General features: G+C 39.0%; 4 protein-coding genes across 4 annotated transcripts; 3 read left to right on the forward strand and 1 right to left on the reverse strand.

Moving 5' to 3' along the window:
- Positions 1 to 3,772: 3,772 nt before the first annotated feature.
- Positions 3,773 to 11,257, forward strand: hsf2 (heat shock transcription factor 2). The gene is made up of 12 exons (XM_072686444.1): positions 3,773 to 4,007; positions 4,853 to 4,961; positions 5,063 to 5,190; positions 6,048 to 6,172; positions 6,281 to 6,356; positions 6,505 to 6,566; positions 6,944 to 7,028; positions 7,272 to 7,393; positions 8,114 to 8,371; positions 8,559 to 8,661; positions 8,858 to 8,924; positions 10,534 to 11,257. Exons 1-12 carry the CDS (start codon positions 3,915 to 3,917, stop codon positions 10,830 to 10,832), a joined length of 1,527 nt encoding a protein of 508 aa, XP_072542545.1. The 5' UTR covers positions 3,773 to 3,914; the 3' UTR covers positions 10,833 to 11,257.
- Positions 11,258 to 11,548: 291 nt separating this feature from the next.
- serinc1 (serine incorporator 1) lies at positions 11,549 to 19,795 on the reverse strand. Its single transcript, XM_072686454.1, has 10 exons — positions 19,667 to 19,795; positions 15,938 to 16,099; positions 15,499 to 15,692; positions 15,001 to 15,080; positions 14,766 to 14,903; positions 14,342 to 14,511; positions 14,041 to 14,131; positions 13,734 to 13,875; positions 13,200 to 13,424; positions 11,549 to 12,735 (listed from the first exon to the last, which is right to left on the reverse strand). The coding sequence occupies exons 1-10, from the start codon at positions 19,703 to 19,705 to the stop codon at positions 12,597 to 12,599; spliced, it is 1,380 nt and encodes a 459-aa protein (XP_072542555.1). The 5' UTR covers positions 19,706 to 19,795; the 3' UTR covers positions 11,549 to 12,596.
- An 8,271-nt stretch (positions 19,796 to 28,066) lies between these two features.
- pkib (protein kinase (cAMP-dependent, catalytic) inhibitor beta) lies at positions 28,067 to 57,980 on the forward strand. The gene is made up of 3 exons (XM_072656585.1): positions 28,067 to 28,211; positions 54,254 to 54,425; positions 56,964 to 57,980. Exons 2-3 carry the CDS (start codon positions 54,281 to 54,283, stop codon positions 57,044 to 57,046), a joined length of 228 nt encoding a protein of 75 aa, XP_072512686.1. The 5' UTR covers positions 28,067 to 28,211; positions 54,254 to 54,280; the 3' UTR covers positions 57,047 to 57,980.
- Positions 57,981 to 64,325: 6,345 nt separating this feature from the next.
- LOC140551915 (fatty acid-binding protein, brain-like) lies at positions 64,326 to 65,985 on the forward strand. Its single transcript, XM_072675757.1, has 4 exons — positions 64,326 to 64,395; positions 64,565 to 64,737; positions 65,751 to 65,852; positions 65,935 to 65,985. The coding sequence occupies exons 1-4, from the start codon at positions 64,326 to 64,328 to the stop codon at positions 65,983 to 65,985; spliced, it is 396 nt and encodes a 131-aa protein (XP_072531858.1).
- The last annotated feature ends 6,104 nt before the right edge of the window (positions 65,986 to 72,089 follow it).

Below are 72,089 nucleotides of genomic sequence, written 5' to 3' on the forward strand. Positions count from 1 at the left end.
GACCTAAGTGCAAGCACTGTTAGATTTAAAACACGTTGTTGGTTTTCCATCATCTTCTGCCATAACAATCCACTTCCAATTATTTCTGTAATGTCATAAAACAAACATTATTCACATACAATGCATTCACAATGTATTCTGAAAGTCTTCAGACCCTTGAACTTTTTTCACTTTTTGTTATGCTGCGGCCTGTGTTAAAAAAATAAAAATAAAATAGAAAATCAGGGCTTTCCCCACCATTCTGCACTCAATACCACATGACAAGGTGAAAACAGAATTTTACAAATGCTTGTAAATTTCTTGAAAAGGAAAAAGTAACATATTGCATTGACATTAGTATTCAGTCCCTTTACTCAGGATATAGATAAGCACCTTCTCAGCTATTACAGCCTCCAGTCTTCTTAGATGTGGTGTCACAAGGTTTACACACCTAGATTTGGGGATTTTCTGCCATTCTTCTCTGCAGATTTTCTTAAACTCTGTCAGGTTGGATATGTCATGTTGATGCTGATTTTTATGTCTCTCCATAGATGTTTGATTGAGTTCAAGTCAGGCCTCTGACTTGGGTCACTTAAGTGCCGCTTCTGTGTTGTCCTGGCTGTGTGCTTGGCTGAGCTCTTTGGATCAGATTTTCATCAAGAATATCTCTGTACTTTACTCCATTCAGCTTTGAAAATCACCCTCACAGCACGATACTGCCACTACCACGCTTCACTGTAGGAATGGTATTGGGAAGTAAAGGGCAGCCATGACACTTAGAATTGAGGCCATAAAGTTCAATCTTTGTTTCATGGAACCAGAGGATGTTGTTTCTCCTTTAGAGAAAACTTTAGGGGGTTTAATTTGTCTTTGAGAGGCTTATGTTTGGCCACTGTGCCATACCGCCCAGATTGGTGGAGGGCTGCAGTGATGGTTGACCTTCTGAGTTTCTCCTATTTCTATCTCCTATCTCCTATCTGCACACAGGCTCTCTGGAGCTCAGCCAGAGTGACCATTGGATTCTTGGTAAGCTCTTTTACCAAGACTTTTCTCCCCAGAGTCCGTAGTTTGGTGGGGCGGCCAGCTCCATTCCATTTAGGAATTATGGAGGCCACTGAGCTCTTGGGAACTGCAGTGCAGCAGTTTATTTGTTGCCTTCTCCAGATCTGTGCTTTCACCCAATCCTGTCTCTGAGCTCTATAGGCATTTCTTTCTTCCCCAGATAGGGATGGAGGTATGTGTCTTTCCAAATCATGTCCAATCAAGCTCTAGATTTTTTATTTTAGCACACCTCAACATAGAATATGAAAAACATAAAAGGGTCTGAATACTATCCAAATGCATCCAAAAACATTATAAATGGACCTTAGAGTAAAAGAATGTCAACATTCAAAAAGCAAGGCTGCAACATAGACAGGAATAACCGAGAGCTGTGAAAAGACCAGGCCAACAACACAGTTACCTTTTACCAAAAGCTCCTTAAAAATTACACCAACATCCTATAAGGTTAGGACTTAATTGTAATAGACTTAACAGGCCTAAGAGGAGGCACCCTAGACGCTGCCAATGTTATGAAACAAACTTTCTGAACCTAGCTCTAGTGTTCCACTAAACTAGTAAGATTAAGCCTATCTACCAACCTTTCTTTTTTCCACTCATCTTCTTAATCGCTTCTTCTAGGTCAGGGTTCGCAGTGGACCTACATGGAATCATTGGGTGCAAAGCAAGAATATCCCTTGAACAGGGACTCTCACAACCTTCCTGGCCCAATAAATACATAAATGAATTTGAGGCACCTGCCTATACCCGCCTGCCATAAACACACATAGGGCACCCCGCCTACTAAGCCAACGTGTGGAGGCATAAAGCTTGTCCATGTGTGTAACAAAAGAGGTGGCCTCTTCTTACCTCTATGATACCCTGAAATATTACGACAAGCACAAGGCTTGGATGTATTTACTAGGTACAGACTAGCATTACACAGACACAGCTCAACAGCTTAGTCTCAGACGGAGATCTGGCTCTCGCCTCTGTCAGTGTGAACTCTGCCCTCCATCTTCAAAGCTGCAGCCCCTTTTATGTTGGCAGCTCCACCCTCCACACCCTTTGCTAAGAACTGAAGCGTCTACATATAACAAGCACCATATTCAGGAGCCCTCATCCCTTGTAGCCATAATTTACACAAATCTGTCTGTCTCTGAGGAAATGACTGGAAATGAGTGCTTACTTATGCTAGGTGGAGTTTCACTCTAGGTGGAGTGTTTCCACAGCATATAACTGCTAATGCTGAGTGAGCACACAGCTACTGTTTATTGTGCTGCCACAAAGCTTATGAACTCTTTACAGTTTCCTGTAATTCTGCATAAATGTGTCCTGAATTTTTTTATATTATTCATAACAAGTTCTAGATATAAAAGAACCAAATTAAACAAAATGTACAGCCTTTGTATGTACTTATTGAGCAAAATTATCCAACCTTAAATGAGTATATATTCAGTATTTTTATTTGGTATATATTTGCGTATTTACTACCATTAGGGGTTATGCACTACAATTTTTACTCACCTGTTTTAATGTGATGGGCCAATAACCCTGATTTGATTTGATCAATTCTGCACTACAGGTTGGAGCAATTTAGGTCCACTGCCCCCTTCAGCTGCTTCAACTCAGTAATGTTGAGCTTTCTAGCACAACCTACTCCTTTAAACCTTTCTACAACATTTCTATTGGGTTAAGGTCTGTGCCCAGTTGCATAAAACACGTATAGGAAGACTTTCTCTTAGCCAAGAGAATTACTTAGCTAAATGTGTTGCATAAAATCCCTTTAAAACTTTAACTTAGCTTAAGGGAAAACAGTAGGGGCTTCACAGCAGTGACAGAGGTTTGGCTGTGGTGACGTTTCACTGTTTCCATGACAACGACTCATCAACGGAAGAAACGTTGTTTTTTTTTGTTTTTTTTACAAAAAAGAAAATAACGAAGAAAACCTGAAAACCAAAAAACCAAACTGAACTGAAGAGAAAAACTGTAAGGAAAGACATTTTAAAGAGTCGATTCAATCCAGCAACTTCTGGGGAAAATATAGCTAGCTAGCTAGATGTGGCAACAAAAAAAATAACGATCGAATCAGCTTCAGAAACATTGCAGTTAAACGTTAAAAATATAGCTAAACCCTTGTCTGTCTTTGCTAAAAAAAAATAACTTACTATGTTCAAGAGAGAGTGCAACAAAACCGGTGAGAATTATGTAGCTAGCTAGCATAACTAGCTAACGTTAACTCAGTAGCTGGTTGGTTTGTAGCGAGCAGTGGAGTGGATAGCTAGCTATATTATCTAGCTAGCTAGTTAGCTAGATATATATCTCCCAACAAGCTTCCGGCTTATCTTTGTGGTCCTGCGCAAACTTGGGTAGGGAAACATTATTTTATTTTGGAAAGTAATGGCTTCCTCTGTGCCATCCTGCTTTTCACACTGTCACCCTGCAGTTCGGTGTGACTTTGCAGGGTAAATATGGCTAAACTGAGAAGTCATACTGTGTTTAATACCCCAATGGGATGTCTCCCATCAAACGGAGCAAGAGATGAGGGACGTTGTATTGGACTTTCTTCACTTTGAGGCCTAATTTGTCCTGCTAAATATGCTACAGATTCACCAGTCGTATACGTAGACACACAGCCCCCCCCATCCCCCCCGAAACATGATGCAAACACGTGCAAAAACACACATGGCTTACGTAAGTTCGTATTGGGCCAATCAGGAGGCCGGACTGGGAGAAGGAAGCCGTGAGGTTGCGTCGTTATTTTCACTGTTGCTGCTGTTGCTGTTGTGTCCGTAGAGGAGAGAGAGAGACAGAGACAGAGACAGAGACAGAGAGAAGAAAAACAACCACAAGCAGCTAGCTAGCTTACCAAAACCGACCCGTTTTGGACGTATAAAATGAAACACAACTCCAATGTCCCCGCATTTCTCACGAAGCTCTGGACTCTGGTGGAGGACTCCGATACCAATGAGTTCATTTGCTGGAGTCAGGTAGACCCCCGTGTCTGTGGTCGAGTAAGCTAGCTAATGCAATGCTAGCTAGCTACCTAGCTGAATATTAGCCTGCTTAGCTAGTAAAGAGGCACGTAGCTAATTGCGATAGCTAAACAGAAACGCTAGAGACACAAATCGACGAGTTTATCAAACATCAGTCTTGATAGCGTTGGCGTTTACCACGTTTATTAGTTCAGCTCACTTCTGCTGTAAGGCTGTGTAATCCGTGATCTTGCCAGACAGCTAGCTAGCTGACTGGTGCTAGCTAGCTAGCTAGCTACGTTATTTGGGGTTAAATGAATAGCTACCTATTGTTTCATTTTTACTTGGCTACCTTTCATTCTCTTGACAAAGATATGTTGTATTACATGAATATTTATGTGTTGTATTATATTGGGACTATGCTATAGTACACCAGGAGATACTAGATACAAGTATTACTACAACTGTATTGTGTGGGTGAATATAGCTATCATACATTATTAGCTATAGAAGTAGATATTAAAGCTACTACACTCCTCTATAGTGTTAGCTACTAGCTACATCTATACTATGATATCCTAATGAATAGCTAGCTGTACAGTTAGCTATTAAAGATGTCAGAAATGTTTCCTGCTTTGCTGTGGTAAGTTAGTTATTGTTAGTTTTGCTTCTAGACTGACCCTCAGTACTGTCCATTTTGTTAGAGGACCAAGACTTTGTTATATAGCTAAGTGTGGTGTTTTTTTCTTGTGCCACAAGTTAGATTTCAGTAATTATTTTTATATATAATTATATACATTTTTTCCTCAAATCGTTAGCTGTGCCATCTCTGTGTAATTTCATCTTTTTTTTTCTTACAGGAGGGCAACAGTTTCCTTGTGCTGGATGAACAACGGTTCGCGAAGGAGATCCTTCCAAAGTTTTTTAAGCACAACAATATGGCCAGCTTTGTCCGGCAGCTAAACATGTGTAAATTGTTTTTTCTTGGCCTAAGTGGCAGTCCATCTATTATTATATATTTGTTGATAGTTTGGGAGAAATGTTAGTTTCTTGTTGTTTCTTTTTTGCAGATGGATTTCGCAAGGTGATGCACATCGACACCGGCATAGTGAAGCAAGAACGAGATGGACCAGTTGAATTTCAGCATCCCTACTTCAAACATGGCCAGGACGATTTGCTGGAGCACATAAAGAGAAAGGTCAGTGGTGTTGGAAATGAGGTGGAAATCATACGAACACAATTGAGAGCAACACACTGTTTTGAAACAGTTTCGTTTACTGAGCATTGTGACCGATCAACCTGTAGTCATGTGGTAAGTTGTAACAAAGTTAATACTAATATACAAACACAGAATTTCTTATAAACAGTATCCACTCATGGTGATACAGAGTTTGCTTCATCTGCCTAACTTACAAAGACATTAATGGTGATGGTAATGGTTTGATTTGGACTTGACACTGGATTCATTATTCTTATCCTAGGATAGTACTTACATGTGTAGAAAAGGCTTTTTTGAACTAGTACAACCTTAGGCCTCTGGCTGGGTGAACCAGTTGCTTATATCAAATCTCCAGATTTTGTCATATTTAAATCACTTAAATGTCACTTAAATCATTCAGTGTAAAACAACAGTACTGGCATTATCATCAACAGCTGTACTGAAATATCAGTTAGCATTTACCAACAATGGCATATATACATATATATATATATTTGGCATATTTAGGCCATATCTAACACGTTATGTAGTTTCCTTACAAAAAATAAAGGAATGTTTTTGTTTTGTTTTTTTTGTTTTTTTTTAACTTAAACAAGTTCATTTCAAGGCACTTGTCAATTTGACTTTCACTACCGGTTGGACTCTTAGGAGTGTAATTCTACACGCAGTCCATGTTTTGATTCATAAAATCTTGATCAAAATATCAGCTACAATATAACATTTGAGCCAAGAATCTTTGTGTCAGTTTGTTAGTTGGTGTAGGTTCTTTACATCCACGATCTTTACATCAGAAATATACAGCTGATAGTTCCCTACATATTCTATCCATATTTTAGGTTTCCAATGGCAGACCAGAGGACAACAAGCTAAGGCAAGAGGATCTGTCCAAAATACTGTCTAGTGTTCAGACTGTACATGACAAACAGGAAACTATGGATGCAAGGCTTGCCACTTTGAAACGGTAACAGACTCCCTTTGTACTTTTGAATCAGTGTTTGAGATATTTATCAGATAGTTGGTGTACTTGTTCTCATGTTTAGCAACCTTTGGTTTCATTTGTTTTATTCAGTGAGAATGAGGCTCTGTGGAGGGAGATGTCAGACCTGAGGCAGAAACATGTCCAACAACAGCAAGCTATAAAAGAGGTACATCAAGTGCACGTGAATGAACTTTGGTAATATTGTGGATGGATGGAGACTGCATGTTGAAATGACACTATAATACGCTATAATCTTTTTAGTGCATGGTAAATGATGTTTGGTCTAATCTAAATGTTTCTTTTTCCCATGTTAGCTTGTGCAGTTCATCTTTACACTGGTCCAAAACAATCGCATGCTAAATTTGAAACGCAAAAGGTAAGATGTAATGTATCTGAGTGGGGATAGGTGGGTTATGCATCTATATCATCACTGTCGAAACATAACTCTGCATCTCCAAAAGGGTAACTTTACAAAAGAAGGAAAAACATTCTCAAATTTAGTGTACATCAGTGTAACAAGATTACAACACAAGTCATTTTGAACCATTTAGTATTGGTTATTCACTGTAAAACACGTAACGTAAAGGGCAGCTGCCATTTTTAAACAGTGTAAATGAGTGAATGAATAAATGATCTAAAAACTAAATTACAAAGAGTTACTTGATTTTTATATGACTGAAATAGTGTATTAGAAGATACACGCTTAGATTGGCTTGATCTGTTTTTGTTTTTTGTATCCTCTTTTGAAACCAGGCCACTGTTGTTGAGCAGCAATGGAAAGAAGTCAAAATACATCTCCCAGATCTACGAGGAACTTGTGGACCATGTGGACCAAAAAGTATGTGTAAAAGGATATATATTAATTTCATCATTGTAGTAACTTCTGTAACCTTTTACATTGCAGCCACAGTTTGGAAATTTAGAATAACAATTGACTTGACCTGGATATGTCTTAAGTTGCGAGAGTCATTATCTGTTATTTACACGGTGATGGGCAACTGATTTATTTATGTATTAATTATAGCTAACTAATTAATACAGAAGCCCTGACTGTTAAGTCATTCTGAGCCCTTTTTGTTAGTCTGCAGTCGGTGGGATCAATGGACTGAAGACCAACTCGGACATTACTGATGATGTTATCATCTGTGATATTACTGATGACGCAGAAGTCACAGTGGACACGTCGAAAACTGCTGATGATGAGTATGCTAACTTTAATATTTAGTAACTTTAGTAACTCTATTCCTGCAATTTAGTAACTGTGTTCTCAAGTACAACAGTGGTTTTTGTATTAGTCTTAAGATTGACAGCCTAAATAAGCTATTAAACCTTAGATAAAATCATCAAAGGTAAAGGTAAAAGGTAAAGGTGCACGTATTTGTCACTGTACAGTGTGCACTGCACAGCAAAATGTGTCCTCCGCATTTAACCCATCTGTGGTAGTGAACACACACTCACACACACTAGTGAACTAGGGGCAGTGAGTACACACACACACACACAGAGCGGTGGGCAGCCAACTCCAGTGCCCGGGGAGCAGAGAGGGTAAAGGGCCTTGCTCAAGGGCCCAACAGTGGCAGCTTGCCAAAATGTTTCATTTGCCCATGTTTATACTATGTGGATACTGTCACAAATAAGAGCGCAGATTTTCTAATTAACTACATGTAGTAATTGCCCTCCACTCAAAGTTTGAACACCACTGGTATATTCCTATGTTTTTTGGCAAATCTAGATGCCTAAGCTTATAACATCATAGCTGTTGTTTGGTTCATTATCTATTGTGTATAATTATGGAGATAAAACAATTATCTTCACAATTTACTTACAAACTGTAGTGTTTCTAGTGTGGTGTGAACAGTATCTGTCAAGGACACAGTTCCAGCCTTAAAGCTCATTTGTGTTTTGTCAATATTGTTTTGGTAGTGACCTTGAAATAGTCCAGCTAAACTATGAGGACAGCTCAACGACAGAAAAGCCGAGCACAAATGGAAGTACAGCCACAGATTCTACTGTTCAAGAAGCAGAAGAAGCACCCCAAAGCTTAACCAACACCCAACCAACAAGCAGTGCCCTGCAGTTAAATACTTCATCTGCCCTAATTCAGGAGGACCCCATGAAGATGATGGACTCCATCCTTAACGAAAGTGGAACCATTTCTCAAAATATCAACCTTTTGGGCAAGTAAGTAAGAGTTCACTGTGAATTCTACTTGTACTTGCACTAGTGCTGACAGATGTATTCAACTGTGCACACATTTGTACATTCTCTGTATGTATTGCCAATAGAACAGAATGCTGTGTCTAAGGTCAGGATAATGCAAACTAGCATTGTTTTCAGAGCTTCTAAGAAAATATCATCTCTCAAACAGGCTTGAGCTGATGGACTATTTGGACAGTATTGACTGCAGTTTGGAAGACTTCCAGGCCTTACTGTATGGAAAACAGTTTAGCATTGACCCCAATATCCTAGAGGTATGTGTCAAGTCAATCATTAAAAATGTTCTAATATTTTCAAATTAACTTGTATTTTTTTTTATTTTAGTTTTAGAAGCATATGTGTGCATTTTCTCCCCTCATTTTTACAAGTAGTTACAACAGTTAATTTGAATCTCATCTTTTAAGACCTGCATCTTTTTTTCCCTCTTTCTACCTAATATCATCACCACAGGAAGCCAGCTCTATTGCAAAAGACAGCAGTCTTCACCCTAAAAACAAGATTGAAACTGGCAGTGCAGGTAAATGTTTATGTATTGCTTCATGTACTAAAGATGTTCTGATCAAGATTAGAATATCCAAGATTAGAATATCCAATATCCACTTCCAGTATTTTTTACTTTCATGCCACACAGGATACACAAGTATGCTAAAAGCTACTAAGTTATTCTATATGGACGAAAGTATTAGGACACCTGCCACATTGCACCTACAGAAGCTTTTTTTTTTTCACGTTCCAATTGCCCTTCTCTGGACTGTTTCCACAAAGTTGGAAGCATACAATTCTCCAAAATGTCTTGTTATGCTGAAGCATTAAGATGTCTCTTCACTGGAACTAAGGAGCTTAGGCCAACCCTTGAAAAACAACCTCATAGCATTATCCCTTCTCCACCTAACACACCTTACCGTTTGCACACTGCAGTTAGGTAGATAACGTTCTCCTGATAGTCGCCAGACAGAAAAGCGTGATTTGCTTCTCTGTCATGCCACAGAACACATTTCCACTTCTCCAGTGGTGGTGTCCTTTACTCACTCCATCTGACACTTTTTGCATTGCGTTTGATGATATATGGCTTGCAAGCAGGTGCTTGGCCATAAAAAACAGTATTTGTGTTGATGTTAATACCAGAGGAGCAGATAACCCAAATGTAGCTTTGCGTGGTCTGCCACTTCGTGGATGAGTTACTGGGAATTCTAAACACTTCCACTTTTAATATTACCACTCACAGCTGATGGTGAAATATCTAAGAGGGAAGACATTTAACCAATTCACCCGCTTGTGACCGGGGCATCCTGTTACAGTTCTACACTGGTTTTCTCGATCTTTTTAGAACTACCCATTCTTACATTAATGTTTTAATGGCAGGCTGCATGGCCATGTGCTTTATTTAATACGCCTGTGGCAATGGTAGTGAATGAAACAACTGAATTTAATGATTAAGAGGTGTGTCCCAATACTTTTGTCCATGTAGTGTAATAGTAGTGTTAGTAAATTAAATAATCAGTAACTACTTTAGGCGGCTGAACGAAAGGGAAACTGTGCTTTTTAAAATATCTTGATAGTCCAAGTATTGGGATGTAAACAGTCTTTCAGAGTGTTTGTGGTGAAATGATTCAGGATTAAGAAAGTTGCCGACTTATTTATAGTCGGCATGTTTGTAACTTCTTTGTGTTCTTGCCTTCTGTGAGGTACCTTTCTCAGGCATTACATTTATGGTTTTTTTATCATTGTGAACAATTCTGTTTAACCAAAATGCTGCTTTTCAGCGTAATACACTATGAAATACTTTATTTACTGTAGTTAATACACTGACTTTACACATATTTTCTGTAAGTGGCTGTTGCCCTGCTTTCATTCCCCACTTCAAAATGGCTCCACAGTTCTAAAATATGGGTTAATAAGGATTGGAATTAAATTGTGCTTAGCAGAGCAATACATGCTCATTAAATATCTTTGAGATCCTGATTTCATGTTTGGAATTGGCAAATAAAAGGGTTTCAGAGTCCATTTCTGAAGGCCCGTGGTCTAATACATTGAACTGGAAGGCAGGAAAAGAATTTAACGTGGCTGTGTTGTGGAGCTTCAGAGCTTAAGTTGCTAAGCAACCTCAAATTTGATCCTTCCTGTAGACAAACAGCTGATTCAGTACACCAGCTGCCCCCTGCTGGCCTTCCTCGATGGCTGCAGCCCTCTGCCCTCAGCCCCTGAGTCTCAGTCTGAAGACCTGAGCCAGTCTCTACTGACACAGAACAGCGCAGAGCCCATGGACCTGCTGGACTCTGTCCTGGAGAGAGAAGAGACCCCACGCCGCACAATGATCCGCCTGGAGCCCCTCACGGAGGCTGAGGCCAGCGCGGAAACGCTCTTCTACCTGTGCGAATTGGACTCTGGCCTGTCTTCTGCTGACCAGCCTCACATGGAGGTGTGACTTAGGCATCAGGAGATTAAAAAAAAATGACTGGACTACTATATTCATCAAAATGATCTATTTATTTGATGGAACTTTTTGGCCACCTGGAAGTATGACATTCCATCATTTGAGCTTCTTGTTAGTGTACCCTTATCTGTCTTATTTCAAAACGTCCACAACAGGCTGTGGCTGCAGGTACGTTGCTGGTTTACACTGCAGCAAGTTTGCATAGATTATAGGGTTTTCTTTTTTATACTGATGAATTCTGTGACGACGAGGTTTGTGGAAAACGGTCGTGTAAGTGCCTGCGTTCAGGTCTCTGTACATACAAACCTTTATCATTAGTTCCATAATGTTCTGAAAGTAGAGTGATTTGCCTTTCTCGTAAGCTTTGTCAGTATCCTAAGCTTGGCAGTTATATTAAAGAAAGTTATTCACATGCATGTCTGGATTCACAGCACACAACAAAGTCTGTGCTTGGCTTGTGTTATGAACCTCCTCTATTACAGTCACTGTTAAGGAAGGGCTCGTTTTAAAAGCATCACAAGGGATATTACAGTATGTAGCTTTATAATTACATTGTGTCATACAGATTGCACATACCTGTGTTTACTTGCAGTTTAAAAAACATTCATTCATCATACATATTGAATGATTCAGTGGTCTAGTTATTTGCAGCAATCCATTCAGATCAATGTTACTGTAATCAACATAGAAATCAGTGGACCATGATGGGGGTTTTAAACCTTTAATGAACAAGACAAGAGTTTACAATACACTTGTCAAAAAAACAAACAAAAAAAACAGCAGCATCAATGCCTAATACATTACTTAACAGCAACTACAAGACTAATAACGTCTGCAGGCTGGTAACATGTCTAAATGGCGAAGCAGAGTGAAAGAAAACTACAGATATTAATCCAAAACACATCAAATATCATGGTTTTTAAAGAAAAAAGGATCAGTGCAAAACATTTCAACACAAGAATCAGAAAGTCCAAAACTCAACTAAACTGTGCAAGTTGCAAAAGGGTTAGCACTGTGGCATTTTACAGTCCTAACTAAAGGCCTGACCGAGTTAATCCATTAGCATGCACAAAACAAGTAACACAAGCAGCAACACGGATGGGGAACGGTGCCTGTTATTATCCATCCACTGAAAACAGCATGGAATCACCATTAACATGAGCACTATGGTCTCAAATCATACCTTAAGTATGTCACGTTTCAATGGAAATCTTTAGACAGGAATGAGCATGGAAATCTAAACCTCTACTTAGCAATTGATTCTCTTCATGCTGGAGCAGCACTACTGATTATTACGCCCAGTCTACAGGAAATTACAATCAATGAGTAATGATCTAAGGTGATGTGCATTGTTGCTGTATCTCCACAACAAAATCTATGGCGAACATTAACAATATGGACAAGCTTATCCATAATAATAATAACAACTTTATACTTTTTTTTTTCCCCTTCAATACATGTTTCTCTCTCTCTCTCCCTCCTGATCTTTCTTTGGGATGTTTATGTAAATAATGATCCCGCCTCAGAAACCTTGTACTGCCTAACTGATTCGATCTTTTTTTTTTTATAACGTACACCACAAATAAATATCACTACATAACATGCAGTAGTTAAAACAAACTGGAGGGCTTAACCACAGGGGAATGCGCTGACTTCAGGTATTTACAATGTGACATCACTTGCCCATCCTATACAGATGGATATTCACAATAACGACAGGCAAGGTTCATTCTGAGCTTTCTTCTGGCGTGCTTATCAGTCGAAGTCACGGTTCGTAAGGACCAGTGGAGCCACCAGGGTCCACACGTACAGGCAGATGCAGATCCAGCTGGACGACATTTTCACCCAGACAGAAGGCCATTTGCTGGTCATCATCTCGTAGTTGGAATCAGGGCTGAAAATATTAACATAAGCATAAATTTCATTTCAACCAGAGTTCAAAGTAGTCCTCAAAATGTGCCAAATGTGCCAACGTTAGTCAACAGTTTAGTTGATAATTTCTATGAAAAGCATTTTATAAGGCTGCAATGCTCTATGGTCACTCCAAACACAAGTGCAGAAGGCTCTAATTATTTGATGACTCATCAAAAATGGTTGATAAATTGCTTGATTATAGAAATAATTACTTGCTGCAGGTATAATGGTTAATATCACTAAATGAAATATTAACCTTCATGCTGTGAGGGCCTCATTGGCATAATAAAACAAACACAAATATAAAAGATAAAAAAAAATTTGTTCTTGGATTTAACCTATTTATTTTTATGAACTCACAGCTTGCATGTAAATACCTGACTTTGGTAAGTCAGAGTGCAATTGTGCTCTTGGTAAGACGCTAGAGTCTGGCAGCAGTCATACCTGTACCAGTTGGTCAAAGTCATCATGATGTAAAGAGAGGCCAGGAAGAGCATGAAGTGGAAGAAAGAGTAGCTGTATGTGACACCATCTTTCTCATTGTCAACAGCACGGTTGGCATTGTCCCCCTCATCAAAATTCTCAGGAGCAGGGCCGTCCTCAATCAGAGCTGACTCATCGCTGGTCAGGGTGAGTTTGTTCACTTGGGTGTTGTTGGAGTTGCGGATGCTGGAATGACATTAGCACCCATAAATGAAACACCCATTCAAGCAAAAGTGGAAGTCTGCATTGATTATGATGCATTAATCTGCAGATGAATTGCCACCTACATCAATTTAGCAACATTAGTGCTGATCATAATCATCTACCCCAAAAAGCATGCTCTCATTTGTGGGTTGTTGCCTACATTCCACTATCATGGAAATAGTTCCTGCAGTCATATTTGTACTTTTTGTTCAACTGACTATTGTACCAAAAATCTGATATGTACTCTCCTGCTTAGTCAAGGCAAAACAAATGCTGGAAAAACAAGCTCACCTAGAATACAAAACACACAACAGGAAAAGGATCAATCCTACAATGCCCTGAGCATCCCACCACTGGACTACATGGTCCTTGCCAGCTGGGCTGGTGCTGTTTAGTCCAATGATGCCCAGCAGGCTTGGGTTGCATTTGCGGTCTAAAAATCAAAAAGAGGAAAGTTCAGCTACATTTATTCATTGCACATATCATCCAAACAGTAAGACAACACTGTATCTTTAAAACAGTACTTCTATACAATAAAAAATAAATTAATTAAAAAGTGGGCATGTCTTTATATTGAGAAATATCTCAGCATGCTTACCAGGCTCGTTTGTCATGGCAGACCAGGTCAGATACATGGTGTACAGGGTAACAATGGAGGACTGCAGGAGACCAGATCTTGGCTGTGACTCCTGAATGACAGGGAGGGGGGGTTGTGAAAATTTGATTAAGCAAATCATATTTCTATTCATGCTGTTGCAGTAAAGACAGATCATCCATTGCTAAAATGCAGCAATAGTAATAAACATTATTTGTTATAATTATTGTTGTTTTACATACTTTCACAGACTAAATACAAGATAAAACATAAACATGAATTTTTTTCAATTCAAATACACTACCTGAATCTTGGGCAGGATGGACATGACGGAGGCCCCCACACACAGCAGCATGTTGACGCTGATGAAGGCTTTGTTCTCCGTGCAGCCATCAGAGCGAGTGTAGTACACATAGAACATCACCAGGGACACCAAAGAAAGGGCGTAGTTCAGAGTTGTGGCAGAGAGTAGCGCTGTGGAGCAAAGGAAGTAAAACAAAGGGCCTTTTAAACCCCTACAGAGCACAGGAAATAGCACAAGTAGGCCTTTCAACTCTGTGCCATATCTTCAGCCAAAATTATACAGTACATCTAATGATCTCCTATATTTCTACAGAAAGTTTAAAAAGGTACCAGCAGAACCAGCTTCCACCTTCCATGGCTTTCAAGACCATCAGTAGAACATTTGAAAACTGTTCACTGTCATGGCAAATCTCTTTCACTCTTACCTGCATACCAGCAGCGAGAGTTTCCCTCCTCCATCTTCTCCACCCAGGACTCATTCCAGGAGTGGGCAAAGTCAATTAGAAGAACCAGCTGAATCAGAATGAAACAGAAAGCGCCAGCCATCCCAATGTAGAACCACACTAAAAGAGGAGTATGAGAGGAAGCTAGGTCATTTTACATGAACATATAATTATGAACATGATTCAGAAGTGAAATTCTGATTGACAGAAGTATTACCTGTTGTAAAGGGGCCTTCAGGTATGAAGAATGCTCCGACTGTAATAGCAGTGGCAGCAGCAAACTTAAAGAACCAAAACCTGCAGGATATTAGAAACATTTCAATTGTGATCTACATTAAATAGTTCAGTATACTAGAAACTATATAATAAATATGATCCATTTGCACAAATAATTCTGTTATCACTGAAAACATTATATATAGCCCCAAATGTTGAGATACAAAATAATCCCATCTGAAGTTCCATGATAATGAAAATCCACACACATCATAGTCTACTACTTCAGATAATTTATATACTTTATATAAGTGTTACATGACACACAAACTCATATGATACATATGAAAACATGCAGCTGTTTAGAGCTATTTAATTAAGGATGAAAACCACTATATATATAGAAAAGTGTAACAGTAATGGTCATATTTTCAAGCCCTATCGACAATTTCAATTTCTGCCATGTAGTATATATATATATATATATATATATATATACCCATTATGAACAGCAGCTCGTGGATCCTGGCTGCTCTTGACCCTGATCATGAGGAGTGAGAAGAGGAGAAAGAACATGGCCATGCCAAAGCAAACACGGTACACTGCCTTGTAGCCCACCAGCACATCACAATTCACGTGGCCCTCTACGCCTGGGATAGAAGAACCCATTCCTCCTTCACAAAAGCCTGGAATCTGCAAAACAACAACAAAAAATATAACAATGGCTGGAATGTTCTGGTTCATGTCCTCAAACCTGACACTAGATAAACACGCCACAAGCTGTGATTTACAAATACTCATACCATACTCCTAAGAGGTGCACCCCAGAGGAACTTTGGCTTTTAAATCAGCTTTTAGAGCATTTTCTTTAAACCAAGTCAAACACTATATGGATTACACAGGAATGTTTCACCTGAAAGATCAACACTGCTGCATACCTTCTTCAGCTGGCCTTCCATGCCAGGCATGAGCATGATGCAGGCAATGCCCACTCCCAGAAGCATGAAGAAGGCATAAATCAGTCGGGTAACGGTGGAGTTGTTTCCACTGGGGCAACATCTGCACAGCAGGCAAGGAGCACTGCCACAAAGGCAGGGGATCTACAAAAGGAGAAAGTTCAAGTTTTCATTTCAGAGTCAGTGAGTTCATGGAGTTTCTGTGAGGTCAACAACAAATAGTTTTGCTAACCCAGCTTCAGTCTCTCTTCACAGAACTCAACACATAACTTTACCTCATAAATTATCTAGGCTTTTATTCAGTTATGCTTTTGGAGAATCTCCAGGTCAGAAGATGTGACTGATGACCTCACTTATCTTTGTTTTATAATTAGATATAAAATAGAATGAGTCTTTTGCAAAAATGGTTCAGACTAATCAAAGCCAGATAACAGATGAACGGATCAATCTAAATCATAATTGACCAACTAACCAGTTATGAAATCAGTACTACAGAAAAACAAGAAATTATTCTTTTAAATGGAATATGATAAACTATGCTTAACCTTTTTAAACTATGCTTAACACTTTAGTTCCTCTTTCACATAACTATATTATAATATTTAACATCAGTTTCATTGGCCCATTAATAGAACCCTGTGGATACAAGATATGCTAACTCAAACGGTAACCAGATTCATTTCATAATAGTTTCTTTATTAGCGTTAATAACTGAATTATAATGAATTAGTAAAACAAGTGACATGAACCAACAAATGAGAGTTGGGGGGGGGGGGGGGTTAGATTTCAAACTGACTTGAGCTATTTTCACACAGCAATTAAGGTGACCCAAATCCAATGTTTTTTTTAAGCTTTTTAATGTGACCTATGTCTGACATTCGCCTGAATTGTTCATGTTTTGGTTTGGTTTCATCTTCATCGAATCACAGAAGCTATTAAGTAGTTCCAGTGATTAACAGCTAGGCTTACCACTGAACACATTTGAACTTGCTATAAAAACGGCACATTAACTGGCACACAGCAAATATCCTACATAGTTCTGTTACCTCGCTATCCTGTCACAGAAAAACCTCCCCTACTGCTGTCGTTAATTTTTCCTTCTCCTCAACATGTATTTATGAAGAACGTTGAGTTGCATTAACATACATACATATACTGCATAAATTACAATCTGCCTGTCTGAAGGCGCACTGCAGCGTATCAGATTTCAATACCACATATGAAGGTGGCCCAAATCTGAAAGTGTCTGATTCAGTCAGTTTTTCGCTGTTCACACTGACACACAAATAACACAACTGTATCACATGCGATGATAAAAATCATATTAGGGCTATTTTTGCCTGCTGTGTCAATGTCACAATATTTTACAATTATAAACAAAAAAAACTTTTTTTCTGCTGGTTACCAAAATGGTAAAACCTACCCCTCTTACATTCTATGTTTTTTTATTATTATTATTTTATTTATTTAATAACTGCTATTTGGGTGTAACTGGGAACTTGAGATCTCAATTTCGTTCCACCCCATATGCAACGCGAGCATGCTCATTTGCAGTTACAATCTCTGACAAGGATATTTTGAGGGAGAGCCTAAATCTTCCAGGATTTATATAACCGGCATGTGTTTCCTCTCAACGGGTGCTTCGTTTAATTTAGAAAACAAATCCCTGCCATAATAAGTGCACAGTGAGGTGTTATTTGTGTGACAAACCTGCTGTCCTCTTTTAAAACAGCTTAAAATCACTGCTACCCACAACACTGTATTTCAATAAAATTACTAGTTACTATTAGGTAATACTAAATGTATCAGACAAGACTCTCGTGATAAATATGTATAAAAAAAAGGGTTGCTCAATATATATAGTCATATACTATTGGAATACTGATACAGCAGAAGTATACAACATCTAAATGAGCTTTTAGGAGATTAGGAGATATTAAAAGCTCTTATTTTGTGCGGTTAGCAGTCTGGACAGCCTGGTTTACTAAGAGTGCTCTGACAAATGAAGGCATTCAAATGACCCAGGACACGTGATACAGGCTAATCTGTCACATTGCAGTCCACCAATGCTTCATTGATATAAATACACAATAATAACAAACTCATTTGGGCACAGAACTGTTAAATAAAATGTCAAAAAAAAAGTTAAACTCCAGAAGAGAAGAATGTTTAGGTGATGCTAAAATAATCTGCACTGTATTCATTTTACTACTGTTTTTACCTTTACACTGCCCTGTTACAGTTCTGTACATAAAAATGTATCATTTTCAGTACAGAATTAATATAACATATTACTAACTACTATATATTACTACTAATTAGCACAGAAAAATGAAGGTTGGTTCCGTTCAGGGTTTGCTCTAAATACATTTTTCCTGCCACTGTCCACCTCTGCCTTGTCATTTCCGCTCCAGGACCCACTCACACTGACCATTAAAGAAGAGATCGGATCTATACACACTGTTATAGACCGACGCTTATCGGACATTTGATCACTGACACTGAGGTGTTTCTCTCTCTCTCTGAATCACAGAAGACGACTTGATCTACACGCAGCACACATCCTATGCGGTGATGGAGTGGGTTGAGGCCTGGGGATGTTCCCAACTCATGATGTCATGGAGAACAGGATGAGCAGATCGAAAGCTTATTGGGAATTCGTGGGCCTGTGCTGGGAAATGTGTGGAGAAGAAAATGTCCATCCTACAGGATGTGTGTGGACAACATTGTTGAAAGCAGTTCATTTTGATCAGATAAAAAAAAAAAAAAAAAAAACAACATCATCGAAAGTATGTCAAAAGGTGTGTGAGGCAGTCATCAAGCCCAGAGGAGGACCAACACGACAGGGATACACACTCTCAGTGGTCTGTTTTTGGTGTGCCCAGACATCTCAGTTAGATCAGTTGATCAGTTAGGTCTAGCATAACCGACCCGGACTGAACTGAACACACACCGCATCTACTGAAACGTCGTATCCGCACCACCTTGTAATATGGCTCGCTTATATAGCACTAACTATATGGTGGTGGTGTTGTGGTGGGGTTTTTTTTGTCCACATCCTTTAGGCCTTGCTGTTTGTCTTGTTGACAGTCGACACTTGATCTTGTTTTGGTTTTAGTTGTGGCGCAACATCCCAGTAGCCCTCGACAGACAGCTAGTGCTAGATGAGCTAAAGCTAAAGCCTAGCGTGGCGCATTCACAATAACACATCCAGACAGCTAGGGTTAGCTATAGCTATCGCATCCCATCTGTAAAAATTCTCCAAAAATCCCAGAAAGGCCTGACCAAAGTCTATGGTCTCTAAACAGACCAAATGACCGTTTGTGCTTGTAATTAAACCTTCAATCCTTTTCATTTTAGTCCCGACTAACCGGCCGCTAAGGCCTGAGGAAACACCCAGCAAACCTGCGAGCTGCTTTAGCCACAAACGCGACCGAAAGACGGATATTTAAAGGCTTGTTTACAACATTCAACAAAACACTGGTGTATTTTATCTGAATTGTGAGCTGTTATGTCGAGTGATGCCAATTCAGGTCCTCGTTTTAAACACCAATCGTTGGGGACACCATTTCATGTCTCGGCTGTGGTTAGCATGACTTGTTAGAAATTTGGCGACCGTCTCTTTAGTGAGTGTATCAACGGGACAGTGGTGTGTGTGTGTGGGCTCTTCATCTTAACCTGAATAAATCCAGATAAAACATCAGCACTTACCCAGCTGGCCATAGAACACAGCCCGAGAACAGACCCCATGGTCGCGGTACTGCGGGAGGGATGTGTATGAGCAAATGTCTGAAGATGGACGCGGCGTGTTTACTAAGCAGGGCGAGCTGTCTGGCAGTAAACCGGGGTTAGGCTGTAATCCGAAGTGACCGTGTCTCCGCCCTACACCCTACACCCTACACCCTACTCTCACACCCTACACCCTACACCCTACTCTCACTCCCTACACCATACTCTCGATCCCTATGTTCTCGTTTCTTATTCACTGCTACTACCTTCACACTATTGTGACTATTGTTATATATATATATATATATATATATATATATATATATATATATATATATATATATATATATATATATAATTCTCTGATTTACTCCATATATATATATATATATATATATATATATATATATATATATATATATATATATATGGAGTAAATCAGAGAATTATATATATATATATATATATATAATAATTATTATTATTATTATTATTATCTTTTGGTAAGAGAGGACAATAGTAGGCATCCGTCCTGGTTTGGATGTTGTGTCCAGGTTGTGTCCAAGTAGGCCAAACTTGCAGGACTGTGTGAGGGTGTGAGGAAGTTAAATACTCTTAATAGCCTACACAACCAAATAAGATCCTTTTCCTTCAACCCGTGTCACATAAAATAAATAAAAATAGTCAAATGAAGATATAAATAAAGTCAGGCAACATAAGAAAACTCTGTTTTTAGTGATGTTTTTGTCAGGCTTTAACTGTGAGTGTAATGTTGATTTTATTATTGCTTGAACTGATTTAAACTCAACGTATTGAATTCACTTGATTCTAATTTCATCATCTAGTTCCAGTTCCTATCTTTACTTCTCACGATTCCCTATTTTCAATATATCTACTCCATAATCCCTGTTACATACTCTCTATTTGCTATTCCCTATTTATTATGCTCTGATTTACTCCCTTGGCCTAGTTTCTTAAAAGCATTAGTCTTAGTCGCGTTCTCAGCTCTGTACTCTTTACGTTCTATTCCCTACTCCACATTCCCTACTCTCTATTCCCTACTCCACATTCCCTACTCTCTATTCCCTACTCCACATTCCCTACTCTCTATTCCCTACTCTTTATTCCCTACTCTCTATTCCCTACTCTTTATTCCCTACTCTCTATTCCCTACTCCACATTCCCTACTCTCTATTCCCTACTCCACATTCCCTACTCTCTATTCCCTACTCCACATTCCCTACTCTCTATTCCCTACTTCACATTCCCTACTCTCTATTCCCTACTCCACATTCCCTACTCTCTATTCCCTACTCTCTATTCCCTAGGAATTAGGTGATATGCAGAAGTGCACAAGCACAGTGTTTGTAAACACTGTTCTTCTACTGTTCATCAGTGTGTATTCCAATGGTCAATTGCTTTGTTACTGACAAATAACTGCAAGTGCTAAAAATACTCCACAAGCCTCTTTTTGAACATGCCTTCGAGTTTAGTTAAAAAAGCCACGGTGCAAACAAAGAATCTCCAGGACATTTTATAAAAGCCAGTGAATGAAAAGGCTTTTTACTTTATATGTGGTCCAAGGTGGAATAGTCTGTATGATAGGCTGCAGAGTTTATATGATCAGCTGGACAACTTACAAAATACAATGCCAATGGTGGATATTTTAGCGTATGCGGACATATTTGAATGTAACAAATGATGGGGACTTTGTTCCATTTATTTCTGTGATTTCTGTGATTAAGTAAATAATGGTGACAAGAATTGGTCAACAAATACATATACAAATAACTTTTGGTGCAAGAATATTATAATTGATTAAGAATATATTTAAATAGGTTATAGCATATTTTTGCATAGATGACTAAACTGAAATCCAAAGATCGGGTGCGTAATAATGAAGATTTAGTGCTAATAGCTTGTGCATAATTAGACATGTAGACAATTTTTACTATTATTACTTGCTTGAGACACCAACACACCAGTGTTTTTGTAGGAACTTTAGATGGACGATAGAGGGCAGCAGAGAGACTGTTTTTTTATTTATTTATTTTTTTTTTTTTTTTGGATGCTCTGAATCAAGACTGAGCCAGGGGGTGTGTTTCAATCTGTGTGTTTGTTTCACTAACAAGGATGCATGTAGAATCCTGGCCAGCACTACTAGTGTGATCAAATCTGCTAGTTTGTAATACAGGAGTGAACACTTGAGTACACTCTAGTTTCTATATAGTTCTGTATGGTACTGTATTTCTTCATACGTCTATACAGTGCTGTAAATAGATCTTGTAACAGGGCATTGTAGCAATAGTGGTGCTATAAAGAACAGTTTTTTTTATATAAAGTTCTATATAGAACTGTCTAAAATGGGTTTTCCACCAATCTAATATTTTAACCACACAAAAGACCATTAAAGCCTCCTAATGCTTATTTGAGTTTTACTTAGACCCATTGCCTTTACTAAAAAAAATGATGTATTCCACTTTATCCGTTTCATTGTATTATGTAATCAGATGCTTTAGGTAATGTTCACATCAACCATCAGAATGAAGGAAAATGTGATCTCAGTGATTGTGAGAGTGGTGTGATTGTTGTTTTGAGTATTTCTAGAACTGCTGATCCCATGGGATTTAACACCATTTCTCAGAATGGTGTAATATGGAAAACACGATCAGGGAGCGGCAGGTCTACAGATTAAATGCCTTGTTGATGAGAGAGGTCAACAAGTGGCCTTACCGGTTAGAGTAGCAAAGAACACAAAGCCGAGGCTGCAGTGGGCACAGGCTCACAGAAACTGGACATTTAAACACATATACTGTATATGAAAAACATATACTGGTCAGATGAAGCCAAAATTTTCTAATGGCAAAGGCCAGATATCTGATGATTCACAGTATCAAAGTGCTCCTAAAGAATTCTGCAAGAATTGCATGATGTAGTCATGCCAACATGGATACAATATGTACAAAAATATGTTATGAAGGGGTTAGATACAGTTACTATTTCCCAAATATATGAAATATTTGTCTTATAATGGGATCTTGATACATCACCCTTTCCAACAAGAAATGGACATTGCAGGGGAATGCAGGATAATACCTATATCATATAAATATCAAAATAGGCCTAGTGTTAGCTTGTTCTGTGAACTGTAGGTATGGGGTTAATAATATAAACCATATTTTCTCAGCATTTCAGGGTTTTTCTTTAGTTGAGAGTGAGAATACATTTGGTTTGGATTATAAGAGTTTAAGAAAGAGGCAGACAGTCACAGGGAAATAGAATACAAATGCATCAGACGTGGAATGAGATAAAACCCATGAAAGAAGAAATCAAATTCAAGAAATTATATATTTCAGTGGCTTACAGATTTTTAAAATATTCATCTTTGTTTGACTCTGGCTCTAAAAATGACAAAGTATTCCGGGTAGCAGAACAAGGCTGTTGCATGAAGCCACTGACAGAAATAAAGTGAAAGCAGATTACAGGTAGTGCTATTTCTGGTGTGTTTATGATGCCAGACATTTTGTTCTAATGATTGAACAGATCCTGAGAACCGCTTAATCTCCCTCTTCCCAAGGTCAATAGGAAGAAACCATGTACTAAAAAAGTAGGCAGACATTTTGTTTAAAATAATTGAATGAGTTAATGAGACAATCATAATTAAACAATGTATCACATCCTGGAGCTTCATTTTTATAGTATGTAAAGGTTTTTTGGATTATTCTGAAGCTCATTATTATCATTCAGGTGTTTACAACATATTACTGAGGGTCTTTGGCTCGTTCACTGGCGGACTTATGTTGTTATATCTTGTTGATCTCTTGGTCTCTTACCGAGTTCTGTAAAGCTACTTTTATTTGACAAGAGCAGTTGTAACAAGCGCTATACAAAGAAATTTGATTTGATTTGATTTGAAGTGGTGTCGTGCTTTCCTCTTTTATAAAGAAGGTGCCCTGTAAACACATCAACAGCAGCAACAAGAACACAAAACCAACACTATGTATCTCTAAGTATCTCACTATCTCACCATCTCTGGCTGTTTATCTTTGACCCATGGATATACAAATACTCCAGTGTGTTTGAAATCACAAGTGAATAGTGACAAATACAAAACATCACTTCTGAGATATGTACATAATCTTTATTGTTGATAAATAGTGGTAAATCTGAGCAAATACATTTTGTTTTGGGGACTATTTTAAATTAATTAGCCCTGCTCTCTTCACCATGATTGTTTTTTTAACTATATGTGTTAGGTCAAAAATTAAAATCTGCTTTTAGGTGGTGCAGCTTTTGGAGATGTGCAATAAGTTGGATATCTGGTTCAGAGGGTTCAACTCCACACGCATGCTAAAAGACGTTAGGTCTTTTATCAAAAGACAGTTAAACTAGCTAATTGCTATGTGACATTTTTACCTTAAAATGACTTCAAAATCATTGTGATGCTTCACTGACTGGCGAAATGGAGCATAGCATCTCTAACAGTGCTACTCCAGATTCCAGATGCACTGCTAAATGCACTATGTAACTTTGGTGAAGTGGGCAGGACAGTGTTTGTGTGTAACACTGCATAATCAGAATCACATTTGTGTAAAGTCCTGTAATATTACTCTACCAAATCAGTCCTCATGCTTCTTTCACTCTCAGCCATGGTTCTGTAGCTCTTAACTTGTCCAGAAATGCACATATAAAGCATGCCCTTTACATGTGGAGTCCAGGAGCGAGAAATAACAATTCCCACATACTGCTGCTTGTTCTACAGATTACTGCTATTTTTCTTCACAGATGTATACAACCTGTCTTGTCTATTAATTTGTGGGTCTTCTTTGTCTAAAAATGTAATGAACAGTACAAGAACTGTGATATAATCCCAAGAATATACTTGAGGTCATGCAATATGAGATCCCTTTGCACAAATGTTACAATGATGCTTTAGTAGCAAGATCTGGCCTGTCTGTGTTAGGGACACATTGTGTTCTTGTGGCCTGGCACAAAAAACGTGATAAAGAGGCCCTAGCACAACAAGTGAATTGCCATTATCGAGATTGCACGCGAGCATTTTTCAGCTCTTCTGTACGCGACCTTGAAAGGCAGCTGTTGAGGAAATCCAAGGAGAATGTGAGAAGTGCTGCTGAATACAGATAACTCTGCTACCCTCTTCCTCAGAGGGAGGTGAACAGCACCCTGCAGAGAAAGGATCAGCCCCACAGCCCCTCTGCTCAGAAGGTCATCTCTATGAATTGTTTATTTATAAAGTCCAGTTCCAGCCCTTCATTCATTGACCTTGAGGTCAGAGCTTAGTGAGAGGTGAGGCTCTCTCTGATAATGGAACAGAATCTATTTTTTACCTTACCGGTCATGTCACCATCTAAACACCAAAGAAACTGAACAGCACTGTAATGTATGTGTTTGTTTTGTATACTTATGTTGCAAAAGATGATTGTCGTATTTATGTGCACAACATAGACCAATTAGAAGACAAAAAACAATGACATTTACGTCATTTGCATGATAATCATGGGTCTATGTCTTAGGTATATTTTTGTTACATCTTGTTAAATAATTAAAGTGGTTTTGCATCTGGTTTACCACTAATATTAGCTTTAAAAAATAATAGGCATCCTAAAAGTTTACTTACACTAAAAACATCAAAGAATCTATGAAATGAGGGGGGAAAAGACAACACTAAAGCATATTCATGTATTTGTATTGTTTTGCCTGTATATTTAAGGTATATGTGCTCAATTGTGTTGTGTTTATGTACTGTTATGCTTAGTGAACTATGATAAGTGTGCTTTATAAGTAGAATGCACTTTCCTTGCAATTATTAGGAACAAATTTCATAACTCTTTAAGGACCACAACAAAGTTGCAGTTCAGTACACTCTTTACAAGTGTTTTACACCATCTGATACATGCTACATCATGTTAACCCCTTAACGCAGAAAGGTGTATTACTCAGTACCTACAGGGACTTCTGCACAAACTGGTGGAGCTATTCCTTGGTAATAGAAGTTTGTAATAACACTTTTGGCCCGCCGGACTGTAGCCTGTTTTTTAAATACAAAAAACGATCACGTTTATATATATCCATCCATTCAGGCATGGCAATTATACACTGAAGTTATACATGCTGTTTTTCGGACGAAGCTCAGTCAGTGGATCAGAACAGAGGATATTTACGTATACAGGTCTTAAAGGCATAGCAGCAAAAACCTCAGCAAAATGGCTGTAAAATAATCATGTAAAATGTATTTATTGCTGTTTTTGGTATATAAACCCGGTTGGATCTTAAAAAGGCAGACATAAAAGCTTTAAGAAAAACACAGAAATGCTAAAGGTTATTAATGACACAATATATGTGAATAATGTGTCAAATCATCAGCTGAGGTAGATTTGTTTGGTGTATGGTTGAGTTGAACAAAACTAATATAACCACAGGATTTGGTGATAAATCCAGGATTTGAGTGGACCAGAGTGTATAACAATGCTGCATACAGCGTTAATTATGTTTTTATGTGGAATTTAGATTATACTAATTATATTATTTGGTATCAAAGCAGATTAGGGACACAGCAGCTTAAGTAGCTTTCTTAAGGTGGATGAATCCCTCACATTCAATGATCACATTAGAGCCCAGAGGTAATTGTTGTAATAAAGTGCCTTGAAAAAAATAAATAAACCAAGGGGAGAGACAAATGCCTGAACTGAAATGGTAATCATTAAAGCAGCACCTGGTCTGGCCCTGCATATTCTGGCAGTAATTAAACCTCTAAGAGCGTTAAGCCACAAAACATTAGTAAGGGAGTAGTCTTATTTTTGTCTGTCGTTGAATTGAGGCTATTGAGTAATGTCATACTGTTCCACTGCATTTATTGAAAAAGACCAGACTTAAAGGAACAGTCCAGTGATTTTCAACCTTATCTCCGTTTGTCATATGTGTAGCATAAAAAACTATCATCATGGACAGCAATTCAGACACATTTTCCTGTAATTACCAGAACAGGAACACCATTAACTCAAAACACAGTTACAAAAGAAGCTAATAGGCCTATGCTAAACCAATTGCCCATTGACTTTCTTCTGTCAGTGTGTTTGAAGTCAATTGGTTCGATGTTTTTGTATCTATATTTTTATGAAGTGCAGGGGAATGTGTTAAAATAGTCATCCCTGATAACTGACTGACTGTATGATACAAGTATAGCAAAAACACTGAAATTCCCCATTAAGACCACAGTGTGAACTGTAGAGATGTTCATCCATTCAAATGGTTTAATTTTAGCAATGCAGCTCGTATCTCTAATTCTGATTGTTTACCTGGTAACTATTCTTTCATTTGACTAATTGATAAGGGTGTCAACCAACTATTCCATGCTCTTTTATTTTGATTACTTTACATGGACTAACTATCCTGATTTAGGAGCTTAAAGAAAGGTTTTCTTTTCAGCCAGTCTAACCGTTGAATTATATAAGGCAGCATGTAACTGTAACCATTATTATCCATGAATAGTTTGCTGTACCATCCAACATGTACATGTGGCAGATAAATCTGCTGCATGATATCCAAAGCTCGAATTATATTAAGCTGTCTAACACACACCTACACATGTGTGCACACACACAGACACGCACACAATTTGCAGTGGAGCTACCACTTGAATAGGCAAATTAACTGTAATTTAATGTTCCTGACTACAGGTACCGCATCAGTTTGTTCTCTGTAATGAGCAGAGCTGCTTGTTCTCGTTCTTTCGTGGACAGGCATACATTTTTAAACTCAGTAGTTCACCCGAGGAGCTGTCTGAAGAAATGTTCTGTCACTTCGTAATTAAAAACATGTCCTGGAGCCTTCATGCCTCATTTTATTTTTGGAAACAAGTATGGTGAATCAACTGGCCAGTAACTGTGTGGAGGAGACAAGGAGTCTGATCACTTTGCTCAGTTTTACTTTTCACTGCCTCTTGGTAGACAATAACACAGACAACATGGCCTATACGTTTTTTTTTAAGATTATTCACGTTCAAACCTATTATTATTATTATTATTATTACTATATATAGTTTTACATAAGCCTTGTCATAAAGTATTTATGAGCTTTTACTTACATTATTGTACCACACTTATGTACTTATTTGCAAAAGTACTTACATTATACTATTGCCAACAACAACAACAACAACAACAATAATAATAATAATAATAATAATATTAATAATAATAAGTGTAGCATAATAAGCATATATGATTTGGCTATTTCTTGATTCTACCTGCTTTGTCTACATTTTAATAATAAATAATCAACATAAACTCAGGGACGCGATAACGGTGCGCGCTCCCGCGCCCAGCTGAGTGAGCGCGCGTGACGTCACCGGCGGAGGAACGGTAGAGGGAGAATCACGAAGAGGAGGAGGAGGATAACTGGTGTGATAATGCCGAGGACTTCTCCCTGCGGGTAGCCTGCCAATGTGTGTACTGACACGGAGCCTCGTCTACACGACGGGACCCTCACACACCGCCTCGCGCACTCGGTAAGTCAAAAACACAGAGAACCGCGCGCGGCTTTGTGGTCGTGTGAGTTTCTGTCAGAGGGGCAAGTTGCTCCCTCACTGCTGGATTCGGCTGCTGCTGCTGCTGCTGCTGCTGCTGCCCGAGGTTGTTGTTGTTTTCATAGTATTTCCACTGGAACCTGCAGTTTAGACCCTTAATAACAGCGCGGTCTGGGGCGAATGGAGCTGACACGTGTTTACTGTGGATTAACACACTTTCAGCGTGCTGTAGCCTGCGTTTCACCCAACACACGGTGTGTGTGTGTGCGTGTGTGTGTGTGTCTGTGTGTGCCATTGTTCATGTCTGCCTGTCCACTTCTGTATCAGCCCTACGTGATGTGGGTTACAGCCAGTAAACAGCCTTTATACATCCCCTATAGCTTAGCATTAGCATTTCAAAGCATTTTCATGTAAAGACTGAAATTATGAATGCCTCTTTTATAGGTGTGTCTTTTTATATGCTGTGAGGATAGAATATGCCCTTATGCTTGCAATAGCAGAAATGCAGCCCTATTATGTCAGAAAGGCAAGACCACCCTTAGGCTGCTTTCACTATAAATAGATGCAATGTGCCTAATGTACTGCCCGGGTTTCTTTTAATGGCAGAAAATCACACAGTTGGTCTTGGTCATCTCACTGACCTTGGAATCGGTCCTGTTTTTGGTTGCGGTCCAGTTTCAGCTGTGGTCTGCTTGCTGAGAAAACAGTTTGCCAGTTCCTCTCAGAGAAAATGTGGCAATATGACCTGAATCCATATGCGCTTTAAATCCATATACAGCTCTGGTCAGTATGCAGTGGCTTAACGATGCACAGCACATGTGACATGAGAAGGCTGAAAATGGCTCATCCTCACTGCATTAGGACACATCAGTTGGATATTAGCCCTTAGGGCTATAGGTTCTGTATATCTCAATTATATCACTGTGGTCTGACAGAGACTGAGAGGCAATAAGGAGTGTGGTGTATAAAGTGTAGTCTTTAAGCACGAAAAGGTTTTGATGTCATTGGGGAGAAACCATGCTTTCTCTGTATTGCAGATGAAGCAAATCTTCACTATTTTCTCACACCACACTTTTGCATTGACTGTAACTTAAGGGAGGAGGGGGTACCTATTTCAATACAGAATCAAACATGGAAAGAATGTGTATTAAACTGTGTATTAAACATTTAAACAGTTACTTCAATATGGCCCCCAGTCTCTTCCAGTGGTCTTAGTTAAATTGATTGGCTAATGTCCGACTCGGTGTAGACTTGTATTTTAATTGGACCCTTTGTGTTATTGATATTTCGCTATAGGATTTTGGCTTGTTAGTTCACAATTAGCACATTAGCACATTAACACATGGTTAGCTTGTCTGTTAGTCAGTGGAATGAGTAGGTAATTTGTAGGTAATGCTACAGGATTTTCTACAGGAATCCTGTGAGAATCCTGCAGTAAATCACTACAGTTTACTACAGTAAACTACATTAGTGCATATTGCATAAGCAAGAATATCATATAGTGTATTATGTAAGTATCATAAAAGTATATACCTTATTATTACTCCTGTTGCTTGTAGATGAGGGTGTTAACTTGCATTTTCAGACCCTCTTTATTTTTGCTGTATTGATATCAATTCATATTCATATCAATTTACAATTGTATAAACCATATACTCTTTTATCCGAGACAGTTCAGGTTTCTGCATTCTTTCTGCATAGATCATTAGAGCATTATTTTACTAGCATTACAGACCCAAACCGAACTGTGTAGTATACAATTACAACTCTGTGAAATCAAGACCTTTTTTCAGATGAAGTTTTGAAACTTTGTGATCGTCTGAATTGAAAATTGAGGCTGACAAGATGTGCACATCACGCCCTCATTTTAAATGTAACACCCCAGACCACAGATCAACTGCCTACAAACCATGTTTTGCAAACATACTGTATGTCCTCATAAGCGCTAACCTCATAAGTGTTCTGCATATTCCAGAGCTTAAACAGCAGTACTGCCACTTTGTGCAGAGATGTGTGTACACACACAGTGTGGTTCCTCATTAGGACAATGTACACGTGATGGCAACAGAAATGTAACGTGACAGCTCAAGTTGTTGAGGATGTATAGCAGCCTGCAGCACGCCTTTCTCCTCCAGGCTGCTTTGACTCAAATAACCTCAGTGCCCTTTCCTTGCTCCTGATTCAGCCTCTTAGGCTGTTTTATGTGGGAAAACACACTGATTTTAATATTTTGAATAAGGAATATTTAAAATATCCTACATATGTTCTCAGTAATGCCAGTGTGTCATGGTATATATATATGCGCTTATGAATATCAGACAATTGATTTGACATGGTATTTAAAAACAGCACTATGTGACATGAGAAGGGTGATATTTCGGTATAGGATTTTGGCTTGTTAGTTCACAATTAGCACATTAACACATGGTTAGCTTGTCTGTCATTGGTGAGAAACCATGCTTTCTCTATATTGCAGATGAAGCAAATCTTCACTATTTTCTCACACCACACTTTTGCATTGACTGTAACTTAAGGGTGGAGGGGGTAACTGTACCAGTACACCCATTGTACATTGAAAAAAAACAGTTTTAATTGCAGTATATGATTATGATGTCTAACACATTTAACAAGGTCAGTGGCATTATATAAATGGACATTCTGCAGGACAGCCCTGCTAGCATGCTTCAATAGAACTGCATTTCTGCAGTGGTCACCATACAGCAGTTACTGCTGTGCTGCTATACTCAGAGCTAAATGAAGTCCTACAGTTTATTCGAGTATGCAGTTTGCCCCTTATAAATTGCTAAAACTGTAGTAGCTGGCATCGTGAAATCTGCTGCTAATACAACGTCATTATATAGCTGAACGAGCTTGGAGGAGAACGCTGACCTTTCAGTTCTGTTACATCAGCTAAAAGACGCCCTAGTTTCCTAGCATTGCACTGAGTGATGGAAGAAGAGGGGGAGGTTCTTTTTCCCCCATCCAGTGAGAGCGAGGCTAATTATGCTCTCTTGGACTATCGGCCACAGATGGCTGTTCGATTTAGGGATCGAACTTGTGAACTCCTGATGATAAGCCGAATTTCTGTACGTCTAATATGACTAGATAACAGTATATATTAGACGGGACAAAGTGTGTTCTCATTTAGGTCTGCAATCTGCACAGTGCTAGTTGGTGGTCATGTGTTTCCATTGCTTGTTACAGGAATTTGTTAAAGATTGAAGAAGCACTGCTCAGATGCCAAACATGTCTTGGCTGATCAAGTACACTTGAGATAAGGGGGAAAATAGTGTGAATATGATTTTTTTTTTCTCTAAACTGTAGCTTTAAACCGGGAGAGTAGCTGTTAAATCAACAGTGGAGATTTGTTGTGTAGGCGTCGTGTCATCAGGTGAGTTTTGAAGCAGCTGCCCTCTTAGCCCATCAGGTCTCCTGCCAAGCTCTCCTAGTGAGAGTCGACTGGTAATTGGCCTTGTTGATGATAACACAAACTTTCCAATTGTTCCTGCCAGCAACGTTAATTGTGCCCAGGGGAATAGACAGTAGCGCTTGCCGCTATTTATTACTCTCTTAACCACATGCACTCTGTGTTCTCATTATTGTGGTGATGCAACACTTCTGTGGGCACCTTTGGTGTCCAAACGCATTATATTACAAGTTCTTTTAATGATCTTCTTTCTTAGTAATGTTTAAAGCAATGACCATTAGAGGATACATGTTTTGGTTAATTTATACATATCATATATATTTGATGTATTCTCTGGTCAGTAATGAGTTATCAAATTCAACAATAAATAAAAAAAATATTATTAGGTTATAAATCATGTGTATATATATATGCAATTATCCATTTACAAATGTTTTGATTATCTGCCTTGAGATTTAATTACTATATTTGAATATGGTATTCCAATAAATGTGAGGTATTCTGAGTATTCTAACTATATATTTAATTATATATCATTTTGGATGCATCGGTGTTTATTATTTACAGCCTTCAACAAATGATTTAAGATTCCAATTTTACACTAAAATCAAAATACTAAATGATTATTTGAATATGGCAGCTGTTATTTACATTGTGTCAAAATGTAAGAATTAATTGACCAATATTAATGTACTGAAATGTTACTTTTTTGTTTACTTGGAAAGTGGAGTTATGAAAAAAAGGGGAAAATTGGTAGGAGCCTTCCTAATCTAACATCCTATAAATTTAATCTCTACCGAATTCACATGTCTACAACAAGTCTGTGCAACACTCCACCACCTTGTCACCTGTCATTTCTGGCCCCACATACCACAAAGCCACCCGAACTCTTCTCAATTCTCCCCCCTCTCTTACATATATATCATTATCATTATAGCAATACTACTATTTTTTTTTCATATCCTGTAACCCTCCTATGAATGTAACTTAAACCATTAGTGATTGTACTAGAAAGAATTAATACAAATCAGCAGCTAATAATGGAGCAGAGCTTATTTTAAATCTTTTGGACTTTTGGAGATTACCTTTCATTCATTGTCAGCTAACCGTATCTAACAGTTCAGATCTGACCTTGTTAAACTGAATATGCATCACTGAAGTCTCCTTCTCTCTCTCTCTATCTCTCTTGCTCGCTCGCTCTCTCTCTCTTGTCTGCCTCTCTCAGTGTCTCTCAGCAGCTAAAGAAGTTCCATCTGTTTTAGCTTTCCTCTGTGAGTTGTGAAGGCGTTAGTGAAAGCCCTGACAGCTTCTGAGCTGGTGTTTCACTGGCAAAGCCCCAGGGCTGATTGTCACCCATCCCGTAATTCAGCCTGTAACTAATTCAGCCTGTGACTGATTGTTCTGCAGCATGAGACACATGATGCTTGCCGGTCTTCACTCCATCAAATGATTACAAATCTGCCTCTTTGAAAAAAGCAACAATGCAGTGTGTCCTCGCTGTGATCTATATTGTAGCTGGCTTATCTTATGCAGTTTTACTGTTTCACCACCTGGACCTACCCTACCAGCTGGCGACTCTTCTCTGGCTAACCGCATCTGAGCTGACATTGATGGATCAGCGGTAGTTTTAGGCTGCAAAATGTGTGTAGCCTTACATCGCAGTGTGCTTTTCTGAACAACTGCATGTCTCATAAAATTAAGCACAAACAACAACCATAGTTTACAGTATCTGTATAAACTGTAGCTGTTTAGAAGGCAGTTCATTCAGCCATTATTTAATTTAGTTCAGATCTCAGTTCTTACTCAAATCTCAGAACAAACTAAATACCATAATACATATTGGTTCATTAAAATTGTACATGACACAATGGTATCGATGCAGAAAATGCTGGATATATCAGAGGTATGAATGAGATGAACCAGATCCAATCCTGCATTAAATCTACCCTGAACGGCACACACACTCACTGTGTGATGTGATTTTAGCTGTGTGTTTCTTTATGTGCTGTAGTGGAGTGTGTGAGTATTTTGAGGATGACTGCCTACTTGTAGATGCCCATCTTGAGTGAAAAGCGTCAGTTGCTGAGTAAGAAAAGGAAAGCCCAGTTGTGCTGAACCGCTATTGGCTGCCTGGCATTTGTGTAATGCAAGAGTCTAACGATACAGGATGCAACAGTAAATCAGGTTGTAGATATGGATATCCAAGCTGTGTGCAAACAGGCTCATTAAATTTACTTAACTCTCCATTGTCTGTTTTTTAATCTTTCAGGATGAGCCAAATGTCATTGTTTGCCCATTTATTAGTTTGATTTGCAGTGTGGAAAACCAAATCACACCTGGTGTGTATAGTTTTAAAGCAATATTTTACATTGTTGTGTTGTTCATTTGTGATTAATTCGGAGGTTTATAGTATAAATGTCACAAAAAGAGAATTGTGGAATCTCTATTGAAAACTCCCTCAAGTGTTGTGATATTTCCGCCATATTCCCCCCCCTTAATAGCTAGGTTAAATACAACAGAGAGCCTGTATGACAATGGTAATCCCAATCTACAGCATCAGGGCTTGTTTAAGGTCAAACACTGGGAAATGATGAAGCGCCACAGAACCTGCTGCGCTATCATAAATCGCTGGATCTGAGAGAGTCATCACCGGGCGCTAAAAATAAACCTCAATCTGGGCTTTGAGGCGTCCTTAATGTCCTGCCACAAACCAAGAACACATTTTGTACCAGGACGAGGCTGTGACACATTATTGTCTGCATTCAGCTGCACAGATGTCAGGTAAATAGAGGCAGTTGTCACACACCTACCCAAGCTTTATAACTCTCACTTTTTAGTTCAATAAAGGCTCTGTTTACACTGATAATTGCCTGCAACAGGATAGATGGAGCATTAGAAAAGCAGAAATAGCACTCACAATCTCACAATCGATCTCTCCCAGGATCTCTCTCTGCTTGTAGAAATGAATAATTTATTATGGCCTTTAGGGACAGTTGAGCGTGCATTCTATGGACAAGGAAAATGTAGGTGAAGAGAAAATGGCACAATTTGAATCAATACTGTCTAAAGTGGAAGATTGAATACACTATGTATCCAATTGTATCCAGACATCCTTTTAAATTAGTGAAATCTACTTTAAGGGGCACCTATTGCTGACCTAATTGTTCATTTGTGTACAGCTTGTATAATCACCATATGAAGCTAATTTGCTAATAAAACAAGAATGCTCTATGCCCTGTGCCAAGCATCAGCAAGCCCCACAGCATTGGAGCAATACATCTGTGTTCTCTGTACTGGGAAACTTCCATGCAATACATTTGGGATTAGTTGGAGTGGCATTTGTGATCCAGAACTATTCAACTAACATTAGTACTTGACCTCACTGGTGACTTTCCACTGCAATGTAAAAGACATTCCCAGAAGAGTAGAGGCTGTTCCTGAAGAAAGGGGAAGATTCCCAATTGACACTCCTGATTTTAGAAGAAATGCTGGACGAGTAGATCTCTACAAGCTTTTTGACACATATGGACAGCTTCCTAAAACACACCACACTTTTACTGTGATGTTCAGAGCAAGTAGGTTTACAGTAGCACATTTTCTCATCCCATCCGTGTGTTTTAACATTTACATGATATGTGACACTACCACACTTCCATTATTTTCATTTATTGTTAAGAATTCTTTCATTAAATCATTCATAACCCAAACCCATCCCACAAAAAAAAAAAAAAAAAAACTGAAGCACTTTTAGTCATTTAAAACACTTTAGCTACTTGAAATATAGAAATCTGGAAGCAGCCAGAAGAGACTGGCCACAGTGACTTTATCAATACGACTTAATTACTCTGCCCACAGTCTGTAGTTTTTAAAAATATAAATCATATGTTTCTGGTGGATCAGTGGTGGCCTAGGGTTATAAAGTATAGAGTTAAAATAGAGTAAAGTAAAGGATATTAGGCCCCAGAATCTGATTTTGAGTGTGTTGGACAACACATGAAAGACACAACCTGCAGTGTGACAGTGCGTACAAAAGCTTTTTGGGTCTTTCAGGCCAATGATGAAGACATGAAGGAAGTAGTGATCTTGCCAGCATTATGCAGATGCGATGGAAATTGTGAGATGTGTTTACCTCCAGTCAGTCATCGATTCCCCTGATAAAGACATAACACAGTCTCTGAGGTTACTGCTTTTCAAACTGTTGTTTGTGAAGCTAGGCGCAAAAATGTGTTATCTCTCCAGCGCTGTGTTCATTAGCAAGCTTCCATCCATTCGGATTAATGCACGTCTCATCATGTGATGTGTTACAGCATCACATAAAAGCAGATAAGGGCCTCTGCTAACTTCAAAAGCTCTATAAGATCCAGTTGGCTATCCGGTTCAAAGAGATTGTAGCAAATCCCTCAGGGGCATTTGTTTCTAGCTGGATTTAGAAACTGCATGAAATGGAGACAAAGGCCCTGTTAACACTTGGCATAACTTGGCTAAGCTTGTTCTCTGAAGCCATTCCTGAGGCAGTTTGAAATGAGCCCGTTTGAAATAATGTTGAGAGCTGAGACCTGAAGCTGTTTAGTCTGATGTGGCAGCACGTGCATTCAACAAGTTCCGCATGTACAGAAAAGTTACATTAGACAAGACAAAACAAATCGCTCCGGTACCCAGGGAGCCCAACAGGTATCGAACCTACAACCCTGTCATCAATACCCCGGTACTCTGACTGCTATTATTACTTATTGCACCTTTTCTTCTATCACAAAATCCTTGTTTTCTTCTGGAAACTTCAACACTGAACAGCACATTTCAACAAAGCCCATGTGCAACAACAGATGTTTTATGATGTTTTAGTAGAGCTGCTATGTAATTGAGATATAGATGTCTTTGGGAAACACTTTCACAACTCACAACTTTCGGACCATAGGAACACTGAAGGTAAGCAGTATTATGAGTATTTACCCCAGACTGTTTGTCGCACCACTCAGCAACAGTGGTGGTAAATCTACTCCCAATGATGTCCTCTAATAATCCACTGTTGTAACAGTAAAGTGTAATGAAATCTCATATTATTGCTATTATTATATTATTAATTTACATACATATTGTTTAACATTATTTAGCAGCAAGCTGGTTGAAATAAATAAGTCCTCTTTAGTTGATCAGGGCTGTTTCCCAATGCATATATGCAGATACGCGATTGAATTGCCCAATCACCCAGGCGTAATTTGCTTTAGTTTCACCTATAATAAGGTTTTTTTTTTTACTAGTTCTAACAAATAAACCAACTTTTACATGCCAATGCACAGGGAACACATAATAATGATAACTCTGTATCACATATTATACTATTTGACCTTGTTGTTACAAACTGCATCCATCCTTTTTGTTCAGCATGGCTTTGGCCTGCCAAACTAAAAATCTATTTTTTTATGTGATTGCTGGTGCCATAGCAATGGCATACTAAAGCCCCTGAGCAAACACACTGAGTGAACTAATTCATATGGCCCAGTGTGATCCATTGGACGGCCCATTTGGCACCAATTAGCCTGGCCTTATTCACAGTCCAAATAGGGCTTTGAATTATGTTTGATGCTACTGAAGTCATTGATGTCACAAAGTCTTTTTTTTTTCTAGTGCACCCAGTGCACCCAGTGCACCCCTGATGGGCCCTTGAGAAACTGGGCTGTTTGTTTGAGAAGATCCAGTGCCAGTGGGAAAGACATTCAGTGTGGACATACACTGCACAGAAGCGAAACCTCAGCTCTTCATTTAAAGCACTCAAGAAGACGAATTTCTGAATTGCTTCTAATCTGTGTAATATGCTTCTAGCCTGCTTGTGTGGGTTTCGTCCCATTACTCCCAGCACTGCATATCAGCATTTGCTACAAATGGGCATACATTTAAGTCATTTTTCTTTTTTTTCCATCTTGCAGACCCTCGGTTCATCTTAATTTGCCACTGCTAAATATGTTTTTGTGTTTCTCCCACTGCTATAGCTGATTGGATGTGAATGTACTCAGCGCTGTTATTTTTAGGTTGTGTGTCTGCCATGATGAAGTGAACTATGGAGATGGCTTAAGGCAGCAACGTAATGCTAAACTAATTATTTCTGTTCGTCTTACACAGATGTGTCAACCACGTAGCTGTAGTTAAAATGACAGGAGCGAATAGAATCCTGAGTAAATTCAGTTAGAACTCGGCCGTTCAGCTAGAACCCTCCGAAATGAAGCGAAAAACCTCCTGAATCCTGAACGTTCTCAGTCTTGGGGATGTTTTTATTTTAGGGGTTGTGAATAGTCGGATATTTTGTTTTGTCTGTGTTTGTGAGGTGAAGACAATGCTGGAAGTCATGTTTTCACACACAGTGGGAGACGTCCTTTAGCCACATGTGTTCCAGTTGCTTACCACCCATGTAGAAAATATCTAGCAGCAGCTTTTTGTTTTCTTACCAAGCTCAGCTGTAGGTAAAGCACCACAACAAACCTGTGTGATGGGTTGTCATATACATGTACACGATTAGCTGTTTAAAGCTTTCTGTTTTCCTTTTAATCTGATTTTTGCTTAATGTGGGAATTGGTATTTTTTGCTCCTGGGCCCTACCAACAGATGAGAAGTGTCTCTCTGCACTAAAACACTAATTATGTTACATTTAACTAACTTTAATTAAAGGGATGTTTAGGACTCCATGATCTAATCCATATTCAGTGCAAAATTTGTAATGTACATTAGTCATGCTAATCAACAGCTTCACACCACATCATTTACAGTGCATAATGTACTTCTAACGCTTTAGTGTAGGTGCACTGCATAGTCTTTGTGGGATCTGCTCTGCTTTAGGCAAGCTTGTGGGAAACCCTCAACCAATACTGTCCTGTTAAGCTAAGTAAAAGTGCTTAGCTGCTGCGATGTAGCCACGCTATAGGTTTTTCTATCTGACACTATTTCCTACTTTTCAGTGAGCCATTAGTAAATATGCAATCTACAGTACAGTTTTCAATGGCATTATAGCAGGAATGAATGTAAAAACAAAGTGTTAAAACAAACTTAGCGATTTCTGCACAAAAAAAAATTATAATTAATTAGTTGCCTTATATTGAAAACAACACTCTTTTTAGGAGGTAGTGGTTTCTTGCTCATATGTGAGGCTCTGTCACAGCAATACAGGCTGGTAGAATTGGTAAATCGGGACCTAAAACATCCTTGTGGTTGCAAAGCACATCAAATCCTTACCTTTAGCATGAATATAGTGTTATAGCATTAATCATTTTAAAGGGGCTTTATTATGGAAAATAAACCGTAATCTGTAGGCGTTAAATCTGTAGGCGTTAAACTGTAGCCGTTAATTTTGACTGCTTTTGGTGAATAAACCCATACAAACATTATAAGTAAAAAAAATTACAAGATACAGGAAAAATGTAACCCTTTAGGAAATGCACTGTTTACCTACATTTTCCAGGGTATTAAGGAACATAATATTTTTGATCTGATTTTTAACATTTTTATTATGTGCGCTACAGATGTCTAGATTGTGTATGTTTTAAACAATGCTGCAGCATGATTTAGTCTAATCTTTATCTGTCACAAGAAACTTATTGTATGTATTGTAACTGACCAGGCAAAAATGATCTGTAGGAAGTGAGTGAAAGTCTTAAGCTAAGTTTATTGTATACACTCCAGCTGAGTTCTGCGAGGCCTTGCCCTCCACAATCAGTGAACCTGAGTTCATTCATGCTTCATTCACACAGCCCCGTGTGTAAGAACTGCATTATCCCAGGACTTGCAAGAAGCCCACAGTGGCTCTGGTGCTGCAGACCTACTTTTCACAGCTCATCCACTTATCTGTGTCAATGTAAGCTTCCTGAGAATCAGAGCACACTGAGAAGCCTTCGCCATGACAGTCCCATTCTAATCCTGTTCAGTGTTAGAAAGAAGCATCGGCTGGCTCTTTCCATGTCCCCAGCTTGAAGGTGGATGAGGTTTATCTGTTCTGTAACAGTGGTGACCGGCCTCTAGTTAGCTAACCAAGTCCTCCTGTTGTCCATGCATGACGGAAGGTCATTTAAGTTGTTCAGACTTTCTGTTCCAATCCTGTGTGAATGATCACTGGTGCTTGTTTATGGGCCCTGCCTACATGTTTTTCCTTTAAATTTAAAGATTGTAAATCAGTTATTATTCTTAAGATTCACTTACTATTCAGCAGCTTGCATATATTTTTCAATAATTACTAGGGGCTAATCTAGTCATGCTTTAATGGATTTTGCTTCTGGGTATTTTAAGCCTGGTTAAGTTCAAATTCTTTGTGTTTTTTTACCACTGATTTCTTGCAGAGCGTCCTCTAGATGACATTAGCAGACATTATTCACAGCCAGCAGCAGTCAGGAGCTTTCTCAGAAGTTACCAAAACAGTTAAGTCAGCACTGTGGAACCATGGAAACTCACTGTAATGTCTGTGGTTTTAGTGCTTTGACTGCTTTCATACGTTTTGTCTATTTTCTGCTATTTTTTTCCCAATGACACTTATGGTTGCAATATTCAGAGAATTTACAAAGTTAAGAAATTTGCCATGGGAGTTAGCAGGAATTAACGAGTAATTATGGGAATTAAATGGGAATATTTAAAGCTAAAGATGAGAAACTTGCATATAGTTGGTAAAAAATATACTGAAGCATAATCTTGGCTAAAATAATTAGATAGCATATGTCCAGATGATTTCTAGAAACCTGGCACTCACCACTAGATTGTGGGAAAAATACCTTTATTTGTATTCGTTCTTGGTTACAGAAACCTGTTGAGGCACAAAATATAGGTAGCTAGCCTATGCTTGCCTTGGTAAACTAATCTTAAATAATATTACTCTTTAAGCTTTTATGATTTTCCACTTACTTTTTAAATTTAATTTAATAGTTGCTTAATTTTTTCAGTGGTAATACTGTCAATAAAAAATTGGACCTTGTTAACAACTTATTTGACTTTGGGCAGTCCTTGCTCCAAATGTGTGCTTTCAGTAGTGGTGAGTGTCAGGTTTCTAGAAATCATCTGGACATATGCTGTACATGTGATGGAGGAATGAACAGTGAATGCAGGGGCTGTGGTCTCAATAGCCCTTCAGTGTGTAATGTGCCATGTGTCTGGGACAGGAGCAGCTTTGCTATTCATCTGTTTTGGTATCATATCTAATTATTTTAGGCAAGATTATGCTTCAGTATGTATGTATATATATATATATATATATATATATATATATATATATATATATATATATATATATATATATATATATATAAATTAATTCCAGTTCATTCCCATAATTACCTATTAATTCCCATGGTAAATTTATTATTATTGTTATTTATTCATGTCTGCTGTTGACAAAAAAACGGTACATTGATGATTTTCAAAAGTTCCCGAGCTAAAGTTCTTATGGAAAGACACCGGTACATTTTCCACCCCTTTGCAACCCTAGTGACAATAAACCATGTGAGGAAATACAGTTCCGCCATATCTTTACTGTTGAATTATGGCTGGTTAGGAATTTAATCACTGTGCAAGCATTCTGATCTAACAGTAGGAGCACTGTGCATTTTTCTTTGGTTTTAAAGCTGCATTGCACAGCTGGAAGGAGTAGGATAATGCATACACGTTATAGGAAACAAAGTCATAGTGCAATTATGACACTATAAAATTAGTTGCCTCAAACAACTATTTTCTATACCGCCATAGTTTTATATATGATGTACCATTAATTGTCAGCAGGGTGTGAGTTTAACTTACCTGAAAGATAAAACTACATTGCTGGGGTTTTCACAGTCTGTAATGTGCAAAAGCACCTCTGACATGAACTGATGATTCAGGAGATGATTTCTGTTTCTAGAGGGACGTCACAACTGCTTCAGAGAGCACTTATAAATATTACCATTTCAAGAAAAAACTGCATACTGAAAACACAAATGTTATTAGAGGAACGGCTGACCTTATCAGGCTTGTTACAGCAGAAAGTGGTGGATGGGACTTCAGAAGGAAGAAATTATGAATCCGATCCAGTCCTGTAACTACTCTACCCTGAAACAGCGCACACTCACAATGTGCGATATAAATTTCTAATCTGTGTGTTTCTTCCTGTGGGCTAGTAGAGTGTGTGAGTAGCTAGCATTATAGTCTACCTATAGATGCTTGTCTTAAGTAAAGAGTTTCAATTAAAAAACAGCTAATTGTAAAGTACATTATTTTAAATTGTGGCATCCCTAGGAGAAATAATAACACAACAGTGGAATATAGACAGTAAAACATTACACCATGCTTGAATAGTACCTCAGAATGTAATTATGTCTAAATACCATTGTAATTGCTTATTATTGATTCTTACATTTCAGAATTAGTGCAGATGAAACACCATCTCCGGGTCAGTGTATCATGATGCATTTGCATACTACAGCTGTGTCAGAAGAGATGCACATCTCTCTCTAGTTATGTTCTAATATAACCAAATACCAAAATGATATCCAGTAGCCAATCCCCAACACTTATTATGTCTGAGCCTTGGGTGTCTTGTCTTGCAGCTGCATCAACATACAGTTCCTCTGGGCTGTACTGATATCTTGTGAAGGCAGTTTTGCATTGCAGAGTTACCATGGCCACTACCAGTATGCTGTAGTCACAGTTAGCTGGAGTGTGACAGGAGGTACATTTATTGTGCTGTCCCTGAAGCTGACTCTTCGTGAGCTTCAAGCTGCTTATTGTTAGCAATCAACATCATTTTGTAGAATTCCTTTGTGTTGAGGAGGTAAAACTGTAAGCTGTTAATAATAAGAGTAGGCTTATAGAGTAGTTTATTTTTCACCTCATCATGTATTGCATGTGCTCTTTTGGCCACAAAGAGCTGACCAAGTCCGCTTTGACTATACAAGCACAATGCTGAAAAACAACCTATTCAAATAACACCATCAGTCTTTGGGACCCCTACTTTCAGAGGTTTGCTGTGTTTTAATGTTTATGCTTGATAATAACCTGGAGCAGTAAACATGCTTGCATTGTAAGGAGCCTATCTCTGCATTGTCTTAATCAATATGGATGAATCATAGTTAACAGAGCAGTGTGTGCAGTTTTCTTCGCTATTGTTACAGTGAGCGGTTTAAATTTGTAGTAGGGCTGGGCGGTATGGTAGAAATACTATATCACTATATTTAAAGACATTTTTCACGATACACAATATTTATCACAATACATGTACAGTTGTTATAAAAAGTCAACACACCCCTGTTCAAATGCCAGGTTTTTGTGATGTAAAAAATTGACAGCAAGACAAATAATTTCACAACTTTTTTCACCTTTAATGTGATCTATAACCTGTACAATGCAATTGAAAAACAAACAGAAATCTGTCAGGGAGGGGAAGTAAAAATAAACAACTAAGATAATGTGGTTGCATAGGTGTGCACACCCTTTTATTACTGGGGGTGTGGCTGTGTTCAGATTTAACCAATTACATTCAAACTCATGTTCAATTGGAGTCAGCACACACCTGTCACCAATTCAAGTGCCTCTGATCAACCCCAAATAAAGTTCAGCTGTTCTAGTAGGCTTGTCCTGATATTTTTGTAGCCACATCTTCCAGCACAAGCCATGGTCCGCAAAGAGCTACCAGAGCATCCCATAAAGGCTACAAAAGAATTTCCAAGTCATTAAATATACCATGGAGCACAGTTAAGACTGTCATCATCAAGTGGAGAAAACGTGGCACAACAGTGACATTACCAAGAACAGGACGTCCGTCCAAATTTGATGATAAGACAAGAAGAAAACTGGTTAGGGAGGCTGCCGAGAGGCCAACAGCAACACTGAAGGAGCTGCAAGAATTTCTGGCAAGTACTGGCTGTGCAGTACATGTGACAACAATCTCCAGTCTTCTTCATATGTCTGGGCTATGGGGTAGGGTGGCAAAACGGAAGCCTTATCTTTCAAAGAAAAACATCCAAGCCTGGCTTAATTTTGCAAACGCATCTGAAAACGCATGTGGGAAATGTGTTATGGTCTGATAAAACCAAGGTTGAACTTTTTGGACATAATTCCAAAAGGAACAACACTGCTCATCACCAAAAGAACACCATACTTACAGTGAAGCATGGTGGTGGGAGCATCATTCTTTGGGGCTGTTTTTCTTCAGCTGGAACTGGGGTCTTAGTCCGGGTGGACGGAATTATGAACAGTTTCAAGTACCAGTCAGTGTTGGCACAAAACCTCGGGCCTTCTGTTAGAAAGCTGAAGATGAAGAGGAACTTCATCTTTCAGCACGACAATGACCCAAAGCACACATCTAAATCAACAAAAGAATGGCTTCACCAGAATAAGATTAAGGCTTTGGAATGGCCCAGCCGGAGTCCAGACCTGAATCCCATCGAACATCTGTGGGGTGATCTAAAGAGGGCTGTGCACAGGAGATGCCCTCGCAATCGGTACGATTTGGAGCGGTTTTGCAAATATTGTCACATCAAGATGTGCCACGCTCCTACACAAAAAACTGAGCGCTGTAATAAAAGCCAAAGGTGCTGCAACAAAGTATTAGTTTAAGGGTGTGCATATTTATTAATTTTTATTTTATATTTTTCCGCTGTAAAAGTTTCTGTTTGTTTTTTAATTGCATTGTACAGGTTATAGGTCACATTAAAGGTGAAAAAAGTTGTGAAATTATTTGTCTTGCTGTCATTTTTTTACATCACAAAAACCCTTTCATTTGAACAGGGGTGTGTAGACTTTTTATATCCACTGTAAATCACAGACTAAATACATGAGTAGCAACAGTTTCTGAAAGACTACTATTCAGATCCTATACTAAGTACAGTGATCATTCAACATCTGCTACACTTCATCCAATTAAACCAGTCTGAATACTAATTACACTGAATTACATGAAATCTGCAGTTGACCAGTGTTTATTAAGCATGAACAATATTCTCTGTGTGCATAGAAAGTCATATTGTGCTCTGATTTGGAGTGCTGAAGGCAATAAAACTGGAGAAGAAGCAAAGGCAAAGTGAGACCATCTCAGCAAGGATGGCAGGGACTGTCTTTGGATTGTTGACTATTGTCCTGTATTAACAACATTGACCCATACATCCTATCTACAAATTGAAAGGCTATCATTGCTTCCTCTAACCTTGTACATGGATATTACCAGGTATCTTGTGCCTGAAATGGTGCTTAACACAAAAATGCTATTCAGTTTTTACGTCATCTGTCAAAGACGAGTCTGACTAGTATATTTGACAGCTGCCCGAAGCTGCCACGAGCCTGTACTGACGTGCTGAATGCTGTGATGTACACAAAAGCATGGATAGGATTTATAAAAATTTTATAAAAATTAAACAACTATCATCTTACATGGATGAAATAAAGACAAATATAATGTAAAATATAAAATTATCTAAAATATTGTTATAATCTTGTCCAAGTTACGAAAATCAGCACATTTCCATGTAGATTAGAAATCTGGTCCTCATGCTGTTCTAGCCTATAGTCTTTTATTGCCCAAGCTCCAAAGACCTGTGATTTAGCCAGCCTTCTTTTGGTCCTGGGTCCTCAGCGGTAGGGTGACATTTGCACTGCAGAATCGCTTGAACTTTCCACCCACAGATTTTGAACTTTACCATTTTTAGACTGTATCTCTGATGGCTGTTTAAAGGAGGGGACCTCATGGTAGTATAAATGCACTCATGAATAGAAAGCCTCTGCTCTGTGTCAGTTGTTGCATAATTCATTCTCCTATGTGGTACTTGTTCAAGTGGCTTTGAGTAACAGTATTGATTGATTGAGTATATTCTGAGTCATGTATTATTATGTATAACTAATCTGTATATGTAATGTCTGGCCAGTGTGAAAGCATTGTGTGAGATCTGTTACCTTTTATGGCATGACATTTGTGAGTATGATGCCTGGATATTAACAGGCCTGCTGAAGTTTGAATATGTCTTTACACTAGAGGTTCTCTGGTGGCACAATGATGACTCCAGTTAAGTAAAATTTACTAAAATTGCTATGGCATTGTGTTGAGTCATGGGCTGCTGAATGTGTCCTGTGGTATCCAGCTCTGAGATGCTCCAAGCAGACTTATTTTTTCGTAGGTACTAACCACTGCATACTACAAAACACCCCACAAAACCTGCACTGTTAAAAATAAATATTTCTCTGTAATTATGCTATTGCCACTTGGATCAGCAACAGAACTGTACATGATCAGTATTAAGATATGGTGTGAGCATGAAAATTCCCATATCGCTTCATGTTACATAATAAAAACAGTAATAATAGAAAGTGTGCTGCATGTGTACCATTTGAAGGGGTTGTTTTTTGTGTGTTGTACATCATTTGTGATCCATTGAGTGTCTATTTGTATTAGCTGTTTCTTTGCAGCAAATAGAGCTTCTATACTGAACCTGTAAGTCAGATAATTGATTAATCTAATAAGCAATTTGACATGCAGTATTGTCACTTTTAAGTCATTGTTGTCATAAATTGGTGGGATAATCAAATAAAAAAAATATATATAAAAGAGAAGGAAATTAAAACTAAAATCTAAATTCACAATTTTTGATTTACAATAATATAGCAATTGGAAATATTGACATATAACAGTAATATCATAACTAAATAAAACAATAATCTGCCCAGGGCCAATATCAGCAATTCCTAAAACACTGAAAGTCAGATATATGATTTATCTAATAAGCAATTTGACATGCAGCATTGTCACTTTCAAGTCATCGTTGTCATAAATTAGAGGTCATTCTTCTTTGTTTTCACTCCTGATGAAATCTCAGAAAAGGGAAATGAAATGAAAGCTGGCAGCCTCCACACAATCAGCACACTAACAGACCAGGCTGCTTCTATCATATCAGGCCATGCAGTTGTAGGCTTTCTCCTGCATTGTTTCTGCTCGTATTGACCAAACAATACCTGTGCCACTAAAGTCATTAGTCAAATAAACAAAGATAGACCGCTACAAAAGGGCAGCCATGAACCACTGCAGGGTGTGACAGCTTTCCTCTTTAAAACAGCCAAGTATGTTCCTCTGTTTTTCAGCATCTCATTTTTTTTATTTAATTTTCTATAAACGCCAAACATGAAAAATCAGTTTGGCCTTAAATGCAGTTTCCACATCCTTTTCACAGAGAATCCACTAATCTGGTCTCATAAGGTCACATTGCTTTGTCACTGTTTTCTCACGGTTGAATGTGTTGAAAGTAACCTGCCATTGCAACAAGGTAAGGTTGTCTTAAATGTCTTCTATATATAGTCAGAGTGAGAGCAAAGATAAGATGACTGTGAGAAAGCCTTGGCTGTCACTCTGTGGCTGAAAGCAAGTGGCCAAGATCAGGGATGCTCAATATATTGGTTGTTATTGTCAATACAGTATTAACCTTTGTGTTACACCAAGGATGTAACAGAGATTGTGTTACATGTAGAAAAGATATACTAATGACTACTAACTACTAAGACTGTGGTTGCAATTTTAAAGAGTATGAAAATAACTGCAATATTTTGTTAATATTGTGCAATCCTATCTAAGGAATGGTTTGGACAGTTGGATTGTTGAGATCAGGTTTTTGTCTGTGGTTCTTAACCCTTCCCTGTCTACCTGGATGAAACTCAGGAGGCCCAAGGACCTCATTTTCCATTTATTATGAAATCTAATCATTTTGTTTTCTGTTTCATGTAAATAGGACTGCATCCATTGTTGTATTGTGAATAACTTTATTTTATAATTTCATGTTTATTATGTAGAACTTGTCAGCTTATCAGCCCATTGAGTGAAGTGTCACTTCATTAGAAAAATCAGGCTGAGCACTTTTGTGTAAATCAGCTTGAAGAGCAGTTGATCTGCAATGACTCGTTTGATCTTTTTGTGTCTGAATAGTAAAAAGGACGGCTAAAATAATAGCAGAGTTATGATGATTCAGTCGTATTGGTATCAGCAGATTAAAAAAGTTGTAGAAAATATGGGCATCAGACAGATGAGTAGGTTTGGCATATATTTCAAGCGGATATTTGGTTATGCATTTATTTACCTCCAGAAAGAAATTAAATAAAAAGTGAATTTGAAAAAGAAGGAAATAACAATTTAAATACTGTACAATTTTAGATTTACAGTAATATAGGAATTGGAATAATTGACATATGGCAGTAATATCATAACTAAATAAAACAATAATCTGCCAATATTAGCAATTCCTAAGACACGGTATCCGTATAAATTGGTATTAAACTTTTATATCTGTAATAGAAATAATAAAGTAGCATATTCATCAGTAAACTGGAGTGTGTACATTCCTCCAGCGCTGAAAGTCGTGCTGTAAGGATCATGGTGATTTCCTCAGGTAAGGAGACAAAAGTGTAATTGCTTGTTCAAGTTTGGCTTAATCTTATTTCACTTTTCATTCATCCTTTTCCTTCAAGTGCTTTATCTTTCTGCCTCACTTGCTACTCAAGGAAATAAGATATCCTATGCCTCTTCTTTTTATATTTTGATTTGACCACCTCAGGGGCGTTTTTCGTCTTCACTTTGATTAGGGCAATATGTTTATGCCATGTTAAGGGGCAGCTAAAGAGACTTTTTGAAGAGTGCTATTTTAATGCTTGTTACAGTAGCTTTGCAGGGATTAACACAGGATTAACCTTGTTTGCTTGTTTGTTTTGACATTGTAAAGTAAATGCCAGCTGCTATCAAGCCAAAACTCTGCACAAACCCAATACTTTTTTTTGTGTTATTTGGCTTGTTGTAACAGTCCCCTTTATTGAACCTCAACTCTGTCTATTCACTTTAAACGCTTAAATGAACCTATTCAAGGATGCACACAGGCACAGATGTGTCTGTCAGGTCCCACGGTGGCTGGAAAATGTGTTAAATGATGCCTGTTGAGACACAAGCGCAGGTGTGTTTTAGCAGTGTTGATTTTGACAAGTCCACTGCTGCTGGTGTCATAACAGGGCTTGGGTATGCCTGTGAAAACTGACTAGTGGTGGCTGCTTTTTGTCAGACACATGGGTTGTGGAATTCACGAAGAAACACAAAGGTCATTGTTTTTCTTTTTTGGGTCAACAGGTCAAAAATGTACCAATGAGACATGATATGTAAGTCTGAAATTACTGATGTATGCTGTTATGAACATATTAAAATTTGTTCTAATGATAGTCATATCAAATATTACAATTAAATGTTTAACTGTATTTTTTGTTTTTTTGCAAGTATAAATAGACCAAATTGACTAATTTAATTTAATAATCTAGCATGCGCCCTAGCTGTATTTGTTGGTAGACAAAACTAAGCTGTGATTGCATGAAATAATGTGCAAGAGTTACACAGAATCATGTGTGACATAGGGATGTACCAACATTCCTTTTTTCTATCGATACCAGATCCTCAAGTATCTGCTTATACTTTTTTATTTTGGTAAAGGCAGTGCCCCAAATAAAACAGAATGACCTAGAAACATCTGCTTCTGGTTAAATAAATTCACATTTGAATGGTTTCATGAAAAAATAACACTTGCCCCAATGTAGGAACAATTGCAAATATGAAAGCATAACAGTTCTAAGCTTGACTTGAATTGAATTGAAGCAGCTTCCTTTCAAACCATTGGAAGTAAAAAGCTTTGCCAAAGTTTTAAAACAAAGTGTTCATGCAGTTTAACATTCATTAACATGTTAGTAAGCTTCAGTAAGTGAGCAAACGTTCAACCATGCTAGATATTCTTTTCCACCGGGTTTGTGCAGACTGTTAGGTATAGTCATTTAAGAGTCGTTGTCAGGTCAGCCACCCTTTGAAAGATTGATATTACCAATTTTACAGCATGCATGTTTGCTACTGCTTGTCTTCATGGTATCAGTGTTCTCTACTGGTACTGGATTTAAGTGTCAGTATCAGCATCAGTAGCGATTGCTACAGCATTGGTATTGGTGCAATATTGGTGTAGTCAAAGCTTATGTTTGTAAAAGGTGCAAAGAAATTTACAAGAGACTGCGAATTCTGCAGTCAAATATAAGAAAAAAATGTTCGCTACAGGATATAACAAACAAATTAACATTTTTCAGCAGTGCCCTCTAGATGTGTTACAACACTGTATTTCAAGTTCCATTTACCGCATCCTTTAAAAATGTGGAAAATGATTACAATCAGCTTATATAATGTTGATCAGGTATATATACTATATAATAATAACTGCCTGAAGTTTGCCTTTGTAGGGTTCCCAAGTATCAGCATCTGTAGGGTGTTTTTTGTTATGATCTTACATTGACCTGACTGTAATTGTGAGGGTCAGAGAACTGTTTATATGGTACTAACATATTTATTACTGTAAGAAATGGGAAAGCAGTAAGATTCTGTGTGGCGTTATACCTTCATTTACTTTGTAGAAGGTATTTCAGTAGGTCTTGCTATACTTCATGTATTGTCTCTCAATGGAGTGCTTTTATCATTCCAGGACAAACTTTAACCTTTAACATGAAGTGTTATAGTGTAATTCTAATCCTATGGAAGGTGTCTTGGAATCACAATATGTATCTATGTAATTACATTATGGTATTTTGACCATACTGTGTACTGTATACTGTATGTGCGCAGCTTCTGCGCCTGGCACTGATCTCGATCTCTCTCTCTCTCTCTCTCTCTCTCTCTCTCTCTCTCTCTCTCTCTCTCTCTCTCTCTCTCTCTCTCTGTTTCTCTGCTGGTGATGAATGGGTTTAAAGCTGTCTGAAGAGAGGCACGGCTGTGGCCTGCTGGAGCTTCTTTGCCTAAGTGCGGTCTGCTCACAGCAGTCCAAAGAGCCGTCCTGGACAACAACCAAGAGTGTGTGTGTGTGCCTCAGAGTGCCCACCCAGCCATGTGCTCTAGATCACACAGGGACACACACACAAACAATCGCTTACTAAAGCTCTTGGAAAAGCCACACTGAGCCGTTAAGAATGTGCGCTTTAGCAGAAAGGACCAGAGGCAGCTGGCTGTAGCTGAGGTGCGTCAGGATCGATTAGGTTCAGAGGGTTTGCTTCTAAGCCACAGTGTTATAGATGGTGTCTCAGCAACATCATATAGCAGTTTCGTGCAAATAGGTTGCTCACACACTAGCCTGGTATGTGACATTATAAATCACTGTGCATTGATTTTAGGGCTGTCTGATCCCTGTAAGCGATGGATGAACAAATGGATGAACGGACGGATGGACAGACAGACAGACAGATAGATAGCCATGTACAGTAACAATGCAGTGTCATATTGTTACCACTTGTTATAACTAGCTTGTTAGCTGGATGCTAGTGTGTTAGTTTGGAGCAATCATAGCATGTGACTATGTTGAGGGCACCAAATAAAAAACATCTAATTCTGACCCTTTTACTGGCTTCATTACCCCTGGTTTGAGGTTACAGTCGTCCATAAATAGCTCTGGACAGCCTCTCAAAATAGCTCCAGTTGACGGATGGGCCTTGATTAAATTCTAAATCTTGCTCAATCCAACAGGTGATTATCCTCTGCTCCTCAAATAAGCCCAGCTTGGGACGGAGCACCATCTGTTCAATGGGTTAGCAGGCTTTCACTTACATGGAAAGTAAAAAGCAATACTGTTGTAGAGGGAGAGGGAGAGGGGGGGGAAGAGAGCGAGAGAAAGCATGGGAGTGTGTCTTATGAGAAAGTCTGGGGATTACTGTAGTAGGGCAGAATAACAGCTTTCTGAGAACACAAGCATGTTTATTGGTCTCTACTGCCTCAGATCTCACTCAGATTAATGGCACAGATTGACCTGTTGTCTCTTGCGGTATAATAGAAGGCCATTGCGTGATTGCACACTAAAAAAAATTATGCTTAGCATGTTCTTGATTTGTTGTCACACAGTCACACTGATCCAAAACATCTGGACAGACCCCAGATATATGCCTGGGCACTTTTTTTTTTTTTTCATGTGCAGTCAGTACCATTTATCATGATCTCTAAAATGTATTAAATCTCATCTAACTCACTGGTACTCTCTGGTTTTGTTTACTTTATGTTAAAGAGTGTAGAGCTCCTGAATTGTAAATTGTAAATAATTGAATGACACCGCATTAATACATTTGTTAATGGACAATGATGGTAAACATATTATTTAACACAGTGTTAATAGGTTAGCGGGTTGTTAAAACCAAAAAGCTCTCATTGTCAATGCAAAGAAAATCAAGGAAATTATCTTGGGTCTCTCTGCATGTGTATCCACCTCCATTAATAATTCAGAACGAATAAGTTATGTGCTATAAATATCTTGTTATATATAGATGCAGCATAATCATTGTCATATTAACTTTATTTTCAGAAATATGCATATAATGTTTTGCCATCATATAGATGTCTTAATAGGACTTTAGGTTTAGAGATTCCCAGGTGTTTAGATAAGCAGATGTAGACACATTTACTCATTCTTCAATGTCAGTGTGGTCTTATAGAGGTAATGTGGAGGTGTACTGGAATGCAGGGGATGATGTGAGATTGTTTGTATGTATGTATGTATGTATGTATGTATGTATTGTGTTAATTTTCTTTTGAATACAAGCTTTCTCAGACTGTATATCATACTTAGATGAGACAGTAGACCTTAAATACCTTACAACACTATTGCTGCAAATACTCTAGATTAGGAGTAGTGACATACAGCAGGTCCCCTACTGGCCATCGTTTGTAATTGCTTTTAGTGGGCACCTGAAGAGGATCTATTAATAAAGGTAATAATGCTTGTGGAGTGTTGTAAATCAATGAGACATTTATGTAACTGCAGATGCACAATTCCCATGGTATTGCTATTGATTTTAGAGAGTACAAAACATGTTATTATTGTTGCTGTGCTTTCCACAGAACACCAACATCTCATTGTTTTATTATAGACAAATATGTAGAATTGATTTTGAGTTTATTTTATTTAATAAGCATAGCATGCAATGACTCATAGTGCTGTGTAAAAGGTGTTTGGACATTGACCTGTGTGCTGTGTGCTTTTTTTAGCTTTGGATTTGAAGTAAAACAATGAAAGTGAACTTAAACTAAATGTGCTTTCCACCACATTATAACACCAATTTGACTATAATATGCTGGGCAGTGTCAGGCCAGAATGATGAATTGATGTTTATAGTTTACTAGATTGCATTTAGATTGGGTGTATTTTATCTGAACATAAAGGCCAAAGAGGTGTCAATGCCTAGGAAGTGTCAAAGAAATCAGACCATCATAGGATGGGAAAACTACATGTGATGAAACAATAGTTTGAGGAAAAGCATATCAAAACACAATGAAGCTGCTTCCATTCTCTTAGCACTGCTGTTCTGTTGAGATTATGTGTGTGTGTGTGTGGGCGGACCTGTGTGAGCACTGAGTTCACCTTAAACTGACTGAATTCACTTTGTTAGAATGCGACTTTAACAAATGTGAACTGTGTGGAGCTGCCTCAGTTGTTGACATTGATGCATTGATTCAATGATTCATTGACTGCCAAAGGAAGCAGCAGTGGACATAAGCACCAACCTCATGACTGCAAACATCATTTCAGGGATAAATAGAGGAAGTTTCAAGGCCAGGTTAAATCTCCCAACCTCAAACACACTATTATAAGAACTTGAGATTCTCTCCTTACATGTAGCAGCTCAAAGTGCTACAGAGAGGTGATTTACCCTTAAAAATGTAGTTCCACGGTTAAGAGCGGTTTTAAAATCTTAAAAACTTTAAAATGAATCCTAAAGGTACTTCAAAACTCTGCTTTCCTCTTTTGTTTTTTCCTGTGAGCTCTGGCAAGACACCCCTCCTCATACTGTTTTTTTTTTTCTCATGCTGGACTTTTTTGTTTATTACATCTATTCACTTCATGCAGAACTTTTCTCTTTTGTATCCAATACTTTTATTGATTTTTATTTCTGAAATATACTTTTACTAGGCATGCATCTTTATATCAGGTAATTGTATCACAGATATTTGGATTGGAGCATTTTTTTGATGATTCATTGTACAGCTTTTGTAACCCTCTAGAAGGAAATGTTATATGAAATGTAATGTTTTATGTCATGCTAATCCAAGTAGATGTAATCTCAATTTCTGCAATTTCTACAGAGCCACAGTCAGTATTTTACTTTAAACCCCAAATATATTGTAAGAAATAAGGGTGGAGCAGTACCGGCTTGAATTGATGGAACCTTCCCAAATAACAGTACATATACAGCAACAGCTATTATTCTCGTAGATGTCTGAGTAAGACCGCACCCAAATATATTAATTTTACAAGTGTACTTCTCAGAGCAAAGTATCCATTGATGAGGACATGATTCACTCTGAAGAGAGGATGATGACATGAAGGTTGAAGGTTGATCAATATTGCCATTTTATGGAAACTAAAATTAAGCATTAGCCTGTGTTAAAAGCTACCTCTATTTCTCTCTTCAACAAACACGATTGTGATGTTGGAATATTTAGACCTTGTTTAGACTTTGTTTAACTTTTCTTTCAGGCAGCTGTTTAATATTTCTTCTGCACAGCTCTAAGTAAAGCTGGCTACATGAAAAATCTGAATAAATGCATGCACAAATCAGTGAAAAGCTGTCCAATCTCTTGCAGATGATGCTATGAGGAGAAGGTCCAGCAATGACTGATGTGGAGCCTGTCGTCACTGACTTTGCCGCTACGGGTCGAACTGGCCGGCGGAATGCTATGCCGGATATCTTAGGATCCAATGCAGGCCCTGGAGCAGCAGAGCTGCCAAACAAACTGGCTGAGCTTTCTGTTGGAGGTACGCTACCTGTCAGGCATTCACATTCTGTTTAAACATCTTAGTTCACAAGGGCCACTGAATGATATTCACCAACAAAATCACCTAACATTGGTGCCTACTATAGGGTGGCACTAGGTCATTGGGTGCCATCTTAGTCCTAGCACAAGAAAAGCCATTTAACTGTTTGACAACAGTGCAGGTATGCTATGACTTGACTGTCTGGTTCTTTCCCTATAAGGCCATAGCTGGGAATGCAGCTTTTTTACACCAGATAGAAACACCTGTACAGCATGTTCATTTAGCGTTTTATTGTGATAGAAATGTTTGTTTCACTTGACAGTGATACTCTTATTTATAAAAGCCCCCTAAAACTCTTATTTTACACCCCAGCACCTATTTATTTTATTATTATTATTAAGTGAATTGCAATATCATTATTTTAAGATGGTTTATGCTTTTGTAATGACCATGTTCAGATTTTTAAGTGGCAGGATTGGGCTTCCCTACTCATTTAAATCACATTTTGTAAGGATCTATGGTGTGCTTGTAATATTACAATAGAGCTGAGATTTCAAACCATCTTATTATTCACTTTTTAATCTCTTTGTTTATCTGGCAGTTTATAAGCAGGCATTAATTTGATTCCTGCTGCTTTAGCTGAACTAAAAAGTTTTATCAGAGGAAAGGCCATAAAAGCAGGCTAGCTGCCAGGGGTGAATAAAAACTGACACATTTACACGTTCACTAGATAATCACAACAGAAAAACACAACCTAATCACAAAAACATGAATGGACAAATATATCCAATAATACCCAAATCATATGTGTGTAAAATCCTGTAATATTATTATCATTTAATGGTGGCTGTGAATTATACTTTCTGACTGTAGGGGGAGCCCAGAAGCAAGGAATGGCCATTCTCAAGTAATACTGAATACTGAATTCTGAATTTAAAATAATTTTAATGAATCTATATAGATATGACTAAATGTTTTTATTTCAGTAGCCAACAGTATTGTTTAGCTGACTCAGAGATTGAGTTATTCCTGAAAGGCTTTTTGCTATGACAAGACAAAGTGCCTTGTCATTACAGATGCACTTGGATCCAATGCTTAAGTGGTTTTGTGTGGTTCGGTTATTATCTATGGCTCTCATCCAGAGACTATTCACAATTCAGGCTGCCAGACAACACAGCAAAAAGGGGCCATTGTTCAGTCTTGTTTTAATTGTAGCCTGAGAAGAAAGTCTGGGCTGATTGTTGTTGTTATTACAAATAGCTGATACAAAGTGTGGAAAATTTGTTTACAAGGTTCTGAAAATTCAGCATCACCAGTACCACAGCACGCAAAATATCTAGTACAATAATATATTTAATTTCTTATCAGTAATAAATGAATACATTTATTGAGCATCTGCATATTATATTATGGCATTTTGATACAATTATATTGATTTACATCATTTTGAAGAGTAACAACTCTTCAAAATGTCTATACAATTCAACTACTGAGATGTAAGTAGTCATTTAGATGGATTTGGTATGAAGTGGTTAGATTGTAGATGAGTTTTATATGTAATGTTGACATTGATGGAGTTTCCTAGGTAAGTATTTTGTCTTACAGTCCCATACATGTACCCCTGCATCTTGAATGGTTAAAACATATCTCAGGCCAAAACTTTTTCAAAAGCTTTTCTATGTCTCAGGTGTCAGGTACCATTTAATGTTATAACTTTCTGTAAGGGAGCTTCTCCTTGACATCTGGTTCCAGTCACCATACACTTTCATCAGTCAGAAAACACATGCAAATATATCTTGGTTAATTAGTGGAGTCTGCGTATGTTCATGTTTTAAAACAAAATGAAGTACAGGTTTGTAAGATATGTGGATATTTGTTCCTGCAATTATATTAGTTTCTTAATACATGTTAAATCTGCCTGTGTGCTTTATGAATCTGGCCTCCCGTGTGGTAACTCAGAATGACTCTTTAGATCACTCTCTTGAGGTCAATTAGTTAGTTTAGTAGTGGGCCTCCAAACAGCTGCTACTGTTATTATTATAGTCGTATTACTGAACAATTGTACTGAATCACTGAAATAAATCATTTTCCGCTCATACTTCCATGTTCATAGTTGTTAATTCATCACCCCTCACATGAAGTGTATCGTCAGTGCCAAGCACAAATTCCTTCAAAATTTTAGACATGGCAACTTTACAGGAGAATGACTTTCAGTGAAAGTCAGTATATAAAGATGTATTCCAAGTCATTCTGGACTATTTCCATTGGTCCATTCATCATGATTTTTTTTTTTTTTTCATTTTAAGAAACTGAAAAAATTGAGTTACTACATTTTGGATAAATGTCTAATAATGATCGAATTCTGGTCAGCATATGGCAGCCAGCAGTGTTCTAGCTATCAGCAACAAAGCAGGTAACTGCTTGTACGCCATAAGTATTTAAGTATATAAGTATGTATTTTCATAGTAATTATGATCGTCCATTGTACTCTTTCACTTTGTATTTATCATTTCTGTTCACACACATATACTTTTACAGACGATGGTGAACAGGAAGGAGAGGGGTCGTCCTCAGGTGATGCAGCCAAGGTCCCCGGTGAGGACAAGGCAGAGGGAACATAACTTCACCCATTTACAGCCCTGAACTCAACTCCAGAGAGGAGCCAAGACAATATAACGGTCTACCTCTCCTCCAACCCCAATGACCAGTCTACTGTTATGGCCACACTTGGAGCTATGCAAGGCCACTCTGATGTAGGCCGATGGAGGAGGACACCCTTCACCCCATAAGAGTTCCCCCATATTTCCAAAGGACCAGCAAAAAGTTCAGCTGCTGGGTGATGATGGTATACCAGCCATGTCTCAAAAAGACAAGCACTCACTTTAAGGACTGCTTGATGGTGGGATGAAGGTCTATGGAAACATTTGTGGGACATTTAATACAAGGGCAAAAAGGGAGCTGTTGGTTTATTTACAGGAATGGTCACTGAATGTTGGTGTGTAATTGTGAGAATGTCTGGGGTTTTTTGCACAACAGAAGTCAAAACATTCCATCTGTTGATGTAAGTACTATTTTTACCTTCAGTTTGTGGTCGGTCATTTGTGGTCAGTGCCACAGCATCTACTTTGTGTTTTTTTTACTGTAAAAATGTGCTTTGTTAACATTTCTGTGAGAAGTGTTTGTGAGAAGTGTAAATATGGAACTATAACTGGCGTCTGCTGACTTTTTTGTTGTCCGCTGCTGTTGGCTGTTGTTGTGTCTTATATTGTATTGCTGAAACTGTAAACATCGGTTTTGGTTGTTAGGTCAGTGTAATGGCTAATTCTCTCAGTGCTGTCAATAGCAAGGCAAAAGAAAACACAAGGTTGAATCTGTCTGTCTTTTGTTTTCCTTTTTCACTCTGTGTTAAGATAGGCCTATACACTTAAACAACAAGCTGTGTGGAAACATCTGTCATTTGTTTGTTAACTTCACTCTGAATCCTCCTTACAGTCCCTTGTAAGCTCTGTACAAAATGCCATGATGCTGTACAATAAATCCTGTACTTAGTTTTTATAGTTGTTTTCAAGTCCCCTGCTTGTTGCTCTCCAATTCTGACACCGCATGTAGCCACAAGAGGGCACTGAATAACATTAAATTAATCAGTAACTCAACCTGCCCATCAGTTTCTACCAACACTCTCTCCTCCCCCAAGCTGGTGTATAAATAAGGCCTTACAGCTGTATAACTTAAAAAATATTACCAACAGTCATAAACTGTCTCACACACGTGTATTACAGAAACTGCAGTGATGTCATATTTCTGTAATGTCTAGTGATAACTGTAATAATCTCAAGATTTATTACTCTTGAGATCATGCATGTCTTCACAGTACACAGCAAGCCAGAACATAATTTTTAAGGACTCTGCTTACCCTTGTCCAATTGAGAGTTTATTCCAAGTCATTCTGAATCATTTCTACTAGTCCACTGATCATTCAATTTTGAGACAATCAAGATTTTTGTGTGACTGATGATCTGTGGAGATTGCACTGATCTGCTCATCTCAATCACCTTTCAAAAAATTTACCAAAGCAATAGAGAAACATTGACGAACAAACAGAATGATAGTATAATAATCCAATTTCTGACAAATGCAACCAGAAGACATTATTTCAATATAAAATATACTTGTTATCTCACAACACCACTCTGTCTTGCCTTAAGGTCAAATTCACTGCAGAAGGACCGGTTTTCAATGTGGTATATGGAAATATAGGTGTGAGTATGCAAGTTAAAAGCATAAATCATGCTGGCATCTGACAATCAATCATGCATTTGAGATGACTCTGAATACTGCTAAGGAAATTATGTTCTTCCCCCAAGCTGGTGTGTAAATAAGGTGGTACAACTGTATAAATTACACAGATGAGCTCTCTTTGGTTTTGTGTACAGAACAGAAGCAGCCCTAAAAAAATGCCAGCAGTCACAAACTGTCAGACAAACTGTTACACAAATGCCATCACTGTGCACAGCCAGTCCAGTTGAGTCTGTTTTTCAGCACAGAAGCTGAAGAAAGATCCCTGCAGTGGATTCTGCATGTGAGGAAATCACAGCAGAAGCATGTAAGAGATTACTGTGTTACACTGAACAGACAATATAAAGAATAACTATCAAAGTTTTTACCTGGCAGCACTGCTAAACTAGTGTAGTGGTTTCAGTCACATTCCAGAAAATGATCTAAAACAATAGAGCAAATAAGATTTAAGTTGTTGATATTTCAGAGTAATGTCTGACCAAAGCAACCAGAAGACATGATTTCCAAATACACTATACATTCTGTAAAAACCAAGTAAGAACTGATGCATGAGACATGGGAGATCTTCCCTTGATAGAGCACTACTACTTACAAGGTTTTAGTAATCGATCATATACTCCATAAGATTTCTAAAAAAACTCTCTCTTGCCTCACAGTCAATTTTTCAGATGTTGACTTTAATAAAGTGCTCAAAGAGGGCCCTTACTCTACAAGTCTATGTCTTACTCTTCGCTACATTGATTATATTCATCTAAAGTGGCATCTGTCAAGGAGTGGAATATATTAGGCAGCAGGACAGCTCTTGAAGGTAATGTATTAAAAACATAAGAAATGGGCAAGCATAGGAATCTGTCCCACTATATCAGAAAATTATTTTTATGAACACTGATGAAATGACTTGGAAGGTCTTTGCTTTTTTAAGAAAATAAAAGTATTTCTTTAATTTCAAAATATCAACATGCAAAAAGGCTGAGACTTTAGAGCTGCCCACAAAATAAATTGTAAATCTGACTCTCTTCTAGTCTGTTGGGTATCTGGAAGGAGACAAACTCTTGCACATACACATACATACACATGATTGTATGCTTTTTGCCTTGCATTACATCACTGTAAACCTGTCCCTGATTCAATAAAGAACTGAGCATTATCAAACGTCTTTTAATGCAGGAGGACTCACACAGAGGCACTGATTAGAAGGAATGGAGTGGCAAATATAATTAAGCCGTACTTTCAACAACTGGTTCTAGTTTTCTAGTTAACCATACAGTCCCTACAAACCAGTTCTGAAGCCTGAGAATAGGCTGACAGACAATGAGGGCACTATCACCTCCCCCAATCTGGCATTTTAATGGGCTAATTTGTAAAATGAAGACCCTCTATATCTACTGGAAACTAGCGCAGAGTTAAAACTCATGCATACATGAAAGAAGTTGATAAGTTAGAGAGGAGTAATTGGATGACCAGTGAGAAACATGAAGAAAACATTGGGAGTGAGTTATGACCTTTTTGCTAAGGAAGTGTTTTGTTGAGCTGAACAGTAAATCATTGCTGTCAGGCAAGAACCCTGTATCTCCAAAATGGAAATTTTATTTTTGTAGTGATCCACTTATCATGAAATTTTGAGACAATGCTACTCAACTGCTCAAAAATCAACTGCCAGGTTTAAAACAAGGTTTTGGGTGACTGATGTGGTGATTGTACTTAAAGATCTGCTTATTTATCACCTTTCTGAAAATGTACCAATAAAATAGAGAAATTGTTAAATATTTTGTTGTATATATGTTTGTATTATTGTTGTGATTTTTGAGTAATAGCAATTTCTGAAGAATGCAACCAGAAAGTCTGGGGCTGGTTCCCCAACAATCTCATCCAAGTTTTGAGCAGTCTCTGCGTGGTTCATGCATGTACTTAGTTTTCCCCTTAGTCTCCCCAGGCACTGCCTGGAAGGTTGTTTTGTATTTTCCCCGTTTTCCCTATCCTGCTCACCCAGCTCACCTAACCAGCCATGACATCAGGGGACATATCCCCCCGATAGCACAACTACTTACAAGATTTAAGTGCTAATTTACAGGTTTTCAATGTGGAGCATGTAAACACTCTCTCTCTCGCTCTCTCTCTCTCTCTCTCTCTCTCTCTCTCTCTATATATATATATATATATATATATATATATTGTTTACTCAAAAAAATAAAATCAAACTGTCCACTTAGGAAGCAACACTGATTAACAATCAATTTCACATGCTGTTGTGCAAATGGAATAGACAACAGGTGGAAATTATTGGCAATTAGGAGGACACACTCAATAAAGGAGTGGTTCTGCAGGTGGGGACCACAGACCACTTCTCAGTACCTATGCTTTCTGGCTGATGTTTTGATCACTTTTGAATGTTGGTGGTGCTTTCACACTCATGGTAGCATGAGACGGACTCTACAACCCACACAAGTGACTCAGGTAGTGCAGCTCATCCAGGATGGCACATCAATGCGAGCTGTGGCAAAAATGTTTGCTGTGTCTGTCAGTACACCAGGAGACGTGGAGGAGGCCGTAGGAGGGCAACAACCCAGCAGCAGGACCACTACCTCCGCCTTTGTGCAAGGAGGAACAGGACGAGCACTGCCAGAGCCCTGCAAAATGACCTCCAGCAGGCCACAAATGTGCATGTGTCTGCACAAATGGTTAGAAACTGACTCCATGAGGATGGTATGAGGGCCCAACGTCCACAGATGGGGGTTGTGCTCACAGTCCAACACCGTGCAGGACGCTTGGCATTTGCCAGAGAACACCAGGATTGGCAAATTTGCCACTGGCACCTTTTCTCTTCACAGATGAAAGCAGGTTTACACTGAGCACATGTGACAGACGTGACAGAGTCTGGAGACGCCGTGGAGAGCGATCTGCTGCCTGCAACATCCTTCAGCATGACCGGTTTGGCAGTGGGTCAGTAATGGTGTGGGGTGGCATTTCTTTGGAGGGCCTCACAGCCCTCCATGTGCTCACCAGAGGTAGCCTGACTGCCATTAGGTACCGAGATGAGATCCTCAGACCCCTTGTGAGACCATATGCTGGTGCAGTTGGCCCTGGGTTCCTCCTAATGCAGGACAATGCTAGACCTCATGTGGCTAGAGTGTGTCAGCAGTTGCTGCAAGATGAAGGCATTGAAGCTATGGACTGGCCCGCCCGTTCCCCAGACCTGAATCCGATTGAGCACATCTGGGACATCATGTCTCGCTCCATCCACCAATGTCACGTTGCACCACAGACTGTCCAGGAGTTGGTGGATGCTTTAGTCCAGGTCTGGGAGGAGATCCTCATCAGGAGCATGCCCAGGCGTTGTAGGGAGGTCATACAGGCATGTGGAGGCCACACACAATACTGAGCCTCATTTTGACTTGTTTTAAGGACATTACATCAAAGTTGGATCAGCCTGTAGTGCATTTTTCCACTTTAATTTTGTGTGTGACTCCAAATCCAGGCCTCCATTGGTAAATAAATTTGATTTCTATTAATAATTTTTGTTTGATTTTGTTGTCAGCACATTCAACTTTGTACAGAAAGTATTCAATGAGAATATTTTATTCAATCTTGTAATCAGTCAGTGGGCCTATATATAGGGCTACAGGTAGTCACTGTGCTGTTTAGTGACATGACCACACTCAACATGGGCCAGAGAAAATTATAGACAAGCATGTTAAAGGTAAAGGTTATAAGACCACCTACAAGCAGCTTAATGTTCCTGTGACTACAGTTGCACATATTTAGAAATTTAAGATCCATGGGACTGTAGCCAACCGTGGCCACAGGAGGAATTCCTGACAAATCAAAGAGATGGATAATATGAATGGTAGAAAAAGAGCCAAGAAAAACTTCTAAAGAGATTAAAGGTGAACTTCAAGCTCAAGGAACATTAGTGTCAGATTGCACCATCCGTCGTTGTTTGAGCCAACATGGACTTCATGGGAGATGACCAAGGAGGACACCATTGTTGAAAACAAATCATAAAAAAGGCAGACTGGAATTTGTCGAACTACATGTTGACAAGCCCCAAAGCTTCTGCGAGAATGTCTTATGGACAGATGAGACAAAAATGAAACTTTTTGCCAAGGCACATCAGCTCTATGTTCACAGATGGAAAAAATGAAGCATATCAAGAAAAGAAAACTGGCCCTACTTTAAAACATGGAGGAAGCTCTGTTATATTCTGGGGCTGCTTTACTGCAACTGGCACAGGGTGTCTTGAATCTGTGCAGGTTACAATGAAATCTCAAGACTATCAAGGGATTCTAGAGAGAAATGTGCTGCCCAGTGTCAGAAAGCTTGGTCTCAGTGGCAGTTCATGGGTCTTGTAACAGGATAATGCCCCAAAACACAGCTAAAACACCCAAGAATGGCTAATAGGAAACATTGGACAATTCTGAAGTGGCCTTCTATCAGCCCTGACCTAAATCCTATTGAGCATCTTTGAAAGGAGCTGAAACATGCTGTCTGGAAAAGGCACCCTTTAAACCTGAAACAACTGGAGCAGTTTGCTCATGAGGAGTGGGCCAAAATACCTGCTGAGAGGTGCAGAAGTCTCATTGACAGCTACAGGAATCGTTTGACTGCAGTGATTGCCTCAAAAGGTTGTGCAACAAAATATTAAGTTAATGGTACCATCATTTCTGTCCAGGCCTGTTTCATGAGTTTATTTTTTAAAACAATTCTGTCGAGGCATGGTTGAAAAGGAATGTCTGACTTTCATTGGTTAATTTTCATAGCATTTTTATTTATTATTACTTTTGTCAGATTTAAGTTATTTCTGTGACCATTGTGGGTTTTTCTATCATTAACCGAGGGGTACCAACAATTTTGCTTACGTGTGTATTTGTTACAGGTAACACATCTGACAATCAATCATGCATTTGAGATGACTCTGAATACTGGTAAGGAAATTGTGTTCTTCCACCAAGCTGGTGTGTAAATAAGGTGGTACAACTGTATAAATTACACAGATGAGCTCTCTTTGGTTTTGTGTACAGAGGTTGAAGATAGATCCCTGCAGTGGATTCTGCATGTGAGGAAATCACATCAAAAGCATGTAAGAGATGACAGTGTTACACTGAACAGACAATATGAAGAATAACTGTCAAGGTTTTTACCTGTCAGCACTGCTAAACTAGTGTGGTGGTTTCAGTCACATTCCATAAAATGATCTAAAACAATAGAGCAAATAAGATTTAAGTTGTTGATATTTCAGAGTAATGTCTGACCAATGCAACCAGAAGACATGATTCAGGGGACATCTCCCCTCGATAGAGCACTACTACTTACAAGGTTTTAGTAATCGATCATATACTCCATAAGATTTATAAATAAACTCTCTATCCTGCCTCACAGTCAAATTCACTGCTGAAGGACCAGTTTTGGAAATGTGCTGCATGGAAATGTGTGATTAATCTTATTATCACAACCAATCCGATGATTAAGATTAATCTCACAGCTAGTTAAGATACTGTCTCCTCCCACAAGCTGGTATATAAATAAGTACAGTTGTAAAATACCCAGTTGTAAGAGCAGAGGCATCATTTTTGCACAATTCTGAACAGAAACAGTTATATTTGGGAAATGGAGGCCTTCTTTGGTAGTTGGAAATTTGTGAAGAGTGAAAACTTCACTGAATACCTGATAGCACTGGGTAAGATTTTTTTTATGCCGCTGTGGCGTTACCCATTGTGTATTTACAGCTCTAAAAATGTGTTTTACTGTGAAAGTTAATGTGTAAAATATGATTTTTTTAATGAAAGGTTTATTACTGAATTTATTATTTAAAAGTGCATAACATCAGTTACTTTGTACTTCTACAGGTATGGCACACGAAACTATAAAGGTCTGGAATTCGCTTAAACCAACACTTAACTTTTCCAAAGAGGGGGTTGATGTGGTGTTAAAAATGGAGGCCAACGACCATACCAGGGAAATTTCATTCAAACTGGATCAGGAATTTGATGAGACAATTGGAGATGGTAAAAACGCCAAGGTAAGATCACTGAAAAGTCTAGAATGTATTATTTGACCTCATGTGCCATACCAACATTGCTGTCAGGCAAGAACCCTGTATCTCCAAAATGGAATTTTTATTTTTATAGTGATCCACTTATCATGAAATTTTGAGACTTAAAGGTTTAAAGGTTTAAAACAAGGTTTTGGGTGACTGATGTGGTGATTGTTCTTAAAGATCTGTTTATTTTTAATCACCTTTCTGAACATGTACCAAAGCAATAGAGAAAAAGATCTGCGTTGTCTAGATTTCACTAGCGTCAAATGCATGACTAGCAAATGCCCTAATAAAGACTTTTTTTCAGATGTTGACTTTAATAAAGTGCTCAAAGAGGGCCCTTACTCTACAAGTCTATGTCTTACTCTTCGCTACATTGATTATATTCATCTAAAGTGGCACCTGTCAAGGAGTGGAATATATTAGTATATATATTATACTAATACTAATATACTAATATATTAATCTCTCCCACTATATCAGAAAATCTCCAAAACAACAGGCAGGACTTGTTGGGTTTGCAGTGGTTCCAAAAGTGTTTTAAGAAAGCATGTACCTAAGATTCATTGAGGAGCTCCACTTACTTACCCCACTTACCATGGAGGCCCCACAATTTACAGGGCTTAAAGGACCTGTTGTGTAACGTCTTGGTACCAGATACCACAGATCGCCTTCAGAGGTCTTGTGGAATGGTCGAATGATCTGTTGTGGCAGCACAAGGGAAACGTACCTGATATCAGGCGGTGTATTAATGTATCAGGTGGTATTATTGCTATGGCTGATTGGTATACGTTTACAGGATATTGCACAGATTTTACATCAGTGTTTGCTTCTACATGATGTTTCTTTTTATGAACACTGATGAAATGACTTTGAAGGTCTTTGCTGTTTTAAGAAAATAAAAGTATTTATTTCATTTCAAAATATCAACATGCAAAAAGGCTGAGACTTTAGAGCTGCCCACAAAATAAACTGTAAATCTAACTCTCTTCTAGTCTGTTGTGTACCTGGAAGGAGACAAACTCGTGCACATACAGAAGTGGGACGATAAGCAGTCTACAGTCATCCGTGAGGTCAATGGCAAACAGATGGTCACGGTGAGAATGTGCTCACTTGCTTCTAAAAGTAGATGGCCTAGTGGAAAGTAAATAACAGCATACCTTTAACTATGTTTTACAGACGTTGGAAGCTGAAGACATTGTGGCAGTCTGCACCTATGAAAGGGCGTGAGGACTGGACAGTCTGCCCTCTAGTGATGGGACGCAAGCTTTACGATATAGAAAGTTCTGAAGCATGATGTCTGTAATGATTTGGTATTGCTTTTTGCCTTGCATTACATCACTGTAAACCTGTCCCTGAATTAATAAAAAATTGAGCATTATCAAACGTCTTTTAATGCAGGAGGACTCACACAGAGGCGCTTGCTTGAACACAACAGTATTTTCGAGCCACTGATTAGAAGGAATGGAGTGGCAAATATAATTAAGCTGTACTTTCAACAACTGGTTCTAGTTTTCTAGTTAACCATACAGTCCCTACAAACCAGATCTGAGGCCTGAGAATAGGCTGACAGCCAATGAGGGCCCCAATCTGGCATTTTAATGGGCTAATTTGTAAAATGAAGACCCTCTAAATCTACTGGAAACTAGCGCAGAGTTAAAACTCATGCATACATGAAAGAAGTTGATAAGTTAGAGAGGAGTGATTGGATGACCAGTGAGAAACATGAAGAAAACATTGGGAGTGAGTTATGACCTTTTTGCTAAGGAAGTGTTTTGTTGAGCTGAACAGTAAATCATTGCTGTCAGGCAAGAACCCTGTATCTCCAAAATGGAAATTTTATTTTTGTAGTGATCCACTTATCATAAAATTTTGAGACAATGCTACTCAACTGCTCAAAAATCAACTGCCAGGTTTAAAACAAGGTTTTTGGGTGACTGATTTGGTGATTGTACTTAAAGATCTGCTTATTTCTGATCACCTTTCTGAAAACGCACCAAAGAAATAGATTAAATCATTGAAGTTTGATTCCCTGTGTCGGTTCAGTGTTTTGTTCATACTCGTGTTTGGTTTAGTTAATTTGTTGTCTCACATGTTCCTAGTTTTGTTAATTATATCAAGTCTTATTTGCTTTATGTGTTTCACCTGAGGCTGGGGGAACTTAAGGAGCTGGCTACAGAGCTCCTCACTGAGAAGTTCCAAGCTTCAACGTAGCCCGAGAGGTTCTATCCACGGATCACGGTTTGTTTAGGCCAGTTTGGTTCATAGTTCAGGTCCTCGAGCGGACCATGCTGCGATCGCTTTCGCGCGTTCCCTGGATATATCCTTGACTTTCGCTCCAGCTAGGCGACCCTCTTTATGGTTTATGGTTCAGCGGCTGGTTCCCCAACTCTCTCATCCCAGTTTTGAGTAGTCTCTGCGTGGTTCATGCATGTCCTTAGTTTTCCCCTTAGTCTCCCCAGGAGACTGCCTGGAAGGTTGTTTTGTATTTTCCCCGTTTTCCCTATCCTGCTCACCCAGCTCACCTAACCAGCCATAACATCAGGAGACATATCCCCCGATAGCACAACTACTTACAAGATTTAAGTGCTAATTTACAGGTTTTCAATGTGGAGCATGGAAACACTATATATATATATATATATATATATATATATATATATATAGTGTTTGCTCAAAAAAATAAAGGGAACACTTACACAACACAATATAACTCCAAGTAAAAATAAAGGGAACACTTAAACAACACAATATAACTCCAAGTAAATCAAACTTCGGTGAAATCAAACTGTCCATTTAGGAAGCAACACTGATTAACAATAAATTTCACATGCTATTGTGCAAATGGAATAGACAACAGGTGGAAATTATTGGCAATTAGCAAGACACACTCAATAAAGGAGTGGTTCTGCAGGTGGGGACCACAGACCACTTCTCAGTACCTATGCTTTCTGGCCGATGTTTTGATCACTTTTGAATGTTGGTGGTGTTTTCACACTCGTGATAGCATGAGACTTACTCTGCAACCCACACAAGTGACTCAGGTAGTGCAGCTCATCCAGGATGGCACATCAATGCGAGCTGTGGCAAGAATGTTTGCTGTGTCTGTCAGTACACCAGGAGACGTGGAGGAGGCCGTAGGAGGGCAACAACCCAGCAGCAGGACCGCTACCTCCGCCTTTGTGCAAGGAGGAACAGGACGAGCACTGCCAGAGCCCTGCAAAATGACCTCCAGCAGGCCACAAATGTGCATGTGTCTGCACAAACGGTTAAAAACTGACTCCATGAGGATGGTATGAGGGCCCAACGTCCACAGATGGGGGTTGTGCTCACAGTCCAACACCGTGCAGGACGCTTGGCATTTGCCAGAGAACACCAGGATTGGCAAATTTGCCACTGGCATCCTGTGCTCTTCACAGATGAAAGCAGGTTCACAATGACCACATGTGACAGACGTGACAGAGTCTGGAGACGCTGTGGAGAGCGATCTGCTGCCTGCAATATCCTTCAGCATGACCGGTTTGGCAGTGGGTCAGTAATGGTGTGGGGTGGCATTTCTTTGGAGGGCCTCACAGCCCTCCATGTGCTTGCCAGAGGTAGCCTGACTGCCATTAGGTACCGAGATGAGATCCTCAGACCCCTTGTGAGACCATATCAGAATCAGAATCAGAATCAGAATCTCTTTATTTCACCAAGTATGTTACCCATACAAGGAATTTGTCTTGGTGAGAGCAACACGCATGACAAGTAACAAAGAAACGCAGAACACAGTCTTAAACTAAAGGAAAATGACACTAAACAATAAATAGGGTAGGGGATAAATAAAAAAAAAGTAGAAAGTACTAAAGGTAATAAAGGTAATAAAGAGCTGAAAAATATATTTACAGAAAAGAAAAGGACATCTGTACAGGTGTGCAAATAGTCATAGTGCAAAATAGGCAGAGTGCAAATAACTGTTCAGTCCGGTTTGGTACAGTTCAGTTGTAAGTTTAGAGGTTTACAGTGGGAGGTGACCACTGTGATTGAGGAGCGCTACAGCTCTGGGGAAGAAGCTGTTAGCATGACGTGTTGTGCTGGTTTTGATGGACCGCAGTCTTCTACCCGAGGGGAGTGTCTGGAAGAGGTGGTGTCCAGGATGTGAGGGGTCAGATGTAATCTTGCCAGCCCGCTTCCTCGTCCTGCTGGAGTAGATCTGCTGAAGTGATGGCAGGTTACATCCTATGATCCTCTCTGCTGTCCTGATGATGCGCTGGAGTTTGGTTCTTTCTTGTGAGGTGGAGGAACCAAACCAGATGGTTATGGAGGCTGTGATAATGGACTCGATGATCGCTGTGTAGAACTGGATCATCAGGGTCTGTGGCAGGTTGAATTTCTTGAGCTGTCTCAAGAAGTACATTCTTTGTTGAGCTTTCTTGATGATGGAGATGGTGTTTTTCTCCCATTTCAATTTTCATTCAATCATTTTCAATCATTCAGTCCGGTGATGGTGGATTTCTTGGGAACTGGAATGATGGTGGAGGTTTTGAAGCAGGCTGGAACAGAGCAGAGTTCCAGTGATCTGTTAAAAATGTCTGTAAACACTGGAGCTAGTTGGTCACAGCAGTGTTTTAGGGTGGATGGAGAGACTGAGTCGGGCCCGGGGGCTTTCCTCACCTTCTGTCTGCTGAAGAGCCTGTGAACATCCTGCCGGTTGATGCAGAGATGAGCAGGAGGCAGAGGTGAGAGGGCCAGTGTGGGGGTGGAGGTGGAGGGGGGTGATGGGTGGTAGACGGTCTGATTGTCTTTTGTGAGTTCAAATCTGCAGTAGAACTCATTCAGGTCGTTGGTGAGGTGTCGGTCGTTCAGGAGGAGGGGGGTCTTTCTCACCTTGTGACCAGTGAGAAGCTGTAGGCCTTTCCAGGCTGAAGATGGGTCGTTAGCAGTGATGTGTCTGTTCAGCTGCTCTGAGTACTTGCTCTTCGCAGCTCTAATCCCTTTCTCCAGTCTGTATTTGGCCTCCTTAAAGACAGTTCTATCTCCACTCCTGAACGCTTCCTCCTTTTCCCTCCGAAGCTGTTTGAGTTCAGCAGTAAACCAGGGTTTGTTGTTACTGTATCTCACCTGTGATTTAGTTGAGATACAGCTGTCTTCACAGAAACTGATGTATGACGTCACAGTGTCTGTGTATTCGTCCAGTCCGTCTGTCGCCTCCTCAAACACAGCCCAGTCTGTGGATTCGAAGCAGCCCTGCAGCTTCTCAATGTCTCCACTGGTCCACCTCTTCACTGTTGTGATGACCGGCTTGTTGGTTTTGAGTTTCTGCCGGTAGGTTGGAATGAGGTGAACGAGGCTGTGATCGGAGAGCCCGACAGCTGCGCGCGTGACCGCGCGATAGGCATTCTTGATACAGGTGTAGCACTTGTCCAGTGTGTTGCCTTCTCGTGTTGGACACGCGATGTGTTGTCTGTATTTGGGCATCTCCTTCGTGAGGTTCGCACTGTTAAAATCCCCCAGAATGATGAGGAGTGAGTCCGGGAACTCCCGCTCCACCTTCGTGATCTGTTCCGCCAGCTGTTTCAGTGCGTCGCTCGTGCACGCGCTCGGCGCAATGTAGGTGCCGGCTAGGATGAACGAGCTGAACTCTCTGGGCGAGTAGAACGGCCTACAGGTTATGAACAGAGATTCCAGATGAGGGGAGCAGGATTTTAACAGTACCGTAGTGTCTCTACACCAGCGCTCGTTGATGTAGAAGCAGATTCCTCCTCCTCTGCTCTTGCCGCTGCGCTCCGCGTCTCTGTCCGCTCTGTGCAGCTGGAAGCCCGGGAGGTGCAGCGCGCTGTCCGGGGTCAGCTCGGTCAGCCAGGTCTCCGTGAAGCAGAGCGCAGAAGCAGAGGAGAAGTCCTTGTTGGTTAGGTTGAGCAGAAGTAGTTCCTCAGTTTTGTTGCTGAGAGATCGGAGGTTGGAGAGGAATAATGAAGGTAGAGGTGTGCGAGCCCCGCGCCGCCTCAGACGCACGAGCGCGCCGGCTCGTCTGCCCCTGCGCCGGCTTCTCCACAGTCTCCTGGCGAGGCCGAGCGCGGTCAGCGCGGCTGTGGTGAGGATCTCCGCACAAACTGAAGTATGCTGGTGCGGTTTGCCCTGGGTTCTTCCTAATGCAGGACAATGCTAGACCTCATGTGGCTAGAGTGTCTCAGCAGTTCCTGCACGATGAAGGCATTGAAGCTATGGACTGGCCCGCCCGTTCCCCAGACCTGAATCCGATTGAGCACATCTGGGACATCATGTCTCGCTCCATTCACCAATGTCACGTTGCACCACAGACTGTCCAGGAGTTGGTGGATGCTTTAGTCCAGGTCTGGGAGGAGATCCTCATCAGGAGCATGCCCAGGTGTTGTAGGAAGGTCATACAGGCACGTGGAGGCCACACACAATACTGAGCCTCATTTTGACTTGTTTTAAGGACATTACATTAAAGTTGGATCAGCCTGTAGTGCATTTTTCCACTTTAATTTTGTGTGTGACTCCAAATCCAGGCCTCCATTGGTAAATAAATTTGATTTCTATTAATAATTTTTGTTTGATTTTGTTGTCAGCACATTCAACTTTGTACAGAAAGTATTCAATGAGAATATTTTATTCAATCTTGTAATCAGTCAGTGGGCCTATATATAGGGCTACAGGTAGTCACTGTGCTGTTTAGTGACATGACCACACTCAACATGGGCCAGAGAAACCGAAAGAAAGAGTTGTCTCAGAAAGAAAATTATAGACAAGCATGTTAAAGGTAAAGGTTATAAGACCACCTACAAGCAGCTTAATGTTCCTGTGACTACAGTTGCACATATTTAGAAATTTAAGATCCATGGGACTGTAGCCAACCGTGGCCACAGGAGGAAAATTCATGACAAATCAAAGAGATGGATAATATGAATGGTAAAAAAAGAGCCAAGAAAAACTGCTAAAGAGATTAAAGGTGAACTTCAAGCTCAAGGAACATCAGTGTCAGATTGCACCGTCCGTCGTTGTTTGAGCCAACATGGACTTCATGGGAGATGACCAAGGAGGACACCATTGTTGAAAACAAATCATAAAAAAGGCAGACTGGAATTTGTCGAACTACATGTTGACAAGCCCCAAAGCTTCTGCGAGAATGTCCTATGGACAGATGAGACAAATATGAAACTTTTTGCCAAGGCACATCAGCTCTATGTTTACAGATGGAAAAAAATTAAGCATATCAAGAAAAGAAAACTGTCCTTACTTTGAAACATGGAGGAGACTCTGTTATGTTCTGGGGCTGCTTTACGGCAACTGGCACAGGGTGTCTTGAATCTGTGCAGGGTACAATGAAATCT

This window comes from Salminus brasiliensis, chromosome 1 (assembly GCF_030463535.1).
Source record: "Salminus brasiliensis chromosome 1, fSalBra1.hap2, whole genome shotgun sequence".
Classification (NCBI taxonomy): domain Eukaryota; kingdom Metazoa; phylum Chordata; class Actinopteri; order Characiformes; family Bryconidae; genus Salminus; species Salminus brasiliensis.

Excerpts from the sequence above, each read along its gene's own strand:
- hsf2 (XM_072686444.1), top strand. The coding sequence starts at position 3,915 with ATGAAACACAACTCCAATGTCCCCGCATTTCTCACGAAGCTCTGGACT. Across the intron at positions 7,029-7,271 it reads TGGACCATGTGGACCAAAAA|TCTGCAGTCGGTGGGATCAA; the intron begins GTATGTGTAAAA and ends CCTTTTTGTTAG. Across the intron at positions 8,925-10,533 it reads GATTGAAACTGGCAGTGCAG|ACAAACAGCTGATTCAGTAC; the intron begins GTAAATGTTTAT and ends TCCTTCCTGTAG.
- serinc1 (XM_072686454.1), bottom strand. The coding sequence starts at position 19,705 with ATGGGGTCTGTTCTCGGGCTGTGTTCTATGGCCAGCTGG. Across the intron at positions 15,081-15,498 it reads CGAGCTGCTGTTCATAATGG|GTTTTGGTTCTTTAAGTTTG; the intron begins GTATATATATAT and ends AATATCCTGCAG. Across the intron at positions 13,876-14,040 it reads TGCCATGACAAACGAGCCTG|ACCGCAAATGCAACCCAAGC; the intron begins GTAAGCATGCTG and ends TTTGATTTTTAG.
- pkib (XM_072656585.1), top strand. The coding sequence starts at position 54,281 with ATGACTGATGTGGAGCCTGTCGTCACTGACTTTGCCGCTACGGGTCGA. Across the intron at positions 54,426-56,963 it reads GGCTGAGCTTTCTGTTGGAG|ACGATGGTGAACAGGAAGGA; the intron begins GTACGCTACCTG and ends ATACTTTTACAG.
- LOC140551915 (XM_072675757.1), top strand. The coding sequence starts at position 64,326 with ATGGAGGCCTTCTTTGGTAGTTGGAAATTTGTGAAGAGTGAAAACTTC. Across the intron at positions 64,396-64,564 it reads TGAATACCTGATAGCACTGG|GTATGGCACACGAAACTATA; the intron begins GTAAGATTTTTT and ends GTACTTCTACAG. Across the intron at positions 65,853-65,934 it reads ATGGCAAACAGATGGTCACG|ACGTTGGAAGCTGAAGACAT; the intron begins GTGAGAATGTGC and ends TATGTTTTACAG.